This window comes from Mesoplodon bidens, assembly GCF_964165515.1.
Source record: "Mesoplodon bidens genome assembly, chromosome: 15".
In the NCBI taxonomy this organism is placed as follows: domain Eukaryota; kingdom Metazoa; phylum Chordata; class Mammalia; order Artiodactyla; family Ziphiidae; genus Mesoplodon; species Mesoplodon bidens.
This window is the reverse complement of record NC_138171.1, coordinates 27,126,315-27,191,107: the sequence shown is the minus strand read 5'-3', so window position 1 is coordinate 27,191,107 and position 64,793 is coordinate 27,126,315. Positions and strand designations below refer to the sequence as shown.

Below are 64,793 nucleotides of genomic sequence, written 5' to 3'. Positions count from 1 at the left end.
AAAATGTACATTACATGCAACATATATTAGAAAGAATTATGCCAGGATGCAAAAAGGTGATTATTGCTACATAATCAAATTATGAATGATTTTATTTTCCTTTTTATAATTTCTATATTATCTAAACATGACTATTTTCTTTTAATTGGAAAGCATTGCTTAAAAAACACATTTGCTGAGATTTAGATGATGAGGAGATGCTTATGGTGTAATATTAAGTGAAAATAAAAGTATACAAAATTAGATGTGTGACATGATCTCAACTCTAAATACCATGTATAGGAAAAAAGGCTGGGAAATCAATATGATAAAGACAAAAGAAAAATGGAGAAAGCCCTTGTGCAGATGCTAAAGAGGAATGGAAATAGAGCGGTCCATAAACCAGAGATTGAGGTAGATGCTCAACCTCACTAGTTATCAGGGAAAATGCAGATTAAAACCTCAGTGAGATATCATTTCACACCCACCAGATGGGCAAAAATGAGAAAATCTGCCTTTTTTTGGTAGATGGTTATTCAGCAGTTGGTTGTGATTTCGGTGTTTTCGTGAGAGGAGGTGAGCTCAAGGTCTTCTGCTCTTGATGATGGCACACTACTGCTTCACCAGCAACTCCCTCACCTCGGCCAAGAAAATCTGATGAAATCAAGTGTGATTCAAGAATATGGAATAACTTTGGAAAAATGGTATTGTTACCAAGTAGAATTGAAGATGCCTACAACCTATGACCCAGCCATTCTATTTTTTGATATATGCTCTAAAATAACTCTTAACACGTGTGAGATGCAGGTATAAGAATGTTTATAGCAGTACTACTTGTTTTAGCAAAAATGTGGAAACTACCCAACTGTTAATTATAGCAAATGATGAACCAAATAGTAGTATGTTTTTACATAGTAATACGACACAGTGAAAAAATAAGCAGATTTAGCTATACACAGCACGAAAGAATCTTAGAAACACGTTGCATGAAAAACATTGCAAAAGAATAATGCAGTATGATTCCATTTATATATAGTTTGAAAACAGGCAAAATTAATTGACACACTGTGTAGGGTTTGTGGTAACCAGCCACCTCCAAGAAGGCCCCCAAAGATCCCTGCCTCCTGGTATTCACACCTTTGTGTAGTCCCCTCCCACAATGTTCTGTGTGATTGATAACAAATGGCAGAGATGATGGCATGCCTCTCTTTCTCTCTCTCTCTTCTATCTCTCTGTCTCATCATTCACTCTGGAAGTAGCCAGCTGCCATGTTGTGAACAGCCATGGAGAGTAACAGTATGGAGAGGCCCATGTGTAATGAGAAACTAGATCCTCCTGCCCCACCGAGCCTTCAGATGACTCAGCCAACAGTTGACTACAAACCTTATTTGAGACCCTGAGCCAGAACCACTCTCTTAAACTGAATTCCTGACCCTCAGAAACTGTATGAGATAATAATGCTTGTCATCGTAAGCTGCTAAGTTTGGAGGTAATCTGTTCTGCAGCAATAAGTAGATAATTCATACAAGGAAATATACCTATGTGGTAAAATTATAAAGAAGTATAAGGGAATAATCAACACAATATTCAAGATAGCCATTGCACCTTCACAGGGGAGGGTCCAGGATGAACCAGGGAACAGGATAAAGTTGGGAGCTTGAAAGAGAATAGAAATGTTCTTCTTATTAAATTAAATCTTATGTATGTGTACAGAATGTGTTGCCTTACTATTCTTTATACCTTTCAGTCATTTTACATATACATACATTTATATTTGTATCTGCTCAGTATCTAATAAAATCAGTTTATTAGATTTGAAAGACTAGAAGGAAATACACTTAAATGCGAAGAGTGGAGAGGTTGCTTCTAAAGACTAGGTTATAGTTATTTTTTGGTTCTTTATTATTTTCTATATTTGCCAAATATTACAAACAAGTAGGCAACACTTTTGAAATGAAAAAATTTTAAATATATAAACACACACACATATGTAAAATACAAAAATGCATGCGTGTATAGATACAGATATATGAGGGTTTGTATTTGCATTAAAAGCCTTTGAAAGATTCACACTCATCTTTTAACACTAATTTTTAAACTGAGGAGTGGGATTGACAATGGGGTAGGGTGGAAGGCTTAGGGCATTTTCACTTTTTACTTCATAAATATTTATAAACTCATATGGATCTGGCTGCAGATCTTAACACTGTTGTGTGACCTTGAGTAAGTTATGTCACCACATTTTTTTTTTTTTTTTTTTTTGCGGTACACAGGCCTCTCACTATTGTGGCCTCTCCCGTTGCGGAGCACAGGCTCTGGACGTGCAGCCCCAGCGGCCACGGCCCACGGGCCCAGCTGCTCCGCGGCATGTGGGATCTTCCCAGACCGGGGCACGAACCCGTGTCCCCTGCATCGGCAAGCGGACTCTCAACCACTGCGCCACCAGGGAAGCCCTATGTCACCTCTTCTGAGCCTCGGCTTTTTTCATCTGGAAATTGAAAATAATAGCACCTACCTGGTAAGGGTGTTGCAGTGATTAAATAAAGTAATAAATATACAGCACCTAACATATATTCTCACTCTGTCATAAGCGTGCATAATATTTGTAATTTAAAAACTTTTTTAACATAGAAAAAGTCTCCAATATTAAAGTACTTTGACATAGGCCAGGGCCCACTGCAAATGGAGAGGATGGAATTTCAAGTGATTCCCCTCTTCCAACTCCCAGAAGAAGACAAAGGCACCTCTTGAGTCAGGCTACCACTTACCTTACATGAGCTTATTGAAAAAAACCCCTGCATCAGTAGTTCCTCTCTATCCCCCCATCCCCCATCTCCTGGCAACCAATAATCTAATTTCTGTCTCTATGGATTTGCCTATTCTGGAAATTTCATATGAATGGAATCATACAATATTTGTCCTTTTGAGTCTGGCTTCTTTCACTTAGTGTAATGTTTCAGGTTCATCTATGTTGTATGTATCGATATTTTATTCCTTTTATTAAAGAATACTATTCCATTGTATGGATTTACCACATTTTATTTACCTATTCATCAGTTGGTGGATACTTGGGTTGTTTCCTATAATTCATCGCTTTTAATCACTGTGTGCTAAGGCGTCTGTAATCCTTCCATTACCAGGACACCCACAGAGATCCCTGTGTTTGGTTGGAGGGGAACTGCAGAAGACAGATCCTTTTGATGACTGTCACCAATGGTTCACACTTGCAACTTTCTCCAGGGGGTGTCCTTGGGTGATCACAGCCACCTTGCCTGGAGGTGTCTGAGGGTTACGTCGCTACTGAGAGCCAGTGACCAGCTGTTGTCTGTTCTCCATGAAGCAGGAGGTCTCCAGTGAGCTGGAAGGCAGGTCCAGATTTCTGGCCTGGTGACCACAGGTTGGATGGTGGAGGGAGTGACAGACATGGAATGAAGAAGATTTGGAAGGGGCAGGAGTAGACGTTGGGTCTTTCCCTCTCACTTTTTAAATCTAGAGCTTGTCTCCCCCTCCTCTCTCCTTTGCAGACTTCTCTCCCCTTCTATAATAAGAAATAATAAATTCAAAGCAAACAAGTAACACATGGATATATTCTTTAAAAAAAATTAAAGATAAAGATCCAATTATCTATCCTTTCTGTCCACGAGTCCTGTTTATCTCCTCCCCTCTGAAGTTCCCACTCTTGTCAGGTTGTTGTGAATTCTTCCATACCTTTCTCTCTATATACACATCCATGTTTAGGAGAGGTAATATAGGGCAGTGGTTAAGGGTTTGGCCTCTAGAGCTGGCCTCCTTGGGTTCAAATATTGGCTCTGTCACATACAAATTATGTGACCTTGGAGAAGTTGTCTAACCACTCTGAGTCTCAACTTCCTCAATCTATAAAATGGAAATATAACATCACCTACCTCACAGGGTTATTGTCAGGATGAAATGAGTTAACTATGTGCACAGTACTCCAAACAGTGCTTGGCATATGGTAAGTGCCAGGTAAGTGCTAGCTGTGAATACTTAATCACACCCATGGGAAAAGTGGTACACTGTTTTGCATATTTTCTAAAAACATAATGATCAACTATACTTCAGTAAGAAAATATAGTTCTTAAAGTTCAGAAAAAAAACCCATAATGGTTTCATAATGAAAAAAAACCCATAATCAATCAGCACTTTGTGTTTTAACTCAAAATGTGTCTCAAAGATATCTCCATATCAGTCCAGATCTATCAAACCCTTTTTTTTTAAATTTATTTATTTATCTTTGGCTGCATTGGGTCTTCGTTGCTGCGTGCGGGCTTTTCTCTAGTTGCGGCGAATGGGGGCTACTCTTCGTTGTGGTGCGCGGGCTTCTCATTGTGGTGGCTTCTCTTATTGTGGATCATGGGCTCTAGGTGCGCGGGCTTCGGTAGTTGTGGTGCACGGGCTTAGTTGCTCGTGGCATGTGGGATCTTCCCGGACCAGGGCTCGAACACATGTCCCCTGTATTGGCAGGCGGATTCTTAACCACCGCGCCACCAGGGAAGTCCCCAACTCTTTTTGAACTGATGCTTAGTATTCCATCCTATAGACAGTTTATTGAACAATCCCCCTCTACTAATGGACCATTAGGTGGTTTCCAATTTTTCACAACTACAACGCAGCAGCCTACTAATTGATTTCCCTATTTCCACTCTTGTTCCCCTTCCCCCTGTTTTCAGCACAGCAGCCAGAGTTATCCCATTAAAAGTAGAGAGTAAATCAATGCTCAAAACCCTCCCAGGACTCCCACCTCATTCAGAGTAAAAATCAGCTTCCTTCCTAAGGCCCAGTTGGTCTGCATCCTGCCCCAGGATATCTCTGGCCTCATCTCCTGATACTCTCCTCCTTGTCCATTTGATCCAGTCACCCTGACTTCCTTCTAAAACATGCCTCTCTGCTCCTGCCTTTGCACTTGCTGTTCCCTCTGCCTGGAACATTCTTCCTTCAGATATCTGCATGGCTTACTCCTTCACCTCCTTCAGGTCTTTGTTCAAACGTCCCTGAACTACCCTATTTATAATTGCAAACCCCTTTCACATGGATAAGGCCAAAGGAGTAATGACTGAGGGACTTCCTTCGTGGTCCAGTGATAAAGAATCCACCTTCCAATGCAGGGGACGTGGGTTCGATCCCTGATCCGGAAACTAGGATCCCACGTGCCATGGGGCAACTAAGCCCGCCCGCCACAACTACTGAGCTCCCGCTCCTCAACAAGAGGGCCTGCATGCCACAAACTACAGAGCCCACGTGCTCTGGAGCTCGCTCGCTACAGCTAGAGAGAGAAAGACCCGCACGCCACAACTAGAGAGAAGTCCACACGCAGCAACGAAAGATCCCGCATGCTGCAACTGAGACCCGACACAGCCAAAGAAACAATAAAGAAAATAAATAAATAAATATATAAAATAAACCAACAAAAGAGTAATGACTAAAATTGTGGATAGAGTCTACCAGATATGTCTGCACTTCCTTCCAGGTCTAAAATTCTGCTTTGGTGATTTCAGACCTTGAAGTCTCCCATTCGTAAATAATGGGAACTTGAGACCCAGCCTACAATACAATGGATGCAGAAGGAATGACAAGAGAGGAATCTTTTGGGCCAGGCTTACCTCTTGTTAATCTGGAAGGACTTGGGAAGTTCTTGCACACATCCTGGCCTCCTGGCATTGCCTCATACACTCATTCTCTCACTGAGCACTTTCTGCCTAGCAGGCCCTGGACACAGCACAGCTTTGATACCCCTTCCCTCCTAATATAAAGCAAGTACCTTTACCTCCACCCCTACCAGTGGCCCTGCCCGTACCTTGAGGTCGGTGGGCAGCCACAGCCTAGGCAGACCCTGCCCTCCCTTTGTCCCTGTCCAGCCCTCCCTTCCTCTGCTTCTTGTCATGGCTTTGCATTTATCATCTCTTATTACAAGATATTATTTACTTATTTATTTATTCACCTTGTTTAGTGTCTGTCTTCTCCACTAGAATGTCAGCTCCCTGAGGACAGAGATTTTGTCTGTCTTTTCACTGCTATATCCCCACATTTATCACAGCGACTGGCACCTTGTACGTGCTCAGTAAATGCTGCAGTGACTGTGCCTCTGTTTCTCTGTGTGAAAGTTGATAAGTGTGTCTCTTGGAACTAAACTTAGAAATAGAAGTGCTAGGTTACAGGGCACACATGTTTGACATTTTAAATACGTGTTGCCAAGTTGCCCTTTAAAGCAGCTGAACCCATCCTTTTTCCCAACCTTCTGAGTTACCTTGTAAATCCTTGATACCATCAAACTTTTAATTTTGGTCAGTTTGATAGGTGAAAAATGGTACTTCTTTGTTTAAATTAAGCTTAAAATTTAATTTCAGTATTACTACTGAGGCCAAGCACCTTTTCATTTCTTTAATGGCCAGTTTTGTTTATTCTTCTAAGAATTGCCTATTTTCCCCATTTTTCCCCCTATTGAGCTTTTGTCCTTTTCTCACTGATTCTTAGGAGTTTTTGTTGTTGTTGTTTACATTTTAGGTTCTAATACTTTGTCACATGTGTTGGAAATATTTTATCCTTCAGTTTTGTTTGTTTTTCTTTTGTCAAACAGAATTTTAAAATTTTGGTTTGGTCAGTCTTTTCCTTTATGTCTTAGTTTTCCCCTTATGTCTTACTTAAAAATTTCCTACACGATGTCATAAACATATATTTTAACTTAAAAATTTTAATTTAAAAAAGTTTATTTACTTTGGCTGCACTGGGTCTTAGTTGCGGCACATGGGAACCTCACTGTGGCATGCAGAATCCTCAATTGTGGCATGTGGGCTTTCCTGGTTGCGGCATGTGGGCTCATAGTTGTGGCATGCAGGTTCCTTAGTTGCAGCATGCATTTGGGATCTAGTTCCCTGACCAGGGATGAAACCCTGGCCCCCTGCATTGGGAGCGTGGAGTCCTACCCACTGGACCACCAGGGAAGTCCCTAAAATTTTTAATTTTTAAATATCTTCAGGGTTTTAATTCATCTGAAATTTGTTTTTGTAAACGGTGTTGGATAAAAATCTAACATAATATCTTCCCCAAATGAAAAGCAAATGTCCTAACTCCATTATTTGTTTCCATCTGATTTGAAATTCTACTCAGCATTTACTAAATTCTGATATACATGCGCCTGTGTCTGAACTCTTAAATTCTTCCACTGATCTTTTGTTAAAAATTTTCTATGCTAATACCCTGCTTAAAATTTTTTTGGAAAATTTCAAATGCATATATGTATGTGTATGTATATATGTATCTTGAACCTGTCACTCAGTTTTAGCAATTATCAATTTGTGGCGAATCATGTTTCATCTATACTCCCATCTACTTCCCTTCCTGGCATATTCCAGATTATTTTGAAGCAAATTCTAGACTCATTTCATCCTCATCATTTCCATGTGTATCTCTAAAAATAAGGAATATTGAAAAACAAAGACAAACAAAAAGACCCAACTCTTGCTGTTTTTTTGTTTGTTTGTTTTTGTTTTTTCTATTTATTTTTGAAGAAACTAGATCTTTTGTCCTGTAGAGTTTTCTCGTCTGGATTTTGTTGATTGTATCCCCATAGACTCAACTGACGATACTTCTTAAATTACTATAATTTCGTAGTATGTTAATATTTGTGAGATCTGTTATGGCGATTGCCCCCTATTATTTTTCAAAATTCAGATGCCGCTTCTTGTGCTTTTTTTCTTCCATGTGAATTTTAAAATCAACTTGGCAAATTCCATGACAAAACCTATTGCGATTTTCATCGGAATTGCCTTGAACTTTTAATATGGAGATTTTACAATATTAGATCTCCCCATCCATTAATAAGGTCTATAGCTTAATTATTTTTATAGTTATTCAACGAAGTTTTACAGTTTTAAAATTTCCCGTAAAGGTCTTAGGCTTATTTTTTTAAACTTTGTTGCCTTTTTTGTTATTATGAACGTTGATCTTTTTGTTCTTGTTGTTGCTATTATCTTCTAATTGACTATTGATGATATATAGGATCAGACGTTCTTAACTCAAATCCCATCTCCTCTACTTAAAAAATGTGATCTTAGATAAGTTTACTCAACTTCTGTGAGCATTTGTTTTCTCTTTTACAATACAGGGTAATAGAGCCAAAGATGCAGACGGCATTAAAAGTGAAAGCCCAAGCCTTCAAAACGCCGCCGGCTTTAGCCAGTAATATTGGGGCGTGGACTGGATAGAGTTTGAGAGACTCCTTCACGATTGGCAGAGAATCTGGGGGCGAGACTATGTTGCTTGCAGGGGACTCGATGTTAAAACGAAGTGAATTCCTAAGAATAATCAAAGGCACGATGCACAACTACAGGGAGAATTATAAACTAATGAAGAATTTCCTTCCGTGTAAGTTTTGGAGAGGTTCAGGACGCGCGCCGTCCTGTTACCTAAATAGACTCCCTCTCTCTTCAGTGGGTAGTACCACCTTTCCCAAATGGTCTGTAGCCGAGCATTCTGGGCTTTGTGGTAATTTCCTCTTTCGAGTTGCTGCAGCCGGCTCACGCAGTCGCACTACATTTCCCAGGAGTCTCCGGGGCCGGTTGTTTGCTTGACCCTCGTCCTGACTTCCGGCTTCCCTACGATCTCTAGGGCCAATCGGAAGGCTGGGATAGCTGGTTCCCGGCACTCTGATTGGTGCGTTTGACTGGATAGCCTGGGTTCAAATTTTCAACGGTACTGAATGAGTCCCGCGGCGGGTCTTCCTGGCGGTCGGTTGTCAGCGGTGAGGCGAGGTGAGCCGAGGGGAGAAAAGGGGAGCAGCTGGGGCGCCGGGCAGCCTTCTCCCTGATTTCCAAGTGGCTGGAGGTCTCCTCCTCCTCGAGGGCTCAGCTTCTGGGACGGTGTGCTGCTGGGGCGCCGACCTGACCCGCAGAGCAGGAGCCGGGCTTCCGGCTACCCTTCCCTTCATGACAGGATTTCCACGGCCGGACCGGGACTAGCGGGCTGTGTCTCCAGGTAGAGGCGGAGGCCGGCGTGGGAAATAGGTGGAAGGAGGAGTGGGGGGAGGTTGTGCGCTAAGGATAACGGTAACGACAACTATATTATTACCCAGCACACATGAAATAAGCGTTTACCGGACCAAGCACTCTGCGTTTTCTCGTTTAATTTTCGCCCCAATCCAGTGAAGTCGGTGCTAGTCTTAGCCCTCCTTTATAGGAGGGAAACTGAAGCCCGTAATCTAGATACATTTCTCGAAATGGTTGATACAGTAGCCCTACCCGCCCTCAAGACGTGTGGCATTTGGTGGAGGAAAAAGATGTGGCCACAAACTACATTTCAAAACTGTTGTGTAAGATAGAAAGGTAAATGAGGTGAGAACATAATTGAGGGCGAGTTTAATTCCACTTGGAGTTGTCTTTCTATTTGGGGATTTAAAATTCATTCTGTTTTATCCCTTCTGCCCAGCCCTCCCCCTTTGTGTGGTATCACTAGGTATTACTGCTTTTCTAATTTCCTGTTCTAAAACACTTATAGATCGGAGAGGGAAGGAAAAGTGAACCAGACTGTAATATTGTAGGATTGTTTTTCTCCCTGGTTTCTTGATACATGGTTTCTTTTTCTCACCTACAATTTCCTAGTACTTAGGTACCAAGGACTTGCTCCCTAACAGTCCTGCTTAGAACAAGACAGCATCTGCGTGCTCTGCTGATTTTGCTTTAAGACCATCACTTGGAGTTCTCCCTGGTTCAGCCTTACCTTGTCTTGACATTCTATGGCCTTTCAATTTGTCTCACTCATCAGATGTCAAAATTCAAACTGTTTGCTGCAATACTAATGATATTTTTGTGTTGTGGCCTCAGTGTATCACCCCCTGTCAAGCCACCTCTAAATCAAACTTAAGTTGTTTTGGAGTTGTACTGTGGGTGTGTCCATTCAGTATTAAGTTGGCACTCTTGGGATCAAAATTATTTTGGCTCCCAACTCACTTAGATAATTAATTGACCTTTGAGGTTGTACTGTGTGCCCAGTATTAGATACTGTGTGTATACAGATGAATGGTTTCTGGTATGCTTGAGGCCAAAAGTCTGATTCAAATTGACAAGTGACAATTAGAACAAGACAAGAAAGCATCTGAGTGCTCTATTGTTTTGTATTGTAAGCGCCCTGGCAGTTTAGAGGTGAGGCTTAAAACAGGCAAGGGTGGCTTTGTGAAGCAGGTGGGACAGAAACCGTTCTTGATAAGGAGAGTCTAGTTAGACAGGAACCAGAACAGTCTTGGTGCATGGAAGTCACCCATTCAATATCTGTTGAATTGGAAAGACAAGAAGGCATTCTCTAAATTGACTACAAAATTTCAGGTATGAAAAACTGGATATATTGAATTAGATTGGTAAATTTGTTTAAACTTTCAAATCATTTAAAGAAAATAGTTATTTTGGCCCACCTTATGCTTAAGTCTGTGTATTCCAACCTTAATAAAGTTAGTTTATCCTGCAGCTGCAATTAAGCTTCAACAGGAGACAGGATTACGTGGGAAGGTCCTTCATTTCTTGTTTAGGTATCAGGAGAGGTTCAGAATTCACCTATATTTCCTATATGTACTTTTTCTTCAGCCTTTCCTGGGTCTCTTCCCTAATTCTTTCTGAATTGCTTGGGAAGAAAGGAGGAGGAGAGATTTAAATGTCCTTTGGCAAACTGAATTTTCTTTGCCATGGGTAAAGGTAGGAAGCAGAATTTACTACAGGGAGATTGAACAGGCCAATCAATTCTTTTTTAATAAATTTATTTATTTATTTTTATTTTTGTCTGCGTTGGATCTTTGTTGCTGTGCACAGGCTTTTCTCTAGGGGGACGACTCTTCGTTGCGGTGCGCGGGCTTCTCATAGCGGTGGCTTCTCTTGTTGCAGAGCACGGGCTTTAGGCGCGCGGGCTTCCGTAGTTGTGGCTCCTGGGCTCTAGAGTGCAGGCTCAGTAGTTGTGGCGCTTGGGCTTAGTTGCTCCGCGGCATGTGGGATCTTCCCGGAACAGGGCTCGAACCCATATCCCCTGCATTGGCAGGCAGATTCTTAACCACTGCGCCACCAGGGAACAGGCCAATCAATTCTGTGAATAGATCTGTGTCTGAGACAGATCAGCAGCTAGGGTACTTTGTGAAAAAAGTACAGATAACTGGGAGGGGTTCTGTTTTTGTTTGTTTGCATAGAGAAACTTGATTATAGGGGGAAATTAAAGATTAGTGAGAAAGGTATAAAATTGTATGTAGGAGCATACTTTAGAAAATTTTTATAAAATGCTATTTCTACTTTTTAATTAATTTTTTAAAGCTAAGTTATTTTTTTAAAATATTTATTATTTATTTATTTTGGCTGTGCTGGGTCTTAGTTGTGGCATGTGGACTTCTTAGGTGTGGCATACATACGGGATTTAGTTCCAAACCCCAGCCCCCTGCATTGGGAGCGTGGAGTCTTACACACTGGACCACCAGGGAAGTCCCTATTTCTAATTTTTTAAATTTAAAAAGGTAGTAGAAGTTTTTTCATATTTTGAGTGTGCCTACTCTTTGTCCTGATGTTTGAATAGGATAGAAGTGCACACTACACCCCTTGATGTCAGTGTTCCTAAGTTTCAGGTTTCAGAAAGGTTGCTTTAAAGTGGGAGTATGTAACCACAGAGATACTGGGAAACAGCACATGTACACTAAAAAACTTGAAGAACATTTTTACACTAATGAAACAACAATCTTTTAAGAAGTCTGGCATCTGGGGGGATCCATGCTATTTAGACCTTAGCTCTCAGAAGCACTCTTTGGTTTTAAGAGTGGGTATCCTTGGTATTTTATAGCAGAGGTCCCCAACCTTTTTGGCACGAGGGGCTGGTTTTGTGGAAGACAGTTTTTCCACGGACGGGTTTGGGCGGGGGTGGGGTGGGTGGGGCATGGTTCAGTTGGTAATGCAAGCGATGGGGAGCGGCAAATGAAGTTTCGATCGCTCACCTCCTGCTGTGCAGACTGGTACTGGTATGTGGCCTGGGGGTTGGGGACCCCTGTTTTATAGCTCCTTCTGTTCTCTGTTAACCTTTTTTACTACAAAGAACTTGAACCTGTTTCATCACCTTTCTGCTTCTTCCAGGTTCTTGATAAGAAGTACTTTCTAGACTTCAAGATTTCAGAAGAGAGGTTAAAGAGTATATTACAACTTTGAGTCAAGCCTGTAGACAGGTGGACTGACAGACGGATTAAACCACAGGTAAGGCTGTATCCACAGTATTACATTAAAAAGGAATAAGGGGGACATTAATATATTAGCTTCAAAATTCTTTAAATAACTTTAGCTTATCTTTAGAAAGTAACACTTAATTTGGAAGAAAATTTATTTAATATATAAAAGCAAAAGAAAATAATGTCACCCAATATCCTACCTCTTAGATAAACTATGGCTAGCATTTTGATAGATTTCTTTCCAAATTTTGGAGGGTATCTATATTTGGTTTTAAGAACCATGCTCTAATAACCTTCATTTTTTTTTTCATTTAATAATTAGGTTATGAAAATTTTTTCATTTCATTAAAATTTTCTATAACATAATTTTAATGGCTATATGTTATTCCATTATATCGTTCTACCATAGTATTTTACCCAGTGGCACCATTGGTCAAAAAGAATGCATATTTTTATTTTTTTAATTTTTAAAATTTATTTATTTATGGCCATGTGACATGTGGGATCTTAGTTCCCCAACCAGGAATTGAACCCATGCCCCCTGCATTGAAGGTGCGGAGTCTTAACTGCTGGACTGCCAGGGAAGTCCCAAAGAATGTGTATTTTTAAGACTTTGGTACGTAACACCAAATTGCTTTATAGGAAAATTGTGCTGATTTACACATCCACCAGCAGTGTATGTTCACACAGGCACAATTTTTTATTTTTAAAATATATTATAGATTCAAATGGTGCAAAAATCAAAATAATATAAAAAGGTTTATAGTTAAAAACCTTCCAACCCTCTCATTGTCTACCTCACTCCCTGCCACCTCATTGACTATCACTTTTTTAGGGTGTGTGTGTATGTGGGTGTGTCTCTGTCTGTCTGCTTTCCAAACCAGATACCTTTTGAGGGATATAAATCTCTACAAGATTGAATGATTGAGATTTGACTAGGATTGTAACCTCCTGTAGCCCCACTGTCAACCCTTACAAACTCTTTCAGCTTCTTACTTTTGGAACATCAGAACACTTTGGTATTACAGAGATCTGTGTCGTTATTTGGCCTAGAGGTAAATGGCATCTTTGATTTCTATCCAGGTCTTGTTAGTCATGTAAGAGTGGATTATGGTTTATAGAGTTCTGTGGATGAATTAAAAAAAGCAGAACTGAATTTATAATCCTTCAAAAACAGTGATATGAAACTCACAAGTTTGGGAGGAAAATGGTAGAAAAATGTATTTGCCTGAGACTTCTGGACAGTGATGAATTAGAACAAGTGTCCGTGTGTCCTGTGCTGACTTCTAAGTGCTTGGAGAGTGAGAGATTGTCACTGGACTTTAAAATGACCCAATTTTGGAAGCTTCATAGATCTGTGTCTGTAAATAGATCCGATTTCATCATAGAAGTTAGCAAACAAATGTGGAAACACGAAGTCCATTAACTTCCTTCAGACTTAGTTTGTGACTTTGATGAACAATTAAAATTGCTGTCTGTATTATGTTGCCATTTACTGTCTCCTGCTAATCCTTATGTACAAGAAAAAAAAATGTAGGTGTTTTCTCCCTGGTTAAGATGACAATAACTCAACTCTAACTTGTGGTAGTGTAACAGGATCTCTTACCCCTTGTGAAAATAGGAGAGGGTGTCCCTGGGGAAATGGCACTACCTGGGATGGGACCTTTTTAACTAACTACACTTCTAATGAGGTCTTGCCTTACTCTGTTTATTCTATTACATTACCATTTATTTAACTCATGCTTTTTCCTCCAGTAGAATTAGGCAATACACAGTTCACAAGCTTGTATAGTGAGGTACTTGAGATCATTTATCACACCAAAGTCTTCGTCTTCTCAGGAGCTGCTGGTCTATTTCAACCTTGCTTAGAATGCAGCCTTTTACAGCTTTCCTCCACCCGCTCTGAACCTGCACCTTTTGATTTATAGAGCTTGTCATGGCTGGTTATTTTTGGTTTGATAGTGAAGAGGGACAGGGGCCCTTGGAGGTTAATTTCAGATGAATGTGGAAATAGGTTACTTTGCTTCTTTTGCAATCTTCCTCAATTGTGTGCTTCCCCCTATTTGTTTTCCCTTTCCATTTATTTCTTCCCCTAGAAAAAGTCAATATTCATCTTTAGCCTGTAGAACTCTGCAGGTCTCTCTGTATCTTTTATGTATCACTTCCACCAGGAAGCCTTCTCTGACCCTCCTTCATCTATTCCCCTTCTCTGCACTTTCACAGCAAAGACCACCCTGTGTCAAAATTACTGTCAGTTCCTTAAGGGAAAGGATTATATATATCTTTTCAATCTTTGTTTTTTGGAAACAAAAATTAGCCATGTGATGTGATGGATGGCACTTGATAAGCAGTTTTAAAAGGAACCTAACTGGTTCATAACATATGGGAGAAACCTTTCCCTGTCTATCATAGGATTATTGGTCAGGAAGAGCTATTTCTTCCCTCAGAATGTTTCTAGTTTTGCAAGAGTCTGAAGTTGTGGTGGATTCAGATAATTTTGAAATGTGAAGCCGATTCTCTTGCTTGGCAGCTTGATTTGTGTGGCGGAATGTGGTTGACGCATGTGCCTTTTTCTTTTTTCTTTTTTTTTTTCAGTGAAACCTGTTGACAGAAATTCAATCTTGATTAAGGGGTGCAGGAAGGCATCCAGTTCCACCTTGCTTGGGGCTCTCATTTAAACAGTTAGTGTTGGCCTTGGCCTGTTCTATTTCCCACTAGTCCTTTAATTTTTCAGGGTTTCACATCCTAATATTTATTATTTGTGGGAGAGGCAGCGTAGTGACGCTAGCATAACCCAGTAGTTACTTTTGGTTTTGTTCATGTACTTGTGCCATCACTCTTTATTGAGGAGAATCAGACTTCTCAATGGATATGTATTTATCTGTTTGTTCCCCTCTTTTGTTCAGGGGGTGGGGGCGAGGGTCTGTATTAGACCAAAAGATAGCTCAAAAGAAGCTTTTTGAAAAAGAGGTCGTTTATTTTTTAATATCTTTATTGGAGTATAATTGCTTTACAATGTTATGTTACTTTCTTGTACAACAAAGTGAATCAGCTCTAAGTATACATATATCCCCTTATCCCCTCCCTCTTGACCCTCCCTCCCACCACCCCTATCCCACCCCTCTAGGTCGTCACAAAACACCCAGCTGATCTCCCTGTGCTTTGGAGCACCTTCCCACTAGCCATCCATTTTACATTTGGTCGTGTATACATGTCAGTGCTGCTCTCTCACTTCCTCCCAGCTTCCCCTTCCCAGCCTGTGTCCTCAAGTCCGTTCTCTACATCTGCGTCTTTATTCCTGCCCTGCCACTAGGTTCATCCGTACTGTTTTTTTTACATTCCATATAAGGGCGCTAGCGTACGGTATTTGTTTTTCTCTTTCTGACTTACTTCACTCTGTATGATAGACTCTAGATCCATCCACCTCATTACAAATAACTCAATTTCGTTTCTTTTTATGGCTGAGTAATATTCCATTGTATATATGTGCCACATCTTCTTTATCCATTCATCTGTCGATGGACACTTCCATGCCCTGGCTATTGTAAATAGTGCTGCAATGAACATTGTGGTACATGACTCTTTTTGTTGTTGTTGTTTGTTTGTTTGTTTGGTTTTTGCAGTACGCGGGCCTCTCACTGTTGTGGCCTCTCCCGTTGCGGAGCACAGGCTCCGGACGCGCAGGCTCAGCGGCCATGGCTCATGGGCCTAGCCGCTCCACGGCATGTGGGATCTTCCCGGACCAGGGCACGAGCCCGTGTCCCCTGCATCGGCAGGCGGACTCTCAACCACTGCGCCACCAGGGAAGCCCATGACTCTTTGAATTATGGTCTTCTCAGGGTATATGCCCAGCAGTGGGATTGCTGGGTCATATGGTAGTTCTATTTTTCACTTTTTAAGGAACCTCCATAGTGTTCTCCATAGTGGCTGTATTAATTTACATTCCCACCAACAGTGCAGGAGGGTTCCCTTTCCTCCACACCCTCTCCAGCAAGAGGTTGTTTTAAAAAATAGTATTTTGGTTTTAAAATTTCATCTAAATAAAGATAAGGTATATTTAGGTTTCAGCCCCCTTTGCCTTTTAACCCCCACCAATCAAATGCAGTCCTAGACCTCAGAGGACATCCCTCCTTCAGATGTGTGAATAGTCTACTCTGGAATATCCACTGAGAGGTTCAGACTAACCTCCATCTTATTTACAGCAAAAATTTATATGCAACAGTACATACTTAGAAAAAGAGAAATTAAGGGGTGATATTTTAGTTTATGAGAAGATTCAGCTCAGCGCTTTCCTGGTATACTTAGAATAGGGTTTTTAGTTTACCAAAGTGTTCTTTTTGCACAACTTGTCAGGAATGCTTAATTTTTCTATAGAGCAGAGTTTATTTCTGTAATTGTCTAACAGGTTAGTAAGATTTGGTTATGTACCTCATTTTTTTTTTTTTTTTTTTTTGGCTGCACTGTGCAGCATATGGGATCTTAGTTCCCCGACTAGGGATTAAACCCGTGCCACCTGCAGTGGAAGCGCAGAGTCTTAACCACTGGACTGCCAGGGAAGTCCCTACTTGCCTCATTTTTGAAGGAATATTTATAGGAAAACCCTGTATATTATAGTGACCCTAGATTTTGGAATCCTATAAACCTGGTATTAAAACTCAATATTGCTACATACTAGTTGGTGATCCTGGATCACCAGGATCCTGGAGTAGTTGAGCCAGTTCCTTATTTGTAAGATGGTGATGACTATATCTGCCTTATACATTGTTAATGCAGTTTAAATGAGATGATTTATGTGAAGTGCCTTGTAAAGTGCTTGGCCTGAGGTAGACAATCAGTATTTGGAAGTTATTATTATCTGTAAATGGTTTTGTCTCTCGCTCCTTGACAGTTGATATTGATCTACATAAATATCTATTTTTAAGTAAATATGAGAGGCAGTGGATAAGGACACTCCCTTTGGGGCCTGTCTGGGTTCGAATCCTGGCTCTGCTACTTCTTAGCTTCATGACCATGAACAAATAGTAAATCTTTCTGTGCCTCATTTTCCTCATCTGTAAAATTAAGATAGTAACAGTACCTACTTTATAGGATTATTGTGAGGATTTAGTGAGTTAATATATAAAAACACTGTTTGGCTTGTCATAAGGACTCAGTAATTAATAGCTATTATTTTTTTAGGTCAATACACAGGAACATTTTATTTTTATACAAAAGCACGAGAAAAGAAAATATTTAGCATTTGGTTACGTGAAATTAGTAGTCAGTTTACAGACCATGTAAATGGGAAGCATTATTTCCAAGAATCAAAAGGTTTAACAATTATTGCTGGATTGTAAGAATATTTAATAAAAATTCCAGAAAACCTAATGTCTTCTGGACTGTAAACATAGATTTAGGGGGAAATAATACTGCTTAATTAGTTCTTTAAACTGAAAAGGTATGTGTTTATATAGTAGAATACAAAAGTTCATATAGTGAAAAGTCTTCCCTTGACCCAGACCTCCCAGCTTTCTTCCCAGACACTTTTGTGTCTCTTTCCACAATAGTCTATGTATATATAAAGGTATATATGAGTATACATTACCCCTTTCCCTCTTTTTTTAAAAAATAAATAAGTTTATTTATTTATTTGTGGCTGCATTGGGTCTTTGTTGCTGCGTGTGGGCTTTCTCTATTTGGCAGCGAGTGGGGGCTACTCTTTGTGCGCGGCTTCTCTTTGCGGGGGCTACTCTTTGTTGCGGTGCGCGGGCTTCTCATTGCGGTGGCTGCTCTTTGTTGCGGAGCACGGGCTCTAGGCATGTGGGCTTCAGTAGTTTTGGCTTGCGGGCTCTAGAGCACAGGCTCAGTAGTTGTGACACATGGGCTTAGTTGCTCCATGGCATGTGGGATCTTCTCAGACCAGGGATCGAACCCCTGTCCCCTGCATTGGCAGGTGGATTCTTAACCACTGTACCACCAGGGAAACCCTGCCCCTTTCCCTCTTTTATAACCTGAATGGGAGCACACACTTGTGCATTTTGCTTTTCTCACTTAGTAGCTCTTGGAGCTCATTTTGTACAAATCACATATGTAAAGTTACCTAATATTAAAGTTACTTAATATTTCAATATACGGTTGTGCCATAATTTATTCACCTAATCTATTGGTGGAATTGGAGTTTTCAGTTTTTTGGCTTTTATGAACACTGCTATGTGAATTTTCTTATACTTACATATGTATAAATACATATCTGTAAGATAAATTTCTACATTTGGCAAGATGTATCAAAAAGGAAAATGTAAATTGCCCTCCACAGGGGCTAGCAGTGTAGCTCCATAATTAAAAAAAGGAAAGAAGGATGTGAGGGTTTAAATTTGAATACTTTCCAGGTGGTTTTCAGCAGCATGCTTTGGTGGAATCTTAGTGTTTAGGAGGCTAAGTGGGGTTGCTGCATATTACATTCCTGCCTCTTCCCTCCCCCTGCTTTAGTTGTCTTCATTACATTCTTGCCTGGGAAGTCTTCCCAGTGACCTGGGTTAGGCATTAAGATCATGGGAATCCAAGATTTTCCCATGTCTTCCAGCATGTTTGTTCACAAGAACTGGAAAACTTCCTCCTTGCAGCAGGGGAATTTTAACCACTGTCAATTGCTGGAGAATCTTTCAACAATGTCCTTTGAATAGAAATGTGGTCAAGGAGAGGAGAGATATCAGTAGGTCAAAAGGCAGTGATAATATCATGTGGTAGTGTACTTCATAGCACTCAAAATACCTTCTCACTTGTTTATGGGAAGTAGGTAGGCAGAAAGAGTGACTTGCCCATTATCATATACATCAAGTAATGCCAGGGAGAGGGCTAGAATTCTGGATTTCTATGTTGGGATTGTTTTTGGCTTTAAGTGAAAGAAAATGTGACTTTAACAGCCTATATGGAAAGAGTTTTATTGTCTAGAGGTAGGTGGTTGCTGATATTTGATCATCAGTGATCAATAGCTCAGTGATATCAGGGCCATTGTATGTTATTCTCTTGATCATTTACTCCTGTGTATATGATGGCTGCTATAGCTCTAGCCATTACATCTGCCTTCAAGGCAAGAAGAAGGCTGAAGGAAGAGGGCAGGAGCAAGAGCTGTAGCTGTATCAGGTAAGTATGAGTTTTCCTATGAATCCCTCAGCAGATTCTCATCATTCTCATTGGCCAGAACTGTCCCATGGCTACTCCAAGCTTGGAAGCTTGGCAATCAAGGAGGTGACTTCTGTTACAGTGCACTCCTTACTGTTTCGATGCTGTTCAATGAAAAGTATTTAATCATAACTTGACTTAAGCCACGTTCATCTCTAATTTTCATCCTTTTTTTTTTTTAACTAGTTATTTTTGGCTGCGTTGGGTCTTCATTGCTGCACATGAGTTTTCTCTAGTTGCAGTGAGAGGGGGCTACTCTTCGTTGTGGTGCACGGGCTTCTCATTGCGGTAGCTTCTCTTGTTGTGGAGCACAGGCTCTAGGTGCACAGGCTTCAGTAGTTGCGGCACCCAGGCTCAGTAGTTGTGGCGCGTGGGCTTAGTTGCTCCACGGCATGTGGGATCTTCCAGGACCAGGGCTAGAACCCGTGTCCCCTGCATTGGCAGGCGGATTCTTAACCACTGCACCACCAGAGAAGTCCCTCTAATTTTCTTTATACTTATGGTTTATACTATATAATTTAAATATTTATACTGTCTTATTTATTGAGTCTGATAGGACTCCTGTCTAGGTTTTAATTCCTTTGTGTCTGAGACTAGATCTTCTACCTTTTGTATGAGACATATTGTCTCATCCTTGAATATTAGTGAGAAAGGAGCTCCGATATTATTAAGCCCACATTTATGACCTCTAGCAAGTGTGTAATATGAGTGGACTGCTAATAAATAGCTTATTGAGTTAAACTGAATAATGAAAGTAGAAATAGGGGAGAATGAAAACTTAGAAGGAGGATAATAAAGAATCCTCTATTCAGGGCAAAAGACTATGAAGAATGGATCTACTTGGAAAGAAATACCGTACTATTTTCTATGCAAATAAAGACTATAACTACATTAACATGCTCCTCTAATTCATAGGGTGAGAGGGCAGAACGATATAGGAAAAACACTGTGCTGAAGTCAGGGGCCTCAGTTCTAGATCTAATTCTGCTTTTATATAACTGTATGATATTGGGAAGTCTTTTAATCTCCCTTACCTTCAACTTCCTCTTCTAGGATGGAAATAATAATTGTTGCTTTAGAGGATTGTTGAGGGTTATTAAAATAGTACAATTTAGTACCTCATGGTGTCTGGCATGTATAATCACCTTGGGGAACTGTTTTTACCATAATCATTAGTAGTGTTGTGTGATCTTGGAGGACCCCATTTTGCTTTAATTAATCTTTATAAACTTAAAAAGTTAGGTGTTATTTAAAATTCCTCCCAATTCCAAAATGTCATATTTCTACATTAAGTTCCTCAGTCGGCACATTGTTATAAAGGTATCTGTGGAGTTCTGGCTTCGGTGAGTTCATAAGAGAGACCATGGGAGAATGAGGTTCTCTGGTGTATAGGTTGATGTCACTATATAAACTAAATATCTGTCAGAACAAATTCCTTCTGAATTACCCAAGTCCACTGAGAGAAGCTAATGAAATGATGGCCAAACCACTGAGCAGCAATGAGGTTGGGTGGAACTAATCTCGTGATTTATCTCACAGCATAGGTATAGTGGTATAAAATAGGGAAAATGAGCACTGAGGGCTGTTAGTGCCCAGAAGAGAACGGGCACACCTCTCTGGTAATGCTAGTGGGTATTACTCTTCTGAGGAATGTTTTCACAGTATGTGTCAAGAGCCAGCAATTCCATCTTTAAGAATTTGTCTTGGGACTTCCCTTGGTGGCGCAGTGGTTAAGAATCCACCTATGGGGCTTCCCTGGTGGCGCAGTGGTTGAGAGTCCGCCTGCCGATGCAGGGGACACGGGTTCGTGCCCCTATCCCGGAAGATCCCACATGCCGCGGAGCGGCTGGGCCCGCGAGCCATGGCCGCGGAGCCTGTGCTCCGCAACGGGAGAGGCCACAGCAGTGAGAGGCCCGCGTACAGCAAAAAAAAAAAAAAAAAAAAAAAAGAATCCACCTATGAATGCAAGGGACATGGGTTTGATCCCTGGTCTGGGAAGATCCCACGTGCCAAGGAGCAACTAAGCCCATGTGCCACAACTACTGAGCCTGCGTGCCACAACTACTGAAGCCCGTGTGCCCTGGAGCCTGCGTGCCACAGCTACTGAGCCCATGCGCTGCAACCACTGAAGCCCACGCGCTCTGGGGCCTGCGTGCTGCAACTACTGAAGCCCGTGCGCCTAGAGCCCGTGCTCTGCCACAAGAGAAGCCACTGCAAGGAGAAGCTCGCGCACCACAACGAAGAGTAGCCCCCACTCGCCGCAACTAGAGAAAGCCCACGCACAGCAACAAAGACCAAATGCAGGCAAAAAACCCCCACATGGGCTTCCCTGGTGGCGCAGTGGTTGAGAGTCCGCCTGCCAATACAGGGGACACCGGTTCGTGCCCCGGTCCGGGAGGATCCCACATGCCGCGGAGCGGCTGGGCCCATGGGCCATGGCCGCTGGGCCTGCGCGTCCAGAGCCTGTGCTCTGCAGCAGGAGAGGCCACAACGGTGAGAGGCCCGCGTAACGCAAAAAAACAAAAAAAAAAAGACAAAAAAAACCCCACAAAAACACAAAACATAAATAAATAAATAATAAAAAGAGAATTTGTCTTAAGGGAAGAATTAAGAATATGTACAGAAATTTAGCTACATGGTTATTCTTCTAGTAGTATCTTTAAAGTGAAAATATTGGGAAAATCCTAAAATAGGGGATAAGTAAATTGTGGTTGCTGATATATCCATATTTATTGACAAGGAATATGCTCACGATATGTGAAGCAGATTCAGAATGTCAGTGATCCCATTTGAAGAAACAAGTGTGTGCGTGTGTATGTGTGGAGAGAGAGAGAGACTGAGAGAGGTATCGTGTGTGTGTCTGGAGCAGTGTGGCATTGTAGATTTTTATGAAAACTATTTTTGTGATCTAATTTTTAAAAATGAGCATGTGTATTTCTAAAATAAGGGCTTACAGAAAGGTACTTAGTTTAATAATGTGTATGCAAGTTGTTACTTATATCTACTTCTCTTCCAAGATACAGAATACTTTAAGTACATGTCATTTCATGGATGAAGACAAATGGCTCATTGGGTTTCATAGGGAAATTATTTACCAGTGAGTGTGGCCTTTCGGCTATTTTTCAGAATACTTGCAGCTATTTTCTTAACCATACAAGGCTGGAGTGGGGGCTGACTTTAAACCTACACAGGTTTCCACAGCACAGAGGACACAGGACAGTACTTCTGTACAAAGTATGCAGAAGTAAGGATGGACCCATATGTTTGACATGTTTCTTTTACCTAATCTGCATGTTGTGCCTTTTATGTACTTTTTTTTTCTTTTATGTATTTTTTGAAGTCTTTCTCTTCATGCCCAGGTATAGTATTTTTATGAAAGTATTTCTAAAGAAAAAACCTGTACTTGGCAAAACTATATTGAGCTTTTACTATGTATGAGACACTGTTCTAAGCACCTTGATGGATGAGGTATACACAAGTGAGTAAAATTCATCCTTATCTACAGGAACTCAGCGTCTACTAGGAGAGACATTTGCATAGTTAACTAATATAAAATTAGATGGTATAAAAGCACTATGGCTTTGGAGAGGCAACAATTAGGTGTGATAGGTGGAAACTGGGAAAGATTTTACAGAGAATTGGACTGGATTTGAATGATGAGTAAGATTTTGGTCCGTAGGTATAAAATTTAATGGTGTGTTTCAGAAATTGGGTTATTCAGGGCGGAGAGAAAGCACACTGGATGTGGAGGAGACTGGAAATGAGAAAACGGTAGATTGAGGAAAATAAGATAATGAATGTAAAACACCTAGCACAGTACATGGCATGTTGTAGGTATTCATCAAATTTGACCTCTTTCTAATTCCAACATATTTACCTCAAGGAGTGTCTTCAAGTTACTGAAAAAGCGAAGTTAACTGTTAGTGTGATTTGAAAAGTAGGGCATACTGCCTAGGTGATTTTCAGAACTGCAAATGTGATCGTAAAAGCAAAGTAATTGTTAGGCAATCAGTACCTTAAGATAAATGTGCCACCAAGTTTCTGAACTACTTCTTTCCTTAGGAGGTGACCTATTGAGAAACAAACCCTGGGCAAACCTGCTGTTCTGCACCAAGGGTGGAAAAAATGTCACAAGTTACAACCTCCTATTCCTATGATGCTCCAACAGACTTCATCAATTTTACATCTTTGAAGGATGAGGAAGATACCCAAAACATAGATTCCTGGTTTGGTAAGTATCTGCTTTCTCTAGTTGTTTTAAGGGTTAGTGACTTGCTTTGTGCTGGGGACCTTTCAAAAATAGAAGGGATTGTAGATAACCAAAATATAAATTCCTGCGCTTCCCTGGTGGTGCAGTGGTTAAGAATCTGCCTGCCAATGCAGGGGACATGGGTTTTAGCCCTGGTCCGGGAAGATCCCACATGCTGCGGAGCAACTAAGCCCATGCGCCACAACTACTGAGCCTGCGCTCTAGAGCCCGCGAGCCACAACTACTGAGCCTGCATGCCACGGTTACTAAAGCCCGTGTGCCTAGAGCCCGTGCTCCGGAACAAGAGAAGCCACTGCATTGAGAAGCCCGCACACCGCAACGAAGAGTAGCCCCTGCTCGCCGCAACTAGGGAAAGCCTGCGTGGAACAACGAAGACCCAACGCAGCCAAAAATAAATAAATAAAATAAATAAATTTATAAAAATAAATAAATTAAAAAATATAAATTCTTTTCTGCACCAAGATACTTTGTCATCCCCGATATGATAGAAATAATCGAGATGCCCAGTATTTTGGGAATGGACTATCAGTAGAAATCAATGTTTTCCAGTTAAGAATGACAAATATTTAAGCTTTAGGGACATATGGTAAGATCTAGATGAAACAAAGTTGAGTGAAGTTCTAGGACATGTCTGTAGTGATGGCAGTCACATAAAAACTTGCTCTACTGTCACTGGGCATAGAGTATACTATTACAACTAGGATGTTGACAGTCTTACTCAGATTTCTCCAGCTTGACTTGTATTTATTTTTATTTATGTGTATTAAATTCTGTGCAATTTTATCACCTGTGTAGGTTTGTTGATCTGCTGCCACAGTCAAGATATCAAACAGTTCTAACATCACAAGGACCCTGTGTTGCCCTTTTATAACTATACTCATCTCCCTCTTGCTGCTTCTCCCCAGTTCTTTTTCTGTTTGATTTTGGTCCCACCACAGAGCTTGAGGGATCTTAGTTCCCCGACCAGGGATCGAACCTATGGCCCCTGCAGTGGAAGCAGGGAGTCCTAACCACGGGACCTCTAGGAAATTCCCCCCAGTTCTTTTTTTTTTCGTTGCGGGGCACAGGCTCCGGACGCGCAGTTTCAGCGGCCATGGCTCATGGGCCCAGCCGCTCTGCGGCATGTGGGATCTTCCTGGACTGGAGCACAAACCCACGTCCCCTGCATCGGCAGGCGGACTCTCAACCACAGCGCCACCAGGGAAGCACCCCAGTTCATTTTTAAATGGAGGAATTATACTACTCAGAACCCAAACTCCAAATAGAGATAGGATTGCCTGATGTTGGAGCAGGTGATATGACACAAAATTTGACACCAGGTCAACAAATAACGATGTGGTTTTATTTTTATATTACGTTGGAATAATATCTGAGCCCAGTGATATGTGAGGCTAGTATTTGCTGGGACTCCTTCATTTTCTTCTATCTCATGTCCTTATCCTCCTCATTAAGAGAAATCAGTATGTGATGGGGGATAGAACTTAGCCATTGCAGCTGTACTTAACACTTATAATGCAGTGTCCAAATGTGATGGCATATGCCATTCTCTTGGAAAAGGATTCTAATAAAATCCAGTGGATATCCTGAGAGGAGGGGTCTTTTGGGTGTGGTGTAGGAGGAAGGGTGGATAAGACGGCCAGCTGCCATAAAAGGTCTTCTCCATGCCCTTGGCCCACAGAAACCCTGAGGAAATAGCTGAGTTGTCTATCTCTTTTTCCAAGTTTTTCTTGAAAACAAGAAAGGAAGTATTAATATAACAATACTATTAGATACAGTTTGGAAGAAAAAATGAATCCCACTATTTTTTTTCAAAATCACCTTAGTTCTAATATATTACTTTCTAACTTTCTTCCAAATAATCACATCTTTTTACACAGTTGAAATCAGAGTGCACATTCACAGAGTTATTGCTGGGGCTCGCCACATTCCTAAAATTTCTATCAGTAGGCTGTTGGTAGAACACGCTTTTCACTGCTTTGCACTGGCTTTTGGGCATAGCAGAACCTAAGATAAAATTCCTTAAGAGAGCCTAACTCTGTTCCATACTCATACACCCCACACTCTCCTAGTTGAGGAAGAGCCTCAACACGATTAGACTATCAGATGTCCCTTGTAAGCCTTGCAGGTCTTGCTGGATACAGTTTTCTTTAAGAGAAACATGATGTATTTAGGTGGTAGATAAGGCCAGTTTATGCTTGTATGGTCCTGAATGTGTATCAAGCAAAGATAAGGAGCTATTCACAATGCAGAGTCTGCACTTCTTTTCTGTGATACATTGTTCAGTGTTGCCAGTGTTTTAGTGATAGTTTTTGCAGTCGCTCTGACATATAGTGTGTACTTATTCCGTTTTGATCACTAGAACTTTGCTGGTACTTGCAAATGAGTTAGAAGTATACTGGTAGGAGGCTTTATTTAGGCCCCATATTAAGTGTATGACACTAATTTATTTTGCTTTCTTGCTGATTGTTTACACGATGATGATTTTACCTTTTCACAGAAGAGAAGGCCAATTTGGAGAATAAGTTTCCTGGGAAGAATGGTACAGGAGGGCTTTTTCCGGGCAAAACTCCTCTGAGAACAGCTAATCTTCAGCAAGATGTCACACCTTTGAGACCAGGTAAGAAAGAACATCTTAGAAAAAAGCTGCTTGGCAGAATGGTTGAACAGTATATTAGGAACCTGAGGGATCTGGGGATATTACCTAAATGATGTATCCCTTGGATTTTAATTGGTGAAATGTGCTAATTCATTTATTCATTTCATGGTGAACATGAAACTAATGATGTGCTGCATTTTTTTTTTTTTTTGTTCCTAGTCTTTTGGAAATTCAGCTAACATAGAATTTTATTGCCAGATATATAACTATTTTCTTTTTATGACTAGATTTAATGTAACCTAACCTCGGTCTGGCTGGGTAACAAAACAGCAGGAGGAAAGAATGTACTGCTTGCTAACTGTACAAGAATTCTTTGAGTCACGTATCTGATTTTTAAAGATGATTGACACTTAAACTAGTAGTTACTAAATCTGCAAGATACTGTCTATTTGATTAAAACAAAAAAAGTTTCTTTAAATCCTCAAAAATGATTCTTGTTTTGAAATAGTAGCTATATTTAGATTAATTCACATATCATACAATTCACCTGCTTAAAATGTACATTTCAATGTTTTTTCATATATTCACAGCATAGTTGTGCAGTCATCACCACAATCAATTTAGAACATTTGAAAATTAATCTTATGGGTAAATCTGAAACTAGCCTCAGTCACACCAATAACTAGAGGGCCGTATCAGAAAATGGCTGTATTTTCAGTGAACTTGCGTAGTTTGCAGAGTCTGAGTTGCTAGGCTGACTTTTAAATAGTTTATTCATGAGTACAGGTGATATCTATTGAATTTGGGATCTGGACAAGGATCCTGAACTTTTACATCCATCTTTCTTGCATAAGAGGTTAGAACTATGTGCATGTTTCACTTGAGGTGCTTAGAAGTGTGGCAGATTTTCTGTTGCTTTGATGGTCTTTGTGCTCTTCTTGAATTGAAAGAGGATGTGATGTACCTAGTTTGTCTGGACCACTTTCAGTTTAAGACTGTTATATCAGCAGTAAGCCCCAGAGCAAGAGACCTCTGCATGGCCCATCATTTGGCAAAGACCATGTACCCTGCTTCCATGCATGTATACCCCTTGGGCTCTGCAGTCTTTTTGTTCTTTGTTAGCACACATTCTTACCTGTCTCATTAGTGCTATTCCCTCGGCCTTGAATACCTTTAATCTAACTGAGAAGTCCTTACTTATCATTCAAGTTCCAGCTCAAATATCTTTTCTCTAATTGATTCCCCTTATTTGTGTTCTCAAAGCACTTTTCAGACCTCTATTTTGATTTCAAGTTTCTATTGTGTTGCTAGTACAAAGAAATACAATTAATTTTTCTATGTCCATCTTATATCCTACAATCTTCTAAACTCAGTAGTGTTTGTATCTTTTTTGTAGATTCCATCAGATTCCTACAAACGTGATTATGTTATCTACCTTTTGTTTCTTTTTCTTTCTTGCATACTGCACCTTTAGTAGGATGCTGAATAGGAGTAGAGAAGTAGACATGCTTGTTTTATTCCTGATCTTACGGCAAAAACATTCAGGCTTTCACCATTAAGTATGATGTTAACTGTAGTTTTTTCATAGATGCCCTTTATCAGGCTGAGGAATTTCCCTTCTATTCCTATTTTTTTTTTATCTTGATTCCTTTGTTTTTTTTTTTTTTTTTTTTTTTTTTGTTATGCGGGCCTCTCACTGTTGTGGCCTCTCCCGTTGCGGAGCGAAGGCTCCGGACGCACAGGCTCAGCGGCCATGGCTCACGGGCCTAGCCGCTCCGCGGCATGTGGGATCCTCCCAGACCGGGGCACGAACCCGTGTCCCCTGCATCTGCAGGCGGACTCTCAACCACTGCGCCACCAGGGAAGCCCGATTCCTTTGTTTTTATATTCCTATTTTGCTGATAATTTTTATAGTAATGGATGCTAGATTTTCTCAAATGCTTTTTCTGCATTTATTAAAACGTTTATATGATTTTTTTTCTTTTTTCTTTTATTCTTTAACTATGCTCAGTTATGCTGATTTTCCAATTTTAAGCCAACCTTTCATTTCTGGGATGAACCCCCAATTGGTCAGGATGGTATTTTTCTTTTTATATATGTATTAGGTTCAGCTTGCTACATTTTTTTGTTAAAAATTTTTTCATCTATGTTCATGAGGAGTAATGATCTGTAGTTTTCCTTTCTTATGATGCCTTTGTTTGATTTTGATAGAGTAATGTCGGCCTTACTCTATAAATATTCCCTTCTCTTCATTTCTCTGGAAGAATTTGTGTAAAATAGATATTACATCTTTCTTAAATGTTTGGTAGAATTCACCAGTGAAGCCATCTGGTTCTGGACTTTTGTTTGTTGGGAGTTTTTTTTAAATTACTGATTCAATTTCATTGCTAGTAATTGGTTTCTTCGAATTTTCTATTTCTTCCTTGTTCAGTCTTAGGAGATTTTACATTTCTAGGATTTGTCCATTTCTTCTAGGTTGTCCATTTTATTGGCATATAGATGGTTGTAGTAATCTCCTATGATCCTTTGTATTTCTGTGGTGTGAGTTTTAACTTCTCCTTTTTCATTTCTGATTTTATTGATTTGGGCCCTCTCTCTTTTTTTCTTGAAGAGTCTGGTTAAAAGTCTATCAATTTTATTTATCTTCTCAAAGAACCAGCTCTTAGTTTCATTGATCTTTTCTATTTTTTTAGTCTCTATTTCACTTATTTCCATTTATTCATTTCTTTCTGCTCTGGTCTTTATGATTTCTTTCCTTCTACTAACTTTGTGTTTTGTTTGTTCTTCTTTTTCTAGTTCCTTTAGGTGTAAGCTTAGGTTGTTTGAGATTTTTCTTGTTTCCTGAGGTAAGCTTCTATTGCTATAAACTTCCCTCTTAGAACAGCTTTTCCTGCATCCCATAGATTTTTGGATTGTTGTGTTTTTGTTTTCATTTGTTTCCAGGTATATTTTGATTTCTTCAGTGATCCATTGGTTGTTTAGTAGCATATTGTTTAGACTCTATGTGTTTTTGTTTCTTGCAGTTTTTTTCTGATAGTTGACTTTTAGTCTCATAGTGTTATGGTCAGAAAAGATGCTTAATATGATTTCAGCTTTTTTAAAGTTACTGAGGCTTGTTTTGTGGCCTAGCATGTGATCTATCCTGGAGAATGTTCCATGTGCACTTGGAAAGAATATGTATTTTGCTGCTTTTGGATAGAATGTTTTCTCTCTATATATATATATGGTCTAATGTGTCATTTAAGGCCAGTGTTTCCTTACTGGTTTTCTGTCTAGATGATCTGTTCATTGATATAAGTGGGGTGTTAAAAGTCCCCTACTGTTATTGTGTTACTGTCAATTTCTCCCTTTCTGTCTGTAAATATTTGCTTTATGTATCTAGGTGGTTCTCTGTTGGGTGCATATATATTTATAATTGCTATATCTTCTTTTTGGATTGATTCCTTGATCATTATGTAGTGTACTTCTTTGTCTCTTGTAACATTCTTTGTTTTAAAGTCTATTTTGTCTGATATAATTATTACCACCCCATTTTCTTTTGATTTCCATTTGCATGGAATACTCTTTTCCATCCCCTCACCTTCAGTCTGAGTGTGTCTTTAGATTTGAAGTGAGTCTCTTGTAGGCAGCATATATATGGGTCTTGTTTTTGTATCCATTCAGCCACTTTGTGTCTTTTGATTGGAACATTTAGTCCATCTGCATGTAAAGTAATTATTGATATGTATCTACTTATCGCCATTTTGTTAATTTTTGGGTTGTTTTTGTATGTCAGGTTTTGTTCCTTTGTTCTTTTTTTATTCTCTTCCCTTGTGGTTTGATGACTGTCTTTAGTGTTATATTTGGATTCCTTCTCTTTGTGTGTGTGTGTGTGTATCTATTATAGATTTTTGGTTTGTGATTACCGTGAGGTTTATATTTATCAATCTGTATATCTCTGATTATTTTAAGTTGCTGATCTCATAACTTCAAATGCATTTTAACAACTCTGCATTTGTACTCTCCTCCCTGTATGATTACTGTTTTGACATCATATTTTACATCTAATTGTTTCGTGTATCCCTTAACTGCTTATTGTAGATACAGATGATTTTTTTTTGTCTTTTAACCTTCCTATTAGCTTTGTATGTGGTTGATTTACTACTTTTACTGTATATTTGCCTTTACCAATGAGATATTTCCTTTTGTAATGTTCATGTTTCTAGTTGTGGTCTTTTCTTTTTCACTTAGTGAAGTCCCTTTAACATTTCTTATAAAGCTGCCTTTGGTAGTGCTGAATTCTTTTAGCTTTTGCTTGTCTGTAAAACTTTTGATGTGTCCATCAAATCTGAATGAGAGCCTTGCTGGGTAAAGTATTCTTGGTTGTAGGTTTTTCCCTTTCATCACTTTAAATATATTGTGCCACTTCCTTCTGGCCTGCAGTTTCTGCTGAAAAGTCAGCTGATAGCCTTATGGGAGTTTCCTTGTATGTAACTTGTTGCTTTTTCCTTGCTACTTTTAATATAGAATTGCAGATTAAAAGATTTTTTTCTTGACTTCTCTGAAGGCATTATTCTGTTATCGTTTATCGTCCTGTGTTACTGATGAGGAATTCAGCTTATCCTATTTTCCTTCCTTAGGTGATTTCTTTTTCTCTATGGAAGCTTTCAGAATTTTATCTTTTTAAAATGTCATAAGAAGATGTTAAAATAAAAAATGTCATGAGAATGTGTTTGGGATACTTTTTTCTGAGGTGATGCCTTAGGCTGGCAAATAGGCAGGGCCCTGGATACTTCATTTCTGCTTCAACCAAAGTAGCTTTTATAAATTGCTCTTCTGCATAAGATTTCACTGCTTAGGAGGGATACACATACACACACACACACACACACACACACACACAATTTGCAATCTAGAATTCTATATTAAGTCATATATATACACATGTATCTCTCATCTCCAATTCATTTCCTTGGGATTTGAGTACTGACTAGTTTTTGCTTTCTTGCAGTTGACAACACTTATAACAAAGAGGCAGAAAAAGAAAACCTGGTGGAAGAGTCCATTCCAACAAATGCTTGTTCTTCTCTGAAAGTCAAAGGAACCACATCAAGAAATATTCAAGCTCAGCCTCAGAGGTAAGACTGTTTTGGTGTTCAAAAGTGGTGGTTATATTAATAATGTTCAAAGAAGAGTTACTGGAGCACCTACTATATGTCCCATACTACATTAGACTCTTCATGTTACCTTATTTAATCTTCATAACACTTATGAGTTGTAGGTAACATGCTTAATTTATAGATAAGGGCTCAGAGGTACTAAGTTGCTTGCCCAAGGCAGATTTATTTCAGAGACAGGATTCAGACTGATCACTTTGGTTCCAAAGTCCTTGCTATTTGCGCTGTCAACATGGGTTGCCATTTACATTTATTTGTATGGATATGTGGCAAGTTTGTTTTTTTTCCTGTGTATAGGTTGTAAATAAACTTCATAAGGGCAAGTGTCATGTATCCTTAGTACCTAACAGTGTCTTGCAGGAGCAAAGCTGAATAAAGTCTTGAGTGAAGGGGTGGATGGATGGGTGGGGTAAGCTGTACTCTTGGCACTAGGAACCTCTGAAAATCTAATGTCTTTGAATGTTGCACTTTGTATCGGTATCCTCTTTTTAACCAAAACAAAGCTGTTAGTCTTAATATTAGTTGCCTTCAGATGGCACTAATCAAAAGATTATTTGAATTAGGTTTTTTTAAACTTTCACTTGGGAGTTCCTGGTGGTCCAGTGGTTAGGACTCAGCACTTTCACTGCCATGGCCTGGGTTCAATCCCTGGTCGGAGAACTGAGATTCCACAAGCCACACAACATGGCCAAAAAGAAAAAAAAAAAAAAATCTTTCACCATCTAATAATTACCACTCACCCATAGAGTTTAAATTCCAGGACTGAGGACTTCCTTGGTGGTCCAGTGGCTAAGATTCCACGCTCCCTATGCAGGGGGCCCGGGTTGGTTCCGTGGCCAGGGAACTAGATCCCACATGCTGCAATGGCATGAGTTCGTATGCCACAACTAAACATTCCATATACCACAACTAAAAGATCCCGTATGCTGCAATGAAGATCCCAAGTGCCGCAGCTAAGACCCAGTGCAGCCAAATAAACAAATAAATATTTGAAAATAAATAAATAAATTCCAGAACTATTTAATGCTTTATACTTTGTTGTCAACAATATTGAGGAATGGCAGAGTATTTATAATACTATTGCTCAGAAATAATGAAATTACCCTTTACCAGCCTCATGCTGGTATAAGGGGATCACCTTTTGAAGATGGTATCATACATGCTTATTTTAATCTTTTCTGGTGAAGAAGCCCCTTTTAATTGAAAAATTCTGTGAGATTCAACCAGCTATCACAGGAAATTTAAGAGATTGCTCCAGGTTGATTCTATGGTTTCTGTTCCATGTTTAGATTGTTAAGTCCCTATGGAAAAGGGACCCAGTATCCTATAGATTCCTTCAGAGTCCAAGATAGTGCTAGTGTCTTGGCTTCTGCATTTTGAATATGTATATGATTACTAAAATTGCCCCACATTCTGAATGAATTTTTGAATGCTTTTTGGAAATGATGGTATGACAGAAAGCCAGCTGTTCACAGAGTCAGAAGACCTGAATTGTTTTTGTTTCGTTTGTTTTAAAGGCAGGTATCTCTACTACTCAAAACCTTAGTTTACTGAGAATAACCGTCTCTCTCAGGCTTATTGCAAGAAATGGCCAAATAGGATAACATGTGGTAGTAGTGTGTAAATGAGACTCCATTATGAAAATGCATAAAGAGGTAAAACATTAGTGCCATTTATCTTAGATCTCAGATTTGTCTTAGTCTAGGGATGCCTAATCTAGAAAAGAATAGCAGATGGAATAGGAAGGTATAGATAATCATACAAATTTCCTACAATTTTCTTCTCACATGATTTTGATGGATAAGCTAAAAGATGGCCAAAACTCCTTTGACTCAGAATAGTTAAAAGTCAATAAGGCCTTAGTCTATAATAATAATTTTTCCATGCAGGTGTTGCTTTACCACATATATTTTTAAAATAAATTTATTTATTTCTTTATTTATTTTTGGCTGCATTGGGTCTTTGTTGCTGTGTGTGGGCTTTCTCTAGTTGTGGCTAGCGGGCCTACTCTTTGTTGCAGTGCACGGGCTTCTCATTGCGGTGGCTTCTCTTGTTGCGGAGCACGGGCTCTAGGCGCACGGGCTTCAGTAGCTGTGGCTCGAAGGCTCTAGAGTGCAGGCTCAGTAGTTGTGGTGCACGGGCTTAGTTGCTCTGCAGCATGTGGGATCTTCCCGGACCAGGGCTCAAACCCGTGTCTCCTGCATTAGCAGGCAGATTCTTAACCACTGTGCCACCAGGGAAGCCCCACATATATGTTTTAATTTTTTTAGTCTCATCCCTTAGCAACTTCTCCCTAAAGACATTCAGCAATTCTTCTCCTGACTTGATAATATCATTGTAAATTGAATTTAAGTAGTGGTCCAAAATGGCCATGTCTTCATGTACTTTGCCTTCTTTCCTTCTAATTTTTAATGAAACCCTGTCCATTTAAAAAAAATTAACTAATTTTATTGGGGTATAATATGCATATAGAAAAATGTACCGCTCTTGAGGGCACAGTCTGATTAGTTTTGACAAGTCTATAATGCAACCACGATACCAATATAGAACAAATTCCATCACCTCAGTACATTCCCTCATTCCTCTCCCTTTAAATTCAACTTTTACTGTTCTTTCTGCCTTCTCACTTTCCCGCCTCCCACCCAGAGGCAGCCACTGTTCTGATTTCTGTCGCCATAGATTAACTTTGCCTGTTCTAGATATTTTTATAAATGGAATTGTATAGTATGTACTCTTTTATATCTGAGTTCTTTCACTTAGCATGTGCTTTTGAGATTCATTCATGTCATTGCATATATTAATATTTTGTTCCTTTTTATTGCTGATAATAAATTCTGTTGGATGGATATACCACAGTATATCCATTAACCAGTTGAGGACATTTGAGTTGTTTCCAGTTTGGGATTATGATAAATAAAGCTGCTACGAGTAGTTTGCCTATAGATTTTTGTGAGGACTTGTTTCTCTTGGGTGAATACCTAGGAGTGAAATTGCTGGACTGTACTGCTAAGTGTATGTTTATAACAAACAGAATTTTTCCAAAGTGACTGTACCATTTTACATTCCCATTAGCAGTATATGAGAGTATCAGTTGCTCCATATCCTGGCCAACACTTGGTATTGTCAGTCTCTTTAATGATATTTCATTGTATTTTTAAAAAAATAAATTTATTTATTTATCTATTTTTGGCTGCGTTGGGTCTTCGTTGCTATGCTCAGGCTTTCTGTAGTTGCAGTGAGCAGGGGCTACTCTTCGTTGCGGTGTGCGGGCTTCTCATTGCGGTGGCTTCTCTTGTTGTGGAGCATGAACTCTAGGCGCGTGGGCTCAGTAGTTGTGGCTCGTGGGCTCTAGAGCACAGGCTCAGTAGTTGTGGCACATGGGCTTAGTTGCTTCGCGGCATGTGGGATCTTCCCGGACCAAGGCTGGAACCCGTGTCCCCTGCATTGGCAGGCAGATTCTTAACCACTGAGCCACCAGGGAAGTCCCTCATTGTGTTTTTTTTTTTTTTTTTTTTTTTTTTTGCGGTAGGCGGGCCTCTCACTGTTGTGGCCTCTCCCCTTGCAGAGCACAGGCTCCGGATGCGCAGGCTCAGCAGCCATGGCTCACGGGCCTAGCCGCTCTGCGGCATGTGGGGATCTTCCCAGACCGGGGCACGAACCCGTGTCCCCTGCATCGGCAGGCGGACTCTCAACCACTGCGCCACCAGGGAAGCCCCCTCATTGTGTTTTTAATTTGTATTTTTCTGATGACTGATGATGTTGATCACATTTTCATGTGATTACTGGCCATTCATATATCTACATATACAGTTGTTTTTTTAGTCTGGCTCCCTGGAGTCTCCCCTGTGCCTGAAAATGTTAGTGGTCAGCCAAGACCAAGTAGAGTTTATACTCAGGCTTAAGGGTTCATCCTCTCTGGTTCTCTTGCTTCTCATTTTGCCTCTAAATTTCCAGTTGTTTTGCCAGCCCTAATGTTTGTCTTCTGATACCTAAAGCTAGTAAGACTTTAGCTGTGTGCCATTCTACTATATACACATTGGGGAATGCACTGAATCAAATAAAAACCAGCGAACTCACCAGTCTTACCTAGTGCATTTATGTCTTTTAAGGATGGGCACCTCACCAGTTTCTGCTTTTTCACTGGGCCCCCCAGTCTCCTCTAAACATGCATAGTTAGCATATATAGTAATACATAGGAATTTGTGCAGAGTTTTGGCTCAGACTTTGGGTGATACCTTTTCTGTAGCTCTTTCACTTCCGGGACTTTCCTCCTAAGTTTCCAGCTGCTGTACTGGCCTGAATTCTATCTTCCATTATCTACAGCCAGTGAGATTAGAGTTTTCTGCTGCTGGAGCTGCCGCATTTGGGGTGTGCCCTCAGGCAAAAAAGCTACTAACTCATAACTCTTAACCTTTGTAGTTGCTTTTCATGGATAAATGTTTCTCTTTTTTCTGCCTGCTTTTGGTCACTTTTCAGTGCCTTCAAGTAGTCATATTTTTATATATTGTGTACATTTTGTAATAATATACAAGAAGATTTGCATGATAAATGCACTCTGCATTACTCCATGTAATTGTTTTTATGAGTACTTTTAGAGATTGGTATGAAAATATTTGTAGATGAAAGATCTGAAATTTGGGATTTGCTTCAAAAGCTGGGGGTGGGGTGGATGGAGGGAAAATTGACAGTGTGATTGGCTATAAGTTGAAATTTTTAAAGCTGAAATGAGTAGTACCTGGTGGTTCATTATATTATTCTCTTCACTTTTTACTAAGTTTTAAATTCTTTATGATAAAGATTTTAAAATTAGGTACTCTATGCAATCTAATAAAAATTTGAATATGTACTAATACATCTTAAGACTTGAGAGAAATTAAGCAAGATCTAAATAAATGGCAGGACATAACCATGTTCATGGTTTGAGAGACTCAGTAATGTAAATATGTCAAATCTCTTTATCTGATGTATAGATTCAGTGCAATCTCTACAAAAATCCCAAAGGTTTTCATTTTGGACATTGATAAATTCTAGTAGATAACAATATTATAAAGCTACAGTAATTAAGACTTTGTGGTATTACCCAAGGATAAATGAGACCAATGGAATCAAATAAAAGCTTACTCTCTCATATATGGACACAATATATGACAAATGTGGTACTGCAGACCTTTGGGGAGAGGGTGTTTTTATTTTTCCCCCTTCAATAAACAATGATTGGACAATGGATAGCCACATAAAACAAAATGAGAATTAGCCCCTACCTCACTCCATAGAAAACAGTCAGTACAAGGTGGATTGTAGTTCTAAATGTGAAAGCTAAAGCTCATGTAAGGAAATATAGGAGAATATCTTCATGACCTTGGAATAGTGGAAGATTTCTTAAATAGAATCCACACAGAAAAACACTGACATGCTTTTAGGGAAGGAGGTTGTTGTATTTGAGCATATTTGTCTAATCAGATGATACCATAAGGAGAGTGAAAAGCCAACCCCTAGATTGAGAGGAGATATTTGTAACACTAAAAACCTACAAAGGGCCTCATATTCACAGAATATAAAGAATTCCTACTAATCAATTAGAAAAGGATTGACAATGTGGTAGAAAACAACCAAGAGACTTAACTAGCACTTTATGAAAGAGGATGGCCAAATGACCAGAAAACATGTGAAAAGGTGCTCAGTCTCACTGGGAAAAGCAAATTAAAACCACAATGAGTTTCTACTCTATACCAATTTATATGATTAAAATTAAGTCGTCCAACAATACTAACTGTTTTGGAGAATGTAGAGTAGTGTAGACTTCGTAAATTAGTCAGTGTAAGCATAAATTGGTACAAGCGCCTTGGAAAATAACTTTAGTTGATAAACCAATGTCTATCAATGACCTAGCAACCTTACAACTTAACATACCCAACAACAATGTGTACATCAAGAGACATTATGTGAGAATCAACAGTAGGCTGCATAAATAATTGTATGTTCCTACGATGAATGTTACACAGCATTGAAAATCAGTGAATTAGAACTATGTGAGTCAGTGTGGTTGAATCTCACAAACATAATGTTGAGTAAAATAAACCAAGACAGAAAAAATGCTTGCAGTAGTCTGATTATTACATAACGTTTTTTGTTTCCTTTCCAAACTAACAGACCATATTTATGGAATGCATGTCTGTATGGTAAAATGATAAAGAAAAAGTAATCATTACTGTAAAAGTCAAGATAGCATCTGCTGCCAGTGTTTTGTTTCTTAGTCTATGTGGTGATTTCATGAGTCTTCACTCTGTAATCATTTAACTTAATTTTTGTTTTGTGTACTTTTTGTTATGTGTTATATATTTTAACAAAAATAGGGGGCCATGGCTAAAAGAAAGTAGAGAAAATAAACACTTGGTAGTAAATTTCCAGGAGGTCTGATTTCTAATTTTAAGTCTGACAGCAATTAGCTGTGTAACAGGGTCAAATCACCTCATCTTTTTTTACTTTTACTCATACTTCCAAAAGGAGGGAGTTGTACTAGGTGATTGCCAGTGCCTTTTTACAAAATTAAATCAGCTCTATTGAGGTCTAATTTACAAACACCAATGCACTTAAGTACCAACATTTTATGGTGAATTTTCAAAAACTATCAGTAAGACAAGAAGGTATTAGATTTTTAGAGCAGAAATAATGCCACTTTTTTTTTAGAGCAGAAATAATACCACTTTTTATAGCCCTTTGTAGTTCGACATATTTTCACATTTCTGAGGAGTATTTGCATATATAGGAGATGTATTCATTACAAATAAGTTTTGTCAATTCTTCTACCATAGAAGATCTCTTAGACTCTCTGCTCAGAAGAATTTGGAACGGAAAGAAAAACATCATGTACAAATGAAAGCCAAGAGATGTGCTACTCCTGTAATCATCAATGAAATTCCACCCTCCAAAAAAATGAGAGTGTAAGTAGCCACAGCTTCTGTCTTTTGACATAGATTTTACCCCGTTTGCTCCTATAGTAATAAGAAGCAGAATACATGGTGCTTGTTCTTATTTTTATCAGTTAGGAATGTATTTTGCTGAAGGTAATAGCCTATTTAACTAGAGAGGTTTAAGGAATAGTGATTTATTTGCTTCACAGAAGTCTGAAAGTAGTTTGCTGCTAGCTTTGGTTCAATGACATCTCTTTGAGTCTTAGGGGTTTTTTTCATACTTGTTGCTCAAGATGGCTGCTCTCTGTTTCTTAGCTTCTTCTTAGTGCTTGTTGCCTCATTACCTGAAGATAGCTACTATATCTCTAGGTATCATATCCATGTTTGAGAGAAGAAGAAGGGTCTGGCAAAGAGAGGGGCAGCACCCATATCAGGAAAGTGAAATATTTTCCAGAAACACTTATGTTATACCTCAGTTGACTGAACTGTAAATTAGATCCCCTCTAGTTGCAGTAGAGACCATTGAAGCAAGTACAATACTTTTGCCTTCATACATTGCTGCCCCAAGCAAAATTAGGGTTCTGTTAATAAGAAAGAAAGTGGAATAAATATTGAGAAGACAACTAGCTGTCTGGCATTTGTTCAGTTGATGATGAGCAGTTGGAATCTCTTCCTACCCTCCTGAACCATCATCAGACAACTCTTACCCTGACTTCTATTGGCATTCTCAAAGTTCACCCATTGTAGCCATTGGTATATATGATCTGATGATACTATTGGAAGAATCTTGCTGTTGAAACATGGTTGTTGTCCTAAAGAATGAGAAAATTTAAGCCATGTGTGGTAGATCTGGGGAGGAGGGTAGAGCAGGATATGCTGTAGGGAATTGAGAGTATATTTTTTGTCCTTTTCAACTCAAGTTCTCACAATAAAAAGAAGCCAGAGGAAGAGGAAGAATGCAGTGCTCATCAAGATACTTCTGAAAAGAATGAGTCTTCCCCAGAGAAAGCCAAGGGCAGACATACTGTGCCTTGTATCCCACCTGTAAGGTATGATTCTATCCTGAATTTCAGCTTTAGAGTCAGTAGAGTAAAATTACAAATGGGTACATCTACAGTCTGTTTGATGCACATGGAGCTTGGGAAACTCCGAAAGCCGTAACCATGGTAAGGTAAATTGTTTTACGTCCTTGTGGGTGTTTGAGTGTTACAGATTGAAAAAAATTAACTATTAAAACAAACGTAAAAGAAATATAGAAGGAAAAAGTTAGTGAAGGTTCTTACTACCTAAATTGAACAGTTTTTATTTTGCCAAGCTCCCTTCTGGACTTTACTCAAGTAAAATACATATTTTTACAATCAGTGTATAAGCAATCTTTGGGTTCTGCTTTATTCATTCGCTATGAGACTATTTTATTTTCTGTACTGCTACAAAATCTTCACATTTACCCTTTTTTTGATAGATTGTTAGCATTCTATCAAATTACATTTAACTATTTCCTGTTGAAAATGCTGTTTCCGATTTTTCACTATTATAAGGAATCAATGAACATCTTTACAGGCAGATCCTTTTCTTTGAGTAGTCTCCTCAGGATAAGGAAAGAGAAATTCCTTGATCTAAGATTATGGTCAGTTTTCTGGCTATTGATATTTATTGCTAATTTTATTTCTGAAATGAATGTGTGAATTTACAGTGCCATCAACTTTGAATGAATATTTTTATTTCCTTGTAGTCTCATCTGCATTGAATTTTTTACTTTAAAAATTGTTTCAAATTTAACTGATATGTTGATGGCATCAAATTATTTTAATTTTTATGTGTTTGCTGACAAGATTGTATAACTGTTACTGTAAGCATCTTTTCCAAAGTTCCTCTTGGGTGACTCATCTGTTTTCCTTTTCTATTTATCTATAAGTGGTCTTAGTGATGTTCTCATTACTAAGAATGGCTACTTTATTTTATTGTTATTTTTTTTTAAGAATGGCTACTTTAAATTGAATTTTTGCTATGTGTCCAGTATTTCAGAAACATTATCTGATTTAATAGTCACAAGTATTCTGTGAGAACAAGTATTCATATTACCCATTTTACATTGGAGAAAACTGAGGCTCACAGAGGTTAAATAGTTTTCTCAAGATCACATAGGCAGAAAATGAAACAACAGGGATGGGATTTGAATTCTCGTTGGCTTTACTCCTAAGTCTGTTCTCTCTATCACAGTATATATTTTATGTATATTAACCTCTTGCCATGTTTGTTGAAAATATTACTACTGGTATTTTAGTTTTAGTTTTTCTTGTAGCATAAAAGTTAATCATTATATAGTCAAATTTATGGATATTTTGTAATAGCTTCTATAGTCTATTTTAGCTGTTTTTTCGGAAACTTTTTCAATATTTTGGAATAAATTTTGTATCTTTTTTCATAGTGTTATCTAAGTTAATATCAATTTATTAGGTAATAATTTTTGGTTTTGATGGTTATTTTATCACAGGTTAAAAATCTAATCTATATAATGCCTTTAGGTTTTTTTAACCACTGAGTCACTTTCTCCTCTCCTCTCCTCTCCCATCTCCTTTACTGATTTGCCTTTTAGGCAGAAGATTCTAAAAAGTACTGAGGAGCAAGAGTTGGAGAAGAGAATGAAAATGCAGCAAGAGGTGGTAGAGATGCGGAAAAGGAATGAAGAATTCAAGAGATTTGCTCTTGCAGGAGCAGGTCAGCTTGGTTCTGATTGAGTCTGATTTATGAGGGGGTGCTTCTCATAATCTTGGTAGGGTTTTTGAAGTCTCTAAAGCACAAAAGTCTTTCTTGGTCAGTAGTCAGCATAAAAAGATGTGTTTATTTAGAAACCTGGACATGGGTACCATTCATATCCCAGTGATCATTCCCTAGAACATTTTACATATGTTGGTCCTTTCTTAGAGCATGCTGTTCCTCTCCATCTCTAACTGAAGAAGTCACACCCATCTTTTGAGGCCTTTTTCCATGAGTCCTTACCTCATTTCTCTAAGTGGAGTTAATTCCTCCTTCCTTTTTTCTCCTAATTCTTTTTCTTTGTATTAGAATAAGAAGGAACTAGGATTGAGACAGAAGATAGAGCAATTGGGCAGACCAGCTTTTTGTTATTGTCTTCCCATTTTATCCTAGTCAGAGGAAAAGACAGCTGAGTGAATCCAGTTGTAGTTATGGAGGAAAGTATGACTGAGAGAGCTGAAGGGATCAGAGTTCTGCTTTGCTTTGGCATAATTATCATTGGTGGAGTCAAAGCTGTGAAGCTCTGCTTACTGGGTTGAAAAGCATCTCTGGAGTTTATAGGGTATCCCTCTTGGAGATGCTTAGTTAAGTGTGCTTTTAAAGTCAATTCATAGCTTTTCCTATCAAAAGTATTCCAGTTTCTCTGTCTCCAGAGCTATGACCACAACTGGGAGGTGGGATTCTTCTCCCCTGTGCTACCTTACAACAGTTTGCCTCTGACTGAAAGGCCTCAAACCCAATAGTACTAAATGAATAAGGCACATATATTGGTGTCCCTGAGGACTGTTTCAAGTGTTGGCTTATATGTAGAGAGTAAACAAAGTTAGATCCATGGTAATAGAAATACCAAAAGGACTGGATAAAAGGGGACTTACTTTATGTTCTCTATTCTTAGTGTTATCTGTGTGTTTTACTCTGCTCCTCCCTCAGGGCTCCCTGTGAAGAAATCAGTGAGCCAGGTAACCAAATCAGTTGACTTCCACTTCCTCACAGATGAGCGAATCAAACAACATCCTAAGAACCAGGAGGAGTATAAGGAAGTGAACTTTACATCTGAACTGCGAAAGCATCCTCCGTCTCCTGTAAGTTGATAGACTAAATTAATATTCTTGTTAGTAATTCAGTGAGGATTCTGGTGTAGTATTTGTGGTCACTAGTTACAATAATATAATTGAGAAGAGCATATGTTTTTGAGTTAAGATATGTCTGAATCCTCACTTTGCCCCTGTTAGCTGTATAATCTTGGATAAATCACTCTATGTCTCTGGGAAGCATCTTATCAAGTTGCTGTGAAAACTGAATTGAGAAAACTGAATTGTACACAAAACACATAGAATTATGTGTGGCAAGTTGTAGGTACAGGCTTGTTACAGCTTGTGCTATTACAAAATTTTTGAAAAAATCTTGTGTCTGCAAAGTTGTGTGCAAAATATAACAGGGTTTATGGGGAAAATGGGATTGGGGCAGACCACTCAAACCCAGTTTTGTTACCAGAGCACTAACAAAAACAGTAACAATCCTAAATAAAAATTCTAGCACTAAGCATTTCTCCTTGCATTTGCAGTCACCATCATCACTTGGTGAAGTCAGTCCTTTGCAGTCTTAAATCCTGGGGTTGTGCTTCTTCCTTTGGGACGTAAGTCCTTGAAGAGTTCTGTTTCCAATCAGAGACCAATTTTATCAAAATTAATGACCCAAAGAGTAGGCTTCTTCATCAGTCAGTTTTTGGTAGGATGTGTGGAGAGAATTTGATTCAGGCAGCTGCCTGACCTGATTCAGGTCCAGAAGCCCAATTAAAAATTTTTAAATGGGACTGGGGAATGGGATACCTTTGTAGCTTTTCTCGCTTCTAAGAAAACTTGCTCTTGATTGCTTCAAAACATTAACATGGGCTTCCCTGGTGGCGCAGTGGTTGAGAGTCCACCTGCCAATGCAGGGGACACGGGTTCGTGCCCCGGTCCGGGAAGATCCCACGTGCCGTGGAGCGGCTGGGCTCGTGAGCCATGGCCACTGAGCCTGCGTGTCCGGAGCCTGTGCTCCGCAACTGGAGAGGCCACAACAGTGAGAGGCCCGCGTAGAGCAAAAAACAAAAAAACAAAAAACAAACAAAAAAAACATTAACATGCTTGGGAAAAATCACCTTATGTACTCTTACAGAACAGATAATTTGTTAAGTGCTAGTTGCTTTCTCCCCCTTTTCATTTTATTTTTATTTTTACTTTTAAATTTTTTTGGCCACGCTCTGTGGCTTGTGGGATCTTAGTTCCCCAACCAGGTATTGAACCCACACCTCCTGCAGTGGAAGCACAGAGTCCTAACCACTGGACCATCAGGGAATTCCCCTCTCCCCCTTTTTAAAAGATGGGAATAGACTGTTTATAACCCTTGCTCAAGGACTGACAACTTAAGAAGAAGAATAATCTTGGATTTACACAGGCCCTTTTTTTTTTTTTTTTTTTTTTTTGCGGAACGCGGGCCTCTCACTGTTGTGGCCTCTCCCGTTGCGGAGCACAGGCTCCGGACGCGCAGGCTCAGCGGCCATGGCTCACAGGCCCAGCCGCTCCACGGCACATGGGATCCTCCTGGACCGGGGCACGAACCCGTGTCCCCTGCATCGGCAGGCAGACTCTCAACCACTGTGCCACCAGGGAAGCCCTGACCCTTTTTCTTTTGATCCTCTGTACTGAGTTTGTGGCTTGTGGTAGATCTGAGCTCTTCCATAACACTTCATTTGGGGAACAACTTCTTTCTTTTCAGGCCCGAGTGACTAAGGGATGCACCATTGTTATGCCTTTCAACCTGTCCCAGGGAAAGAAAAGAACATTTGATGAGACGGCTTCTACGTATGTGCCCCTTGCACAGCAGGTCGAAGCCTTCCATAAACGAACCCCTAACAGATATCACTTGAGGAGCAAGAAGGATGATATTAGTAAGTTTCTTTCCAGTATCATACCTGGCTGGAGCCTCCCCTAGAATTCCCTTTCCTTACATCTTAGGCGCAAATTTGCCTTTAGTTGAAATCCTCACTTTTGAACTAAAGCATGGTATGTGCCTGTATGCAGACAACAAATGTATACATAGTTGAGCATTTCTCAAACCACCCAGCTATCTGTCCATTTATACCCATCAACCACCTTGATCCTCCTGATCAATAATTGGCCAAGGGGAATTAAGTTAACCTGAGATGTCATTACACATCAAGGCTATCTTTACCATGTGTCAGTGTGCATTTACTGACCTACAGAAAATGAAAACATTCCATTCACTTAAGGTTGTGTGCTTTTTGTTCAGCGATTCAATAAATGTTTTACCACTACAAAGCAGACACTCTGTGTGGTGTAAGGGAGTATAGAAGTGAGCAAAACGGACTTGGTGCTACTCAATATCAGATTTCTAATTCAGTGAGACAGATAAACAAATAGATCATTACAAATTATGGTAAGTGCTGTGCATGTGGAGGTAGATAGATGTAAGAATCCAGGGAGGTGCGAGATAGGGAGAGCAGGTCTGTATGCTGAGAGGTCCTTAGCAGGGAAAGAAGATGAAGATAGAGGAGAGAAAAGAGATAACCGATGACTAAGTCCCTGTGCAGGCAGGTAGGAGAGGGATACTTAGCACAAGTGGAGTGATGGTTCTTTGAAAGGAGGGTGGAAGAGAGCAATGGGTGTAGGTGCTGCTGAGTTTGATCTATATTTCTCTTTTTGTGCCAGTACCATGAAGAGGCTGTCTTTTCTCCATTGTATATTTTTGTGCTGGTGAGTTTGTAGATTTGGTGGTGAACAGATAAGAGTAATCTAATCTAATAGCATCTGTCTTTATGAAAATAATTCCTACGAAAAGAAGATAAAGAAGTTTGAGGAGTGGAGGTGTGGTATACAATAGTTGTCAAGAGTGTAGGGTAGTATTCTGGATAAAGCAGAATCTATTTGTTTTGACTTTGAAGGTTTCTAAGTTTTTTCTGCCTTTGCATAGGCACTGTTTAGTGCTATGTTAGGTAGCCAGATGAATTCCTTTAAGGACAGCATTTCCTAATATTGTTATTATGTTCTAGTAACCATCTATCAGATTTTATATTATGAAAATAATGAAATGTCTTTCTTTATTCTAATGGAAATGTAAATATTAACCATGACTTTCCAAATAATACATGACTGTTAGAGTCTTATATACATTGCTCTTAGAATCTTGGTCCTGGCAAATAGAAAAATTATTTTCTGCAATTTTTATTTAAAACTTTGTACTGTTGTAGCTCAAAAATAGTTATATGTATACTTGAAGGCTGGCTTATTTCTAAAATAAGTAGATTTGGTTTCCATCTCCCACTGTTAGGTAATAAGGTCTAAATTAGAGGATTCATTCTATGTAATTTTGAAAATTGACAAGGTTGCTCCTGGCCAGATAAATCAATATTTTCTATGAGTGCTGGTGATGATCTTAATATTGATGCTTTGACATAGTTTTTTCTTACTTTTTCCGTTTGACTTTCTGTGAGAGGTGGTCTTGATGTTTTGATGTAGACACTTTTAGGGAATTCATAATATTGGGAGTTATTACTTGGTCTTTAGAAAGGCCTTATTTTAAAGCTGGAATAAGTGAAAATCTTATTTGTCAATAACAAGCAAAATAGTTGGCACTGTCAATAGAAAGTCAGTACAGGCCTGTGCAGTGAAAAGGAATCCATCAGACATAAATGGATTTCAGATTCAGAAGATGATAGCAGAGTTTACCCAAGGGCTGCCTTCATCATACCCTTCAGTAAAGAGTGATAGGGGAGAAGGGACTGAATGTTTATCAGATTGACTGACATGAGCTGAGCTGAGTGTAGAGGGCCAGCCACTCTGTGGTTTGGCATCTCTGGGCTGCTAGCTGAGTCAGCACCTACAGGTAAACGGGGTCTTGGAGAGCTAAGTGGATGTCTGTGATCTCGGTTTACAGCTCTGTTACCCTCCAAGTCTGTGGCCAAGATATGCAGAGACCCACAGACACCTGTGCTGCAAACCAAACATCGTGCAAGACCTGTGACCTGCAAAAGTGCAGCAGAACAGGAGGCTGAGGAGCTCGAGAAACTGCAGCAGTAAGTTTCACTGCTAGTGTTTGAGGAGGAGTTCCAAGAACGTGCCTACTTTCCTTTCAGTTCTGTAAGGGGGACAGTTAACTATTTTTCTTGCCTTGGTAATTATGGCATTTGAGCTACAGGCTCTGCCTTGCCACTGTGATGAAAGGATTGAAAGTGGGAATATGGAGCTGTCCTGGAGTGTAAACTGGTAAAACACTATTGTGGAGGTCGCAGTGGGGGAACTTACTTATGATTCCAATAAGGAGTGTCCTCTGAGGTTAGTTTAGGTAGATCTCACCCTTTTATGGCTACCCAAGGGAACTGGAACTGTGATTAGTGCTAGAGTTTGTCTCCTGTATTCTTTCTTCCTTCTTGTACTTTCTTTTTCTAAAAAAAAATATTTATTTATTTATTTATTTGGCTGTGCCACGTCTTAGTTGCAGCATGAGGGCTCTTTTCGTTGTGGCATGCAGGATCTAGTTCCCTGATCAGGAATCGAACCTGGACCCCTCGCACTGGGAGCTCAGAGTCTTAACCACTGGACCACCAGGGAAGTCCCCTTCTTTTACTTCTTTTTAGAAGGGGGAGTTTCCTCTTGCAGAGAAACCCCAATCTTTAAAGTGGTGGGAATATTACACTGTCTCATTTATTCTTTGCTCTAGAGGTAGAGACAATGGCTATGAAGAGAGTTGAAATTTTGTTGTGCATGATGGGTAATCTTAATGAGTATTATTTTTCTGGTTTTGGCCTACTTTGTTGTTTATGTAGTTTTCATTTTTATTAAAAAAATATTTTTTGTGGTTGTCACTTAAACTCTCACCTTACAGATACAAATTCAAAGCACAGGAACTTGATCCCAGAATTCTTGAAGGTGGGCCCATCTTGCCTAAGAAACCGCCTGTGAAGCCATCCACTCAGCCTATTGGCTTTGATTTGGAAATTGAGAAGAGGATCCAGGAGCGAGAGTCAAAGAAGAAACTGGAGGATGAACACTTTGAATTTCATTCTAGGCCCTGCCCTACTAAGATCTTGGAAGATGTTGTGGTAAGAGTGGGGAGGCTCTGCGAGCTGGCAGAAGTGCCCTGCTCATGACCACAGATCCACCCATTCACAAATGTTTGAGTAGATACATGATCAGGGCATCATATTAGGAGCTGTGGGTGATAAAGAGACATGTCAGAGGTGGATTTTGCTCTCGGGAAACTTAAAGTCCAGTAAGGGGTACAGTATAGGTATAAATAATATAAAGAGTGACAGAAGTGCTCTAAGAGAGGTGACAGTTAAAAGTGCTGTAAGTATTCAAAGGAGATAATGATTTCTTCCAGATAGAAGGTTCAGGGGGTGCTTTGTGGAGGAGGAAGCATTTGATCTGAGCCTTGGCAATGTATAGTGGTCATCCTCATCATCGTCATCTTCCTGTCGTTACTGTCATAATAGCTGACACTTTCACTATGTGCCAGGCACTGCTCCTAGCCCTTTGTGTATATTAACCCATTCATTTTGATCAGAACCCCTTCAGGCTGTCTACTCTAATTCTCACCAGTTTCAGATGAGGCACTTGAGGCACAGAGAGGTTAAGTAGCATTCCTAGGGTACTCAGCTGGTAAGTAGTGGAACAAGTATAAGAATTCAGGCACTCTGGCTCCAGAGTTTGTGACCTTAACCCTTCATTATATTGCCTCTCCACTCTATGGTGGAATTTGGACTTGTAGAAATGCAAATGAAATGGACTGGCCAAGCATTCCAGGCAGTGGGAGTAACATAAAGTCCCAAAGGTGGAAAGCATGGGGCGGCTACTGGGAACTGTAAATGGGTCATTTAAGCTGGAGAAAAGAAGTATATCAAGAGGAGCACCTGGAACCTAGATTAGAGAAGTGGCTTGTAGTTTGATGATGGGCTCACAGTCATGATTTTAGAGAAAATATACAATCAAGAAGAGGTGCCACAGTCAGAGAAGAAGTAATGGAGTTCAGCACCTGCCTAAGTGCAAAGACGGTTTTCAGGTATATTTCCGGGCAGATGGGGAAACATCCTCCTCCCAGTTTGGATCGCCTTTTGTCCAGGTACTAAGAACTGTTTTCCCGTCCTCTTTCTTTTTGCTTATCCTTTAGGGTCCCCATAGTTTTAAGTGAAACTGTGCACCGATATACGGTTGGCCCTCCTTATCCATAGGTTATGTATCTGCAGATTTAACTAACCATGGATTGAAAATATTCAAGAAAAAAACTAGAAAGTTCCAAAAAGCAAAACTTGAATTTGCTGCTCTCAGGCAGCTATTTACAAAGCATTTACATTGTATTAGGTATTATAAGTAATCTAGAGATGACTTAAATTCTACAGGAGGATGTGCATAGGTTATATGTAAATACTACACCAATGTAAAGGATTTGAGCATCTTCTAATTTTGATATCTTTGGGGGTCCTGGAACCAATTCCCTCAGGATACTGAGGGACAACTGTATTACCTTTGACTGGCTATTTAGTTTTGTTTATTTTCTTAGCACTAAGTCAGAAGCAATCTGAAGTTATATTTTCCAGGCTTTAAAAAATCATGATGATGCTTACAAATGGTTCTTCCTCTCTTCCCTTGCCGATATCTTCTTTCAATTTGAGAGCTTTCTGCACATGAGACCTCTTTTCTATTCACAATGCTTTTCTTTTTTCTTTTTCTCTTTTTCTTTCTTTTTTCGTTTTTTCTGTGATGCATACATATGATAGGCCAGACTCTGTTACACAAACTTTTAAGAAACCTCTGCCCACTCAAGTGATTAGTCTCCAAGAGCTGTGCCTTCTTTGTCATTACCTGGTGAGGAAATTGTTCTGAATACAACAAGGGAACTGTAGTTTGTATGCAGACCTCAGAATCCTAGACCCAGAAGGGCTCAATGTTTTCATTTTACACATCAGAAACCCAAGGCCCAGAAAAGAGAGATGACTTCCATGAGGCTTCTGTAACGTGCATTTGGCACCTTACTTTTAATAACATTTTTTTCTCCAAGCTCCTGGCTTTTCCCCGTGTTACAAGTTTTTTGTTTTTTATTTAATTTACCTATCACCCTCTCGATTTTTACTGTATTCTTTGTATCTCATATACCAGTACTGACTTTAATTGACTTTATATATTCTTAAAATCATCAACTCATTTTAAAAGTAATTTTAAGGGGAACATTTAAATCATTATGTAAATGGAAAATCAGTACTTTTTGCCATGAATAACAACAATAATAGCTATTACTTCTATAAAGCTTATGTGCCAAGTTTTATTCTAAGCTCTTTATATGATAACTTACTTAATTCTCATAACAACCCTATGAAGTAAACACTGTAGATACTATTATCAGTCTGTTTTGTAGAGATCACAAGCCCAAGATCACAAACTAGCCAGTGGCAGAGCTGGGATCTGAATATGGTTCCAGGGTCCATGCTCTTGTGTTAAAATAGAAGGTGCCTTTTAAACCAAAATGTTCTTAGGAAAATATGTGATTATTTTTTTAAAAAACATGGTCTACATCCTACCTAACATCCTTTTCCATATCACCTATATTACCTGAACTCCATTTTTAGAAACACTGATTTAGGAAATTGGTTTGGCAGTTTGTTGTACTTTGGAAATGTTGGGGTGAAGTGTTAAGTGGGGAAGGGTGACTGGAGTTCATTGGGAGTTAAGTGAGATCTTAGAGTAGCATTGTACCAGGTAAGGCCTTGTTGAGAATTCTGCATAAACAGATGAGCAAAACACTAGGTAAGTATGTTAGATGCTACTGAATGGATATGGTATGCTGTAGGGAAGTGATTGCCAAATCCAGCTGGTTCTCAGAATCCTCTGGGATTTTATTATATAAACAGATTCCCAGGCTCCATCCCTGGAGTTTTGCTTTGTTAGGTGCAGCATAGATTAGAGAGAGCCCTGATGAAGACCTTAGTGTCTGACACACAGTAAGCAGTCGTGTTGTTAATAGTAATAACTATTGCATGCTTACGTTGTACTGAGTGTTTTGTGCAGATTCTCTTATTTATTTCTCATAACTCTTAAAAGAGATATTGTTCTTTTTTTAACATCTTTATTGGAGTATAATTGCTTTAAAATGGTGTGTTAGTTTCTGCTTTATAACAAAGTAAATCAGTTATACAATGTTCTATTATTAACCCTACTTTTCAGATGAGGAAGGAGATGCTGAGAGGTGTCTAGTATGCAGAACCAGGATTTGAACCTGTCATCTCCTTAAACACTGTTATTCTACCCCACAATGCTGTTATCATTGTTTATTTTGGCAAATGCAGTTTCTGAATTTGATGCTGGCTCTTAGCAGCTCTCTCCCTACTGAAATTTCCAGTGACATCACTTCAACTTTTGGATTCTAGAGAAGCAAAGCATAAAAGGAGGCAAAGAGGGCCTCCCTGGTGGCGCAGTGGTTGAGAGTCCGCCTGCCGATGCAGGGGATACGGGTTCGTGCCCCGGTCTGGGAGGATCCCATATGCCGCGGAGCGGCTGGGCCCGTGAGCCATGGCCGCTGGGCCTGCGCATCCGGAGCCTGTGCTCCGCAACGGGAGAGGCCACAACAGTGAGAGGCCCGCATACCGCAAAAAGAAAAAAAGAAAAAAAAAAAAAAAAAAAAAGGAGGCAAAGATGTATTTATTCCCTTCCACTCTTCTTCATTTTTTAGAAAAGGAGGCTTTGAAAGGAGAATGTGGCTTGCCCATAGAAACGTTTTTAAAAGTTGGTGGCAGAACTGAGGTTAGGTGTCTTAACTTCTAGTGTTGGACCCTCAGACAGCAGAAGAGCCTGCCTCCCAGAGTCCGAATGCAGCTATCTGTCTGACACTGTTGTCCCCATCCGTGTCCCCTGGTGCTGAAGCTCTCTTTCCATGCGTCCTTACGGTGTTTCTTGTGCTCTCCAGTGAGTAATTTTAGCAGCAACATTTTAGGGACTTGGGGAGACCAGCAGCCTTTAAAAAAAAAATTTTTTTTTCATACTCCCTGAGATATAATATTGCTTCATGGTAATCTCCTAATTGCTCTGGGACAGGCCTGAGAACTTGTCCCAGGGCACGTGGGGGCATATCCTGCCTTAGGGAGAAGTGCTCACCCCTAACATCCCATCCCCCATCCTGGGCTGCTTTTCCAAAATGTGTCATCTGTCCACCCACATTGCTCACTTCTAACCATGTATCACCTCTTTAGAGATACTTTCCCTCGGCTTCCTTTCAGAGTTTCCCCCATTATCCTTCAGCTCCACATTCTGTTGGGTTTCTTCAGAGCACTTGTGAAAATCAGGAAATACTTGATTTGTTACTTTTTCATTGTCTCTTTCCTCCACTAGAATGTGAACTCCCTGATAGCAGGGACCATGTATATCTGTACTGTTCACTCCTGTTTCCCCAGCACCTAAGCATCACAGCATGGGCATTGCTATATTGGATAACTGCATGAGCAGCAGTACAAGCTGAAGTGCACCAGCCTATATTAGACACTGGGAATTCGAATGGAATTAGGCACAGCCTTTGTCCTCAAAGCTTTCACAGTCTGGGAGAACAGATTGACATGTAAACAAATAAGGACAGTAATGCTAATCAACATATGTTCATTGAACAATTACTACTTCTTGTAGGTGCTGTGGAGAATGCAAAGGAATGCAAATGGCAATATCGCTGCCCTCAAGGAGCTTATAACTAAAAAACCGTAAAATAATAAAACAAGAAGCCTTCTCTGTCTCTAGAAACCCAATGTCTTTTTCTTTATTTCTGATTGAGCCCCCTATTGGCTTTGATTGCAGTGGAGATGGGGTGTGGATAGATAGTTGCTGCAAGGTTGATTTTCATAAATCACCTTTCCCTCACCCCCAAGTAATTATGAGGATTGATCCTACCCATAAATATCTCTTTCATGGCTTACTTATTAGAGATTTCTTTTAAAATGCACATCTCTCTGTTGGGAGGATGCAGAGAGAGGGGAAAAATAGGAAAAGCAACATTATTTTAAAACTGAGTCCTCAGATACTTATTTCAATTACTATATTTTATGAAAAGAAAAAAACCAAGGACTAAAGGCTATCTCATGTTAAACAGGTTGTGCAGACTGGAGTCAGAGCCGGGCTAAAACAGACCTCTTGACTCCTTGCTCAGTGTACTTCCCATTACCGCGTATCCTTGGCTGTGTTCGAGCTACAGGCTGGTGTCCACAGGTGTCCAGGATGTTGTAGAACAACAGATTTTTGTTGTCGTTTTCTGGCAAGCATTATTTGAAAACCCATTTCATAGACTTTTGTCACTCTGATTACAAGTTCTGCTGTATTAAATTTTACTATACCAGTGATTCTGGTTTTCTTTAGAAAATGTATGAGAACTTTCACAGCAGAATGAGCATTCCCTTTACAGTGGTCACCTTGAGCATTTATTAATTCTTTCCAAAGATTGATATTGTAGAAAGCATTTTGGAAAAACCACTGGTCTTGGATCCTGTGGCACAGTCTTTTGGATCTCTTCAACGATGGCAAGTCTTCATATTTTAAAGATTAATTTGCTCTTAGGGGCTGGTCTAAAGTCATTGGGAACTAAAACTTCTGAGTAGTCTAAAATAATAGAGCTGGAAACAATTTTGCTTAATTAAAAGTAAAGATTGAGCAATTGCCTTGCATGGCCCTAAAACTGGCTTTGAAGGCCACTCCAAGAAAGGTATTCCAAACATGTTTGGAGCAGTTGCAGCACTGTTGGGATTAAGAAGTCTCCCAGGGTATAAATTAGAGTCCAAGAGTCTTCATGTCCAAGGTATAAATTCTGTTATTCATGCTTACTGTATTCATTCAACAAACATTTCCTGAATGCCTTATGCTTGCCAAGGTCTGTGTTAGGTTTTAAGGGTTGATGGAATAACAGTCCCCACTCTCAAAGCACTCATAGGTTAGCAGGAGGAGATGAATACCTAAATAAACAAGTGCAATGAAGTTTCATATGTACCATGATAGACTATATACAGGGGAGAGTGGGATCAGTAGGTCTGGAGGAGTGGAGCAATCTATTGAAGGGTTTTATCAGAGAGGAGATGCTTTAGTGGAGGCTTGAAAAGAAGGGTTAGATGCTTCCAAGCAGCCAGAGCATTTCTGAGAGAGCATAAGCAAAGGTATTGCATTGCAATGAGAACCAGTGTTAAATTTTGGTAGCTGTCAGTAGTTCATTGTGAATGGAGGGTAATGCCTAAAGAGGGGCAAGAGATATGCCTGGAAAGTCAGGCAGGGTTCCAAATTATGAAACACCTTGTACTTCATGCCAAGGAATATGTTATACTGTTGTAGGTAGGCAGTAGGAGCCATTAAAGAATTTTAGGTCAGGAAGTAACATCAAATCTTCTGACTGTATAAGAAGATGGACTGGTGGAATGAGAGAAGCTGAAGGACTGTTAGAAGGCTAGTGGAATGGTACAGGCAATAGATGATGTGGCCTGTGTCATGACAGTGAAGAGTTAGGAAGTAGAATAGAGAGCTGATGGGGCCAGCAAATGGATGTGGGTATAAGAAATAAGGAGTTACTGAGGATGTCTCAAGGTTGTTTTAATTTTTTTTTTTTTTGTGGTACGCGGGCCCCTCACCGCTGTGGCCTCTCCCGTTGCGGAGCACAGGCTCCGGATGCGCAGGCCCAGCGGCCACGGCCCACGGGCCCAGCTGCTCCGCGGCATGCGGGACCCTCCTAGACCGGGGCATGAACCTGCGTCCCCCGCATCGGCAGGTGGGCTCCCAACCACTGTGCCACCAGGGAAGCCCTCGTTTATATCATTTAAAAAAAATTAGATCCCACATATAAGTGATATCATATATTTGTTTTTCTTAAAAGACATCTTAAAAACACAGAAATAATATTTAATAATAATTTTTTTGTTTCAGCAACTTGTCCCTCCCCCCTCAACATTATGAATACTGTTCTGTCAGTAATAAAGATTTATTTTCTTCTTTTTGATGACTGTATAATATTCTATTGTGTGGATGTACCACAATTTTTTAAAATTATTTTTTATTGGAGTATATTTGATTTACAGTGTTGTGTTAGTTTCTGCTGTACAGCAAAGAGAATCAGTTATACATATACATATAGCCACTCTTATTTTAGATTCTTTTCCCATATAGGTCATTGCAGAGTATTGAGTAGAGTTCCCTGTGCTATACAGTAGGTTCTTATTAGTCATGTACCACAATTAGTTATGTACCACAATTTAAGAAAGGATTTAGCCAGTTCTTTTTTGATAGATAGTAAGGTTATTTGCAATTTTTTTATTCATTTAAATTTAAAAATGCTGTATTGAAATATACCTAAAAACTAAACTAGAGATCAAATACTAGAGATGTAATATTGGGTGAAAGAGTATGACCATTTAAAGATTTAGTAGCTAATTCCTAAAGGTTGTACCAATTTGTGCCCTGTACCTTACCCAACTGTATAGGAGTGCACGTTTCTCTTCACCTGTCAACACTGGTATTAACCAGTCTTTTAATTATTACTCAGTCTTATAGGTGAAAAATAATACCTTATTTTACTTTATATTTTTAAAAATTATTGAGATTGAGCCTCTTGTATATCTTTGTAAACTGCTTGTTCTTTATCCAGTTATTTGGCAAAAGGAAATTAAGCTAGCCCTTGCCCCGTACTTTTTTACATTTGCCTTTTGAGGTTAATATTTTAAAATATAAGTTCTTATTTTAGAGATGTATGTGGAATAGGTTTAAGAGAATAGACAGTATCTATTCTATTCCTAGATAACATTTGGAAGTCCTTTTTGATTTTGTTTTTAAGGGATTGGGGTATAAAATTGGAGAGAAACAAAATATTGACAGTTTATTTTGTAGTGTTTTTCATAAATACCAAAAAAGATTTTGATGAATCCTATTTTTGTTGAATATACAAATCAAACTATGTTTTTGTTATTTGCTGTTCTTCTGTCATGTTAATCCACCTTTGGAGCGTTAATACATACCAGTCTTAGTTGGATAAGTTAACAACATACTGAAATAACTAGCTTTTTTTGATTCCTGATATGTGAACTTCTAAGAAAGGGATTGATCTCATCACACAGCCTAGTAGAGATTGTTCTAGGATATCTAATTGAGTTGCTTACTCCTTCCAGGGTGTTCCTGAAAAGAAAGTACTTCCAATCACTGTCCCCAGGTCACCGGCCTTTGCTCTGAAGAACAGAATCAGAATGCCCACCAAAGAAGATGAGGTGATTCCCTGGGATGGGGGTTTCTACTCCTTCTACATAATCAATCTAAGCATTATTCTTTCTTAAACTTAGTGGAATACAAAGGCCATCACTCTTGTCTGGAGTTGTCTTAACAGTGGGTATGAATTATTGATCACCTGTTTTTGCTCTTCTAAGAACAAAGTAGTTAGTAAGGGTAGGAATCTTTTGGCTTTCAGTGGTAACTGGTTGTAACTTATTGGAGTTATGTTTGTTTCTGTTGCATTGGAAATCACCCTGTTGTAACGTGGATCAAAAATTCCCAAGACCTATACTCTATTTTGCCCCAGCTATTGTCACCTTTCAGTGAGGGACTTCTAAAATTCATACTAAGCAGTTACATCCACCCTGCCCTTAACTATCTCCATTAATCCAAAGGTTGCAAAGGTGACTGTGTGGTGATGGTTCATGAAGTTGGAATATATAAACTGTCATTGATCAGGCTAGTTTCTTGTTACATCCCCCATTTTATCTATAAATATCCAGAGTTAGGGTAATTTTACAGCAGATCTCAGACATAAGCCTTTTTATAGGTTCATTTGAAACTAAAATACACAGTAATCTTATGTTACCAGCTTGAATCCAATCAACTTACTTGGTTCTATTCTGGGTTTGGCAACTGGGACTACTCCCAGTCACATGTTTTAGTGGAGTCTGAAGTCTGGGTCAAAGAAGAGGCCAAGGTATATGCTTGGTTAGTACTTTTCTTCTGTTCCTCATTTTATTCAAAGTGTTTGATATCATTTAGTTTTTACAACCTTCCTGTGAAAAATTTTAGATCCTTTAAGAGTAATTGTGTTAGTTTATCAAATGCTTTCACACTGGTTTCACCCAGGAGAGTTGGTAGATACCCCTCTTTGATAGAAAAGGAAGCTAAGACCTGAGAGGTTGAGTGACTTGCCTTAATTAATGACTTCTCTCATATAATGTCTTCTGACTCCACATTCAGAGGAGGTGAGAGAGAGCGAGGAATCTTGTTTCTAAACTGCATTTTTTTCTTTAGGAAGAGGAGGAGCCAGTAGTGATAAGAGCTCAACCTGTGCCATATTTTGGAATGCCTTTTAAGCCCCAAGTCCCAATGGGGAGAACTGTGGAAATATGCCCTTTCTCTTTTGATTCTCGAGACAAAGAACGTCAGTTACAGAAGGAGAAGAAAATAAAAGAACTGCAGAAAGGGGAGGTAGGTGTTGCCATTTCTGCAAGTAGCATAGTACTATTCTTTGATCCCTCAAAGGTAATCTTTTATGTTGCACTTTTAACTATAAATCACTGACTTCCTTTGATCCCTCTAAGAGCCTTATGAAGTATAAATAGGGCAAGTAATTTAAAGTGCCATTAAATTACTTGCCCTATTTATACTTCATAAGGCTATTTAAGTGCCATTCTGGCACAAGGAGCTTAAGTGACTTGCCCATGACCATGCTGCTAGTTATTGGCAATATTGGGAGGAAAACCTTGATTTCCTTTTGAACCCATTACTCTTTCTGCTACACCATGCTGCTTTGAAAACTGGCCTTTCCTATTTTTTAGATTCATCCAAATATTCTGGAGCAGCTGTTGCTTTCTGGCTAGAAAGGCCTTATCTTAAATCTTACATTTTCTTTTCTGTTAGGTGCCCAAATTCAAGGCGCTTCCTTTGCCTCATTTTGACACCATTAACCTGCCAGAGAAGAAGGTGAAGAATACAACCCAGGTTGAGCCTTTCTGCTTTGAGACCGACAGAAGAGGTGCTCTGAAGGCACAGACTTGGAAGCACCAGGTGGGGTGGGGAGAGCAGCTAAAATGTGAATTGTTTGATTGTTGATTTGTTACAATAGGTAGACCCACTACACCGAACTTCTGGGAACTAACATACCGGATTATTTTAGGGGCTGTCACTGTAATCAGGGGTCAGCAAACATTTTCTATTAAAAAGTTTGCTATATATTATTTTAGGTTGTGCAGGTAGTCTCTGTCACATGTTCTCTGTGTATGTGTGTTTCAACCCTTTAAAAATATAAAAGCCATTTTAAGCTCAAGGGCTATATAAAACGAGGTTGCAAACTGGATTTGGCTTGCAGCTTAAGTTTGCTGATCTCTGCTGTAAGTGATCACCTGGGGAATGTGAGAACTGTTAGGCTTTTTTTGTGTCAGGAGATTCTTAAAGATCTCATCTATTCCATTTATTAGACTTGTTCATTAAATGTTCACTCCTTTCTGTTGGTGCTTTGATAAGAAACTGAGAATAGATTCTCAATATGGTATGTTGTTTTCGCAACATAGTGTGCTATTTGCTCTTTATAGATGACAGGTGATTTAAAACAGTCAGTTGGTTGTTGGCTGGTTTAATTGGATCTAATTCTGCCCTGTCTGGAAAAAAATCTCCTGAATCCCTAAATTTGTCAGTATTGATATTGTCTCTTATTCTGGACTCTGTCCAAAAGGGGCTCTGGCCTAATCTTTGTTTGTAGAAAGTCATCCCTCTTGAAGCCCAAGAGATATGATTGCTTAAGTTACTAAATATAGGCTCCCTGTTGGTACTGTTCTCTAGGAGAACTTAAAAGACAGTTGCTTTGGAAGCAGTAGTGAATCTCTTGTTCAAGGATCATGACATAGAATGTCTGTATGTGGGATATTTTCCATAACAAAAAGATCTTTTTAAATGTTTCAGTCATACATAAAAGTAGAATAGTATAATGAACTTCCATGAACGGTCACCTGGTTTTCTAGGGATCAAAACTTGGAAAATCTTATTTCACTTCAGTTCTACCTGCTCATCTCTATACTGTATACTTCTGCCTATACAAGATTACTTTGAAGCAAATCCTAGGTGTCATCTCATTTTATCCAAAAATACTTCAATGTGTAACTTTAAAAGTATATGTGTTTACACGTATATGATATGAAAGGGGTTATACACTAAAATGTTAATAATAGTTATTTATGGTGGGATTATAGGTGACCTTATAGAATTTCATTTTTAATTTTCATCCATTTTTTAAAATTTTTTATTTTTTTATACAGCTGGTTCTTACTAGTTATCCATTTTATACATATTAGTGTATACACGTCAATCTCAATTTCCCAATTTATCCCACCACCACCACCACCCCCCACTGACTTTCCCCCTTGGTGTCCATACATTTGTTCTTTATATCTGTGTCTCTCTTTCTGCCCTGCAAACCGGTTCATCTGTACCATTTTTCTAGGTTCCACATATATGCGTTAATATATGATATTTGTTTTTCTCTTTCTGACTTAGTTCACTCTGTATGGCAGTCTCTAGATCCATCCATGTCTCTACAAATGACCCAGTTTTGTTCCTTTTTATGGCTGAGTAATATTCCATTGTATACATGTACCACATCTTCTTTATCCATTCGTCTGTTGATGGGCATTTAGGTTGCTTCCATGACCTGGCTATTGTAAATAGTGCTGCAGTGAACACTGGGGTGCATGTGTCTTTTTGAATTATGCTTTTCTCTGGGTATATGCCCAGTAGTGGGATTGCTGTGTCATATGGTAATTCTATTTTTAGTTTTTTAAGGAACCACCATACTGTTCTGTAGTGGCTGTATAGTGGCTGTATCAGTTTACATTCCCACCAGCAGTGCAAGAGGGTTCCCTTTTCTCCACACCCTCTCCAGCATTTGTTGTTTGTGGACTTTCTTTTGATGTCCATTCTATCTGGTGTGAGGTGATACCTCACTGTAGTTTTGATTTGCATTTCTCTAATAATTAGTAATGTTGAGCAGCTTTTCATGTGCTTCTTGGCCATCTGTATGTCTTCTTTGGAGAAATGTCTATTTGGCCTTCTGGCCATTTTTGGATTGGGTTGTTTGTTTTTTTAACATTGAGGTGCATGAGGTGTTTATATATTTTGGAGATTAATCCTTTGTCCATTTGCAAATATTTTCTACCATTCTGAGGGTTGTCTTTTCGTCTTGTTTGTAGTTTCCTTTGCTTTGCAAAAGCTTTTAAGTTTCATCAGATCCCATTTGTTTATTTTTGTTTTTATTTCCATTATTCTAGGAGGTGGATCAAAAAAGATCTTGCTGTGATTTATGTCAAAGAGTGTTCTTCCTATGTTTTCCTCTAAGAGTTTTATAGTGTCCTGTCTTACATTTAGGTCTCTAATCCATTATGAGTTTATTTTTGTGTATGGTATTAGGGAGTGTTCTAATTTCATTCTTTTACATGTAGCTGTCCTGTTTTCCTAGCACCACTTATTGAAGAGACTGTCTTTTCTCCATTGTATATCCTTGCCTCCTTTGTCATAGATTAGTTGACCATAGGTGCATGGGTTTATCTCTGGGCTTTCTATCCTGTTCCATTGATCTATATTTCTGTTTTGGTGCCAGTACCATATTGTCTTGATTATGTAGCTTTGTAGTATAGTCTGAAGTGAGGGAGTCTGATTCCTCCAGCTCCGTTTTTTTCCCTCAAGACTGCTTTGGCTATTCGGGGTCTTTTGTGCCTCCATACAAATTTTAAGATTTTTTGTTCTAGTTCTGTAAAAAATGCCATTGGTAATTTGATAGAGATTGCATTGAATCTGTAGATTGCTTTGTGTACTATAGTCATTTTCACAATGTTTTCTTCAAATCCAAGAACATGGTATATCTCTCCATCTGTTTGTATCATCTTTACATCAGTGTCTTATAGTTTTCTGCATACAGGTCTTTTGTCTCCCTAGGTAGATTTATTCCTAGGTATTTTATTCTTTTTATTGCAGTGGTAAATGGGAGTGTTTCCTTAATTTCTCTTTCAGATTTTTCATCATTAGTTTATAGGAATGCAAGAGATTTCTGTGCATCAATTTTGTATCCTGCAGCTTTACCAAATTCATTGATTAGCTCTAGTAGTTTTCTGGTGGCATCTTTAGGATTCTCTATGTATAGTATCATGTTATCTGCAAACAGTGACAGTTTTACTTCTTCTTTTCCAATCTGTATTCCTTTTATTTTTTTTTCTTCTCTCATTGCCATGGCTAGGACTTCCAAAACTATGTTGAATAATAGTGGCGAGAGTTTTCCTATAGGTTTTACAATCTGGATTTTGCTCATTGTATTCCCAACGTGTTGATTAATATGTTCCTCTATCTCCTGTATTTCCTATAAATGAGTAGTCAGATCTAGAGGCTTGACTAAATTCTGGTTAGATTCTTTTTGGGGTTGGGAGGGAGAATACTTTACAGGTGATCACATCCAGGGGTATATTAATGTCTACTTGTTTATTTTTTGTGGTGTTAAGTAGGCCTTAAAAGTATCTTAAAGGTATTTTCTAGTTCTCAGTGGGTTCAGATGTTGTTAGTCTGATCTACTTAATGTAAAAGGGATTTTAATTGAGTTTAGATTAAATCACCTGCTGTCTTTGTAGATGAAACTGTTCAGAAACATTCGAACTTGAGTCATTGAGATGGTAGTTATGGAAAGTAGTGTGGCTGCTTATCTGACAGATTTTCTTTCTAACAGCTGGAGGAAGAACTAAAACAGCAGAAAGAAGCAGCTTGCTTCAAGGCTCGTCCAAACACCGTCATCTCCCAGGAGCCCTTTGTTCCTAAGAGAGAGAAAAAATCCCTTACTGGTAGTATTTTATGTATTCTTGGGGGATTGGGGCAGAATGGTTAGACTTCCTGGGACTCAGTTGTGTCAGTACGATGCTGTGTCAACCAGAAGCATCTGCCTGTAGAGGATCTAGTTTTTTCTCCCCTAGCTCCTTATTGAATCCAGCAGCTATGTTGATTTGTAGAGTGTGTTGGGGTCAGATTCATAGAACAAGCACCTGGCATTTCAACAACAATTTTACTTTCCCCACCCAGAGAGTAGCAAGTAAGTGAGGGAGAGCCAGGACTTCTTTCTGGAGTTCACCCTAAAGCAAGCCTTAGATAGAAAACATTTGACTCCTTAAGCACTGGGCAGCGTTTCAGAAAAGTGGGATTCTTTTCCTAAATCTCTCTCACAATCACTATGTAGTTTTGAGCAAGCTACTTTACCTGTGTAGGTCTTGCTTTTCTCCTAATTAGATGTTTTATAGGGGCCCTTAAAATTTTAGGACTTTTTGTATGTGGTTTACTCCACCTTTCTCCCAACTGGGCTTCCTTAGAGCTCCACCTTTCTGTTGCCATGCATATCTATCACTTGCTGGATCTGTGGGGCTAGGTTTATGCAAGTCTTGCTTGTGCACCAATATTCTCTCTGTTTCTGTACTCAGAGGGCCTTTCTGGTTCTCTAGTTCAAGAAACTTTTCAGCTGGCCACTGAGAAGAGAGCCAAGGAGCGGCAGGAGCTGGAGAAGAGGATGGCTGAGGTGGAAGCCCAGAAAGCCCAGCAGTTGGAGGAGGCCAGGCAACAGGAGGAAGAGCAACAGAAGGAGGAGCTGGCCAGACTACGGAAAGAACTGGTAACCGGGCAGCATGAGCGCTGACTAACCCATGGTTGCGTCTGTTTTGTTTTATCTGTACCTTGCCTTGTTCCAGAAAGGATCTAAGGTGGCCTCCAAGGATACATCAAAGTTGAGTGAAAATGAGAAGCCAGACAAACCAGGGGTGGTGACAAAGTTGAGGAGTGAACTAGGCTAAAGATGTGTACATTGTGATCCATGGATCTGCTAAGTGATATAAACAAGCTAGTTATTTAAAAAATACATTTATCTTTGATCCTGAATTCAGTCAGAATTTCTTCCAGGGGTCTAAATAAGGAGGACATCAGGTGGTATACCAGTGCACAGTGATATATTTGTAGGACTGTTTATTTAACTTTTCATTATTGCCTTAAGGCTTAAGGAAACCAATGTGTTTTACAATTAGAATACATAGGTAGGGAAGGACATGGGAATTGTGTGACAACTATATTTTCATTTTCCTCTTAATACTTGACTCAAATTCCTTGGAGTTATAGTGCATATCATTCCAGGTGACCTTCCATGTTAACACTAGATAATGATTTAAATATTAGTTATCCAAAAAGAAAGCTTAATTCACATTAAGGACCCTTTCACTAGGAGGGCAGCAAGCCACATTAACTGCATTAATAAGGAAGAACACAGTTTTAGATGGAATTTCATATGCTTAGTAAAAGGATGAATATAGCAATATGTAAGTTGTTGAGGTTTTGTCTAAAAGTGCTAAGCCAGCAGCTGATACAGCTGTTGGTAGAGGTGACTGGCCACAGGAGGGCTCTAGGGACAAACTATTAAAGGGACTAGCTTCCTGACAAAATCCAAGCTACCCTATGCTGGTTGGATGTACTCACAAAACCAGCCTCAAGTGTTTTGACTTTTCTTCAGCGCTTGAATCCTGCCTCTTGTGTTTGTCTGTATCATAGAACTCTCTACTAATCTGGCTTGATTCAGGGTTGATTTTAGACTGTAAGAAGGATGGATGGGACCATGCCTTCTCCTGGCAACCCTTCTTGGTTATTTTATTTTATTTATTTATTTTTGTCCATGCTTTTGGTGAATATTAAGACTCAGTAATCTTAAGATTGTACTCTGGCAAATTCTTAACATGTATCTCCTTTCTGCTGCAATTGAGTACAGCCCTGTTATACCCTAGTACTGAACAGTCAAACTGGAGATAGGTGCAAGCTGAGGGATCCAGCAAGACCTGAATAGAAACCTACTTGAGCTCCAGAGCTCTTGTGCTTTGCTGCTAGACTGTGTTGCCTCCCCACAACCCCCAAATTAGTGACTGGGATTTGCAAAACTATACAAAAATGTTCTCAAGAAGAGGAATAAAAACACCCATTAGTGTAGTTCTCTAACATCCTGATCAATGGTAACTTTATTTTTCTCACTCTGCAGGTACACAAGGCAAATCCAGTACGCAGGTACCAGGGTGTGGAAGTCAAGTCAAGTGACCAGCCCTTGACCGTGCCTGTATCGCCTAAGTTCTCCACTCGATTCCACTGCTAAACTCGGCTTTGAGCTGTGGACACCATCTGGGAATCAGAGCTACTCTTCCCATTAAACCAGGAGCCTTCTTTGTCACGGGGGCATGGAGAGAACCCATTTCTCCAGGCTTTCTCCTGCCCATGCCTGACAAGTGTGGACTCCAATTTCATTGAGAGCTGTTTTCCTACATTATTGTGGCTAATAATAAGACTCAACTCATGTATGTCTCAACCAGACTCCATGTAGTTATTTCCTTGGAACCATCAGTTGACCTTTAATATGGGTCTTAACTCTGACTAGAATTTAAAGTCTCTGTATCAGTACAGTGTAATTTCTGTTGCCCTTACCCCCCGCCCCCCCTTTTTTTCTATTTTAATCAGAAAATAAAGATAGTTAAATACTGAGATAGGATTTAAGTCATGAATTAAATGAGGAACCATCAGTAGTATGTCAGATTCTTTCCTCTTCTCTGTGCAAAATGAATTTAGAGTTAAGGAGCCCTTCGCTACGAGGGAGGAAGCCTCATTAACTGCATGACGAGGAAGAGACTTGACTGGCGGGAACCTCACAGCAGCCATCGGCTGGCTTTGGGTAGAGCTTGCTGTTCAGGCACGTTCTTCCCTTGTTGGTGCTGATAATAGGGGGCGCTGAGTAGTACACGTTTTAAGTCCTCCAGTGACCTAGATGGAATAAATATGTTTGTCTTCCCTCCCTGATTTTGTTATTTGATGTTTTTCAATCTGTCAGCCCCCTTTGGAGGTCACGTCTAATTGGGGAAGTGGGTACTTTGAGAGGAGGGTCTAGGAACTTTTTTTTTTTTTTTTTTTTTTTTTTTGCGGTACGTGGGCCTCTCACTGTTGTGGCCTCTCCCATTGCGGAGCACAGGCTCCGGACGTGCAGGCTCAGTGGCCATGGCTCACGGGCCCAGCCGCTCCGCGGCATGTGGGATCTTCCTGGACCGCGGCACGAACCCGTGTCCCCTGCATCGGCAGGCGGACTCTCAACCACTGCGCCACCAGGGAAGCCCTCTAGGAACTTTTAAAAGCATAGGCTCTGTCCTTAAAGGGAAGAGCTTTGTGACTTTTTTCTGTCTTATGTCAGAATATCCTTCCATATTTTGTTAACTCCCTCCTAGGAACCACTCTGGAAGCCTGTTATGCCTTCAAAACAGACTGTGCCTTCTTCTCTAAATGTGTTTTTTCCCATCTGGTAAACTCTTCCTTATAAGACTCAGCTCTAGTAAAATCTTTTTCATAAACCTTTCCTTGACCATTCGACCTCCTCAGGTAAGGTACGATTTCCTTCTTTGTGCCTCCCAAATGTTTCTTATGTATATCTCTAGTAGAACCACTGAGTTACTTGTACTTGTTTACAAACTAGTAGAGATGAAGATAACTAAAATTATGTTAGTCCTTGAAGATAAAAATTACGTTAATCATATCTGTATTTCTCATAGTTGGCACAGAATTTGCTAGGTCCATGTTATCAATAGTGTATTTTCTTTTCGACTTGATATTGTTTATGAACTCTACTCTGTACCAGTCATCTTATTCCTGTGCCACGAGATATAAAAGCATCCATCTTCTGCCCAGGCTAGGCCTAGGCACTATATATGATATTA

General features: G+C 39.5%; 1 protein-coding gene across 3 annotated transcripts; it reads left to right on the top strand.

Moving 5' to 3' along the window:
• The first annotated feature begins 8,658 nt into the window (after positions 1-8,658).
• Positions 8,659-63,888, top strand: TPX2 (TPX2 microtubule nucleation factor). Of its 3 annotated transcripts, none has more exons than XM_081257199.1 (18): positions 8,659-8,747; positions 12,084-12,200; positions 23,396-23,564; positions 26,101-26,220; positions 31,190-31,316; positions 38,168-38,296; positions 39,187-39,315; positions 40,863-40,984; positions 41,954-42,105; positions 43,781-43,952; positions 45,959-46,097; positions 46,907-47,123; positions 55,188-55,283; positions 56,305-56,481; positions 56,914-57,060; positions 60,755-60,866; positions 61,515-61,681; positions 63,083-63,888. In XM_081257199.1, the coding sequence occupies exons 3-18, from the start codon at positions 23,459-23,461 to the stop codon at positions 63,191-63,193; spliced, it is 2,223 nt and encodes a 740-aa protein (XP_081113325.1). In that variant the 5' UTR covers positions 8,659-8,747; positions 12,084-12,200; positions 23,396-23,458; the 3' UTR covers positions 63,194-63,888. The 3 variants fall into 3 exon arrangements, with proteins under 3 accessions (XP_081113325.1, XP_081113323.1, XP_081113324.1); XM_081257197.1 differs by having other exon boundaries at positions 61,494-61,681; XM_081257198.1 differs by lacking the exon at positions 8,659-8,747 and adding an exon at positions 8,754-8,970 and having other exon boundaries at positions 61,494-61,681.
• The last annotated feature ends 905 nt before the right edge of the window (positions 63,889-64,793 follow it).

Bases quoted from the DNA above. Each gene is read 5' to 3' on its own strand.
- TPX2 (XM_081257197.1), top strand. From the start codon at position 23,459: ATGTCACAAGTTACAACCTCCTATTCCTATGATGCTCCAACAGACTTC. The intron at 39,316-40,862 runs GTATGATTCTAT...TTTGCCTTTTAG, and splicing joins CCTTGTATCCCACCTGTAAG to GCAGAAGATTCTAAAAAGTA. The intron at 60,867-61,493 runs GTAGTATTTTAT...TTCTGTACTCAG, and splicing joins AGAGAAAAAATCCCTTACTG to AGGGCCTTTCTGGTTCTCTA.